We start from the raw sequence: 72,089 nt of genomic DNA on the forward strand, positions 1-72,089 counted from the left end.
GTAATAATGAGAAGTTCTTCATTTCTGGCACATATTCCCATGCTTACTCGTTGTGGTTGTATAGGTTATCTAGTGTTTTCATTGTATTTGTATGGGTGCTTTCATACTAACAATATGTTATGGGCTAGTTTGTAGTTGTTGTATGTATGTTTTCTTTCAAATACGTGTTTACTTATTACACACCATGTATGTGACCTATTTTGAACTAATTCGCAATTAACCTCTGGCATGTTCTTGTTTATGTATGTCTGGGGCAGTTTTGGCTCATTGATCCTTCTCACGACATATTTCTTCTTATGGTTATTATGACTTTATTGTATTCCTTTTTGTAGTCTGTGAATATTTGGTTGACCTTGTTCCATTTTTTGAGAATTTCACTCTTATCCTCACTCTCTCATCTTTCCTTTTGACATCCAAGAGAAAAAAAATTCATGGTGGCATTCGGGCCCATATACCGGATGTGGTTCCTATCCCAAACGGTGTGAGATATAATTGGGACTTTACACCGGGGATACCTCCTAGCTGTTGGTGGCATCTAACGTCGTCAACATATTCTTTGATGTAGTATGATATGCCCAAAGAAATGCAAAAATACTCAAGCCCTAATCATCCCATTCAGATTGCATACCTTCATAAATGCATTCTCTAGAATCTTGTTGAAGACCTCTATTATACCGTTCACCTATGGATGGTATGGTGTGCTCTTTTGATCATGCACCTAAAACTCTTTGGTTAATGCTTCAATGATCCAATTTAGAAAGTGAGTTCCCTAGCTCATAAAAAAATTGGGACATCCAAAGCAGGTGACAATATTCTAAAATAAAAACCACATTGTGGTTTTTACACTACAATGTTTGGAAGGAACTTCCTTAGCCTATCGAGTTAGATAATTTTCCATTGTTATAATATAGGGTGACACACATTTTTTCACTAGAATATTAAATGGCCCAATGAAATCCACTTCCCACTTGTCAAATGGTTGTAGCGTTATTTGTGGATGGAGTGGCATTTCATCTCGACGCAAGGGTTTTCCTAGTCTTTGTAAAACATCACAATTACGATAGAAATCCTTCACATAATAGTGAACTATCAACCACTAAATACCTACATGAAAAATATTTTGTGCAGTCGCTTTCCCTACATAGTGGCCTTCGACCAACCCTTCATGACCCTCTGTTAATATGGTTGGTATTTTATGTTCTAATAAGCAATGTTGTAGTATAACATTTTCACCCAACTTGTATATACAACCTGTAATCAACTGATAATATGTGGCCTTAAATACTACTTGTTTCTTTTGTGTAACCATATAATCTTGCAGTGTTTTTCATGTGCTAAGGAAGTGAATGATCTTGTAAATTTAGGTTTTGAATTTTAAATTAATTTATTAACTCACCTGTAAATAAAAAATTAATATATAAAACTCAAAAATAAAAATAAAATAAAAATAAATAATTGAATGAATTATTAATTAATAAATTAATTAATAATAAATAATTGAATGAATTATTAATTAATAAATTAATTAATAATAAATATTCAACCGACATTCTGCTGATTCTAAAATTTATTTTCCTCATTATTATTTATTTCCTTCTTAGCGGCTCTTCTTTTATCATCATTCATAAGCCCTGATGATGGATCCTAGTTGGGATTTGAAATGTTGGCATAAAGATGTTCATACTGTGGATTCTCTGGTAACTGAGTCAAAGGACTAGATTGTTATTACAAAGAGGTATCAAATCCATTGGTTATAACACTTTGGCCATATGTTTCAATAAAGTAAATTTTTATTATTTAGTAACTAACAAAATAAACATGATTGTAGTTAATATATAAGAAAGGATAAAACCTTCACTTGTCAAATGTCGAAAGTATTATGGGATTGTTTCTTATATGAAATTTTTACACATGAACCATTATTGTTGCAATAATTTCTAAAGGAATATTTATACCCCATGACTACCATGAGTATGCTGAGATGATTGCATTAAATTTTATACATACAGTGGTAATGAATAAAATGGTAAATTTGTGTGGATTGAAGTAGAGTCTTAATAATTATTTATGGTCTTCATAACATAAATTTTTATGTATATGGCATTATAAAAGGGAATTTTGAGTGTGAATTGTAGATGGAGCAAAGTCCTAATTGTGGGTTCAAGTAGGCCCAAAGGAAACATTATTAAGGATAAATGTTTGCATAATATTGGTTATGTAATTGGCTAATAGCCATTTATTGTTTCAACACTTGGAATATCTGGTGAAGAGAAGATACATCAAAAAAATGGTACAATACTATATTAATGAGAATTCACATATCATAGATGAGAAATCAAATGAAAGCAGGGATATAGAAACCCTTACAGATTTGGTGGAAAAAATGAAGAGTTTGAAGGTTGAACATTATAGTTGTAGAGTTGATAATGAGAGGCTTATTAGAGAACAAGAGAAGTAGAGTAAATTGAATGTAGTGTTTTTGCATGGTTTTGTTGGTTTTAAACCTATATAGTTAATTGTTGCAAACATAATATTAATAAAAATAGCAAAGAAGAAATGACATACACACATATTTAACATAGATATTTTACCCTAAAGCCGAAACTAGGAAAACCGAAATATTTTTTTAGTATATTATTTCTTTACAATGTTACAAATATAGTATGTATATCCCATGACATCCATAAACTCCAAAGCCATTAATATTGTATTAGAACAAAATTGTGGTTCTTTAACCAAAATTACAAAACCATGGGCTAATGACCATGCATTACAAAACCACCAAAAGAAAAAATTGTGTGCCAAAATCGCAAAAAGTAGACACTAAAAAATTTTGGATTTTTTTTAGGGGCTCTATGCCTCCAATAACACCCCCCCGTCACCCCCTCCCCTCAATGCTACATTAGGAACATATGGATCGTGCATGGATCTAATAATGCAATGAATATAACATATACACAACATTCTACGACTTCTTTTTTTCTTTGCATATAAGGGGTAATAGGAGTACATGATTAACAATCTAGGGAAACAATTCCTATTGTTTCTCTATAAATTTTTTGTGCTTTTAGAGTTCGTTAGCAAATCTGAAACATTCTTTAAGGCGTCGACTTGTTTTAACATTTTCTTGGCAATTTTTTTTCAAAATATTGTAGATGTTTAAAGTTTTGAACTTATGTAATGGTTTGATATAATAGTGCTCTTTTTATTTAAATGTTATTATAAATAAACTTTAGAATAAAAGTTTGGAATAAATATTTATTACATAAATTAATAAAATGTTCTTTGATAAATCACTCTTTATTTTCAACTACGCATGATCATGTTTCAAGAATGAACTGCCCAGATTAAAACATGGGACCCCTTGCTTGTTCAGATTTTAATGAAGGCGAGGTTCCACAATTCATGGATTTGATAAAACCATTCATGGGGTACATGGCGGCCACTACTAAATAGCGGACCCCCAATGGTTTTCAAAACAACTATACCTCCCTCCACTTTTTTTCCTACAATTTCACTTCAAATCAAGTGTGCGTTATGCCCAACTTGGTATAGGGACCCAACAATGAAAGCCAATCATGAAACGATGCCAAATTATTTGTTTCCATTTGTCTAAAACGATAACTACAAAGTACAAATGGTAAAAGGTTGGTTGTTGAGAATTATTCAATAGTTATAAGCCTGGATAAAATGTCAAAGTATAGCGAACATTCTGGTAGTAAGTGTGAACAATGAATAATGACATAGCATAAATTCCTTTCTAGGTAAATTCTTCATCTTTTTCTCAACGCTTTATTGGAAAATGTATCAACAAAAGGGAAATTTGGCTAAATCCCAAACACAAACTAAACCCTTATATGAACATTTTGTAAACTTAGATGAGCTACCATTAATAGATAGAGGTGAATATGTAATTGAAACTAAGTATGAATTCAACCTTTTTGAATTAAGAGATTGGTCACTGCAACACTTCCAGGATCAAAAGGAAGATTTTTTAGTGTGGGAATCTTTTCTAGCTCAATTTTTCATTCCTCAAACACACCATTTTCCTAAAATGGTTAATTAGTGTTTTGAATGTTATTTTCCCAATAAATAGGCTATCATATCCAAAGGTGGCAGTCAATTGTTTCAGATCACTCTAGAATCAATTTCCCAAATGCTTAAGGTTGTCATGGTGAGCTAAGTTCAACCTTTATCTAGTCAATTTTTATATCAACTCTTCCATAAATTAACTCTTGAGGAAATAAATTCCCTGCAAGAATCCTTTTTATCCATTGAAATTGAAATCCCTCAAAGTAACCCCCTAATATTCCAAAATATTTCCTAAAATTTCAAGACAAATCATCTAAATGATATGTTCTCTATTCGGATATGAGGATGACCAAACCATATATGAGGTTATTCTAGGGTTTTTGTCTTCAATTTATCCAACTATGAAACCTTTTGTTGCATTCAATTTCAGCTAATACTTCTCTGATGTCTTTAATGATCAATTGTCAAGTTTAACCTTTTTAGATCATTTAGGTATTATTCATTTATGGTACTTGATTTTGTTCTTTCAGTTAAATTTTTTTTATCACCTTTCTTTACAGAAGCAAGATGCAGAGGGTGATGAGTTTCCATTCATATATTAGAACTCTATAGTAAGAAAACATTAGGTGTTATCACCCAAAAAATGTCACCTAGCCATTTCTTACTAGGTGGATTGCAATACACCACATAGGATTAATTTTACCATGGTAAAAACGACTTTCACCATAAGAAATAGTTTAGTAAACCATTTTTCTAAATTATTTCTCATTAAAATCCAAAAAACCTCATAATAATTAAATAAATCATTATTTATTTAATATTCTCTAGAAATAATTATTAAATAATTATTTGATGATTACTTCTTATCACCTTTGACTTAATCACCTTGGATTAATTAAATAAATTATTATTTATTTATTTATTATTCCATATTTTATTTTGAGATAATTGTTAAATCATTATTTCATAATTATTTCAAATTCATATTTCTCTTAATTCTCACAAAGTGATTAATAAATTATTTTTATTTGTTTTTTTCCCTAGGAAAAATTGTAATTTTCATTAATATGGTGTTGAAAATTACATGTTGTATAATTCAAAATTATCATGTCAAAAATTGACTGTTGATCGTCTCAACTAGCCTCATAATGTCTATCAGCCTGTACTGATATATATATATATATATATATATATATATATATATATATATATATATATATATATATATATGAAGAAGTGTCGTGGCGGAAAAAGTCGTTTGTGCGGACACAACTGACCTCCCTAGGAGTCTAAACTCTCTAGCGACAAACAAGACAAAATGGAGTGATCTTTCTCTAAATATACCTTTTAAAACATGAAAACTACAAGTGTTTAGGCTTACCTTATTCCAAAACGCGGTTGTTGTAGTCCGTCCTTGCCTATCCGGATGAGCTCCTCCTTCAAGTCAATTCCTGCAACCACAAACAATCAAACAATTACCAAGCACTTGCATTTCATATAATAAAACATATATTTAACATGCAGACCAAGGAACACATGAAATAACTCATTAACACAAGCTATTGAGAAAAATAAACCAGTTTGTATTAATAACGAAACAAAGAAACTCTTACAACCTGGCCTTGGTGTTGTGCAAGTTCCTCCCAGGGTCCATCAAGGGTTTTCCTCTACTTTGACAAAGCTCACCCACTTCCAAGTAGAATCAAGCAAAGACAATCTCTCCTCACAAGGTTCTAAATGGGAGTCCTAATTCCTGCAGCATTTACCCAAAGAAAATGTATAGCTCCAACCTCTCCTCCCTCTGGCTCAATGTCTTTATTTATAGTGCTGTAAAGAGGTTATTCAGGTCCACCATCAATGGGATAATCCCCCTCTTTGGGTGGGATAGCTCCCTTATTGATGGGATAAGTTCCCCCTTAATAGAGATACATGAACCAACTGGAGGCGCATCCAATTCATCAAACCGACCTCTAGAAAGTTCTAGAAGTAACCACAAGTAACTTTTTTAAGATGAAACTCGCGCATTTTGCCTTTTACAGAAGGACGCACCTGTCCCTTAACATACAGAGCGTCCAAGGACGCACCTTTTGTGAACATGGTCAGCGTCCCCGCAGGTAAGGCTAGAGAGAACCTGCGACCCCAGAGATAAACATATTTTTTACAAGACTTTCTCTCTTCTTTGAGTTTGAGATGGATAACAGAGGCATAAGACTTGCCTAAGAGGGTAGCATGACTGTTGATTTGAGCCATACTAACTGTAAGTAGTCAAGGTGACATTTTTTAGTGTAACAGATTGCCCCCTAAAGTGCGAAGCCTGGAATAGATTTAGGGTTTTGTAATTCTAGGAAGGGTGAAGCGCTTTATCATTTCAAGGATTGTCTTGTGGATGGCCTAGTTGGAACCTGCAATTTTCAACACAAAATACATGTATAAGATTATATCATCATTGAGGTAGGCATTCCCATACTCAGATTCAAAACTTTAACTAATGGACTAACTATTCTGATACAGGAATGATCTTGCAGTACATCATTTTTATAGACTTTTGTAGACACAGTATGGACGCAGCCATCTGTTTATGATTAGTCTACATAGATAATGAATACAAAACTCCTCGCAGCCTGGATGGTAGAAACTAGATCCAGGGTCTTCACTTCTACTTCCCGAATTGGTACGATTCTAGCCATGTGATTAAATGATTCGATGTCGAACATGTTAGAAACCACTTGATTACCAGTCGATGATGCAAACTGTTAACAAGCGTGAGAGAAACCACCAGTAATGTCAATGGTTCTCAAAGTACCAAGCAAAACCCGTGAAATGTGAATAGATGTTTTGATGTCGAACACTTCACGGAATCCTTTGATCGAAAGTCAATGATGTAAACTGACGTCAAAGGCGAGAAACCTGCCATTGATGCATGCAGACTTCAAGGTGCTGTCGATTCCTAAGTCATCTTTCTAGATAATGTGTCGATGTCGATAGAAAGCGACCCGTTGCAGGCAAGCCTGCAACACGAAATCATTGTTCAAGTTGAAGAAATGTTGCTGTAAGGACTGACTCAGGGATGGTCAAATGGATGACAAGTATTTTGCAGATGAATTTTTTTGCTTGCAGACCTCTTGAACACATAACGACACGACAGATGGCTTGGTGACGAATAACTCAAAGTTAATCCCCGGAACCCGGTTAAAGACTTTCAAAGTGGTTTGGTCAACTGTGAGGTAAAAGATTTCCCAACCCAGGTGAATAAAAAGTGTCGTGTTCAAGAGTGGGAATAAAGTTTCTTTTGAGACAAAAGGTAACAATCAGGTTCATTCTTCTCTCTTTTCCCCCACCATTTCTGGCAAGTACCTCTTTATTTTTAACAAGCTTGAGGAGGATAACATATGCTTGATTATAAGCTCATCCTTCGGACGAGTCCAACCTAGTTTAAATTCGAACCCTAGGAAGGAGTGGTTCGTTCCTGTTTGTAATTGAACAGGTCCTTTACTGTAAAAGTTTAACGAGTCCAGTATAGGAGAAACTCGGCGTTTTTCATTTTTAGAGAGTCTGAAAAAACAAAAGGAGACTCCATGTTGAACTTTTTCGTATATTTGTGTCCCTCAAGCCCGAAAAAGTATAAAATAATACCTGGGGGAACCGCTTGATCTTGTGACCAAGGAGTACTTTCATAATAGTGTCGTTGACCTGAAAAGTAAAAAGCGATCAAGGACACGTCGTTTTATTTCCTTATCGAGTTCGAAACGACAAAAACCCGGCAATCTTTTCCTGATTTTGCGGTCAGAAAAGAGCTTAAAAGGGGACCGTCTTTTAATTCCGTTTTAACGAGTGTAAAAGAAACGCTCGGCGATCTTTTCATTTTTTAGGAGTCAGAAAAGGGCTTAAAAGATGACTCTGATATTTTATTTGTGAAAAAATTACAATTTCCCTCGAAATCCCTTTGTCCTGCACAAAAGCGACACATTACTCATACCTGTTTAAAATAGGCAAAAATACATCGAAAAACATCTTTTCATGGTAAAAAATGAACTAATTCATCCAAAAAACCTATAAAAAGACTTTTTACCATGTCATTTTTACCGTTTGACTTTTGAGGTTGAAAAAGGAGCTTTTGACAAGAAACTTCCCGTGGTCGCTGCGGAAAATCTGACCGTCGGAATCGAACGCCGTCTCATCCAGGTATTTTACACATCCTACTCTGCATTTCTATCCGTTTAGAATTAATTTTTAGGTCTTAGTTTCATTTTTTGGGGGGGTTTTGGTTTTGGAATGCGCCTCTCGGCGGACGCAGGTGCCCTTCGGGTGACCTGCGTCCCCCGACTTTTTCTCATACGGGAAAACGGTCAGAAGACGCAGCCCGCCTTCAGGCTAGCTGCGTCCAGGTGCCCTGTGCTACAAAGCCAAGGTGCGTCTTCCGAGAAGTGCGCATTTCAAAACCCCAACTCCCTCAAAAACCTACCAAAAATCCTCAAATCAATTTCTAATTGCTATTTTTGATATGCAGGGCATTAATCATGTTAGACTGGAGAGAAAGAGAGCATGTAGAGGAAGATGAAGCTGCAATAAATCACCAACCTTCTCTGGATGCCCTAAGAGCATGCGGATTATACAAATATTGGACCATACCGGGCATGAGGGGCCAGGTAAGATTCTTGGAATGGCTGGTCGAGCGATGGAATGTTCAAGAACAATGCTTTTACATAGGAGGGCACCAGCTCGAGATAGAGCCCTCGGATGTATACTTTCTCACTGGCTTGCCAAACAGAGGCGAGCAACTCAATCTTGCGGGGACTAGGCCGGGTGGCCAATCCCTTGATAGTCTCCGCGAGGATTGGTGCACACGTGGGGCTCACCATTCAAAAGGCATAGAGATAAAACACATCACTCTGCCTGAACTCAAAGTCATAGCGTTCACGGTCACCAGGATTTGCGGCGCGGCCGCTTTACACATTGCTTCCGGATCCCAAATGCGGATGGCAATTGACTGTTACCAAGGCACCATTTTCAACTGGTGTGAAGCTGTGTCGGCTCATATGAAGAGCCAACTGACCAAGGCAAAGAACGGACGACTAAAGACTTTTGGATATGGGCCTCTAGTCGTGAGCTTTGCCTTGGAGAGAGTTCCAATGCTGATCCCTCAGCAACTCACTGTTGATATCTTGGGTCCTCGGGAGCCAAAGCTGATACGATGGGTTGCGGTGATGGCCCGGCATCCTGACGAGGGCGCGACAGTGGTTCGATTCTCAGATAGTTACTTTCACTGGTTAGAGGACCAGGTTTTTTCGATACAGGACTTTCCGTATGCCGGAATGGATTTCAGAGGTGATCCGGACATGGTTCTTCCACAGGGAGAACAATGGGACGACAGAGGTACTTTTATTTTCACAAGTTTTCTAATTATGTATTTTTTTTTTTAATTTTTCATATATATCGTCTCAAAACTAATAGTAAAACTTTTCAAAATGCAGATGTTGGTCCACAGCGTCCAGCCAACCTCCGGCCTTTTGATAGACTACATCCAGCTGCACCGGTACCGGCCCCACAGGACGCGGCTGCAGACGTACTAGCTGAGTTGGAGCATGATCTAGAGCGTCTCACGGCAGACATACCTGAGACTACTATGGACGACATTCCTATCAGGCTTCAGCGCTTCGTAGTCGCGGTCCCTGGACCGTTTAGGAGATTTTTGCGTAAGGTAGCCCGCGCAGTGGTGTCATACAGAGAGCACCACCAGTGATTGACTAGTCACTTTTGTAGTCACATGTGACATTTTGACTTTTTGTACTATCATTTTGCCGATCATAAGGTGTTTTCAACCTATGATCGAAGACGATGTATATATTTTTTGACACACTTCTATCTATATATATCACTATTACCGGCTTATCTTGTTTAACATATGTGATGAAATGTTTTTAAATTTACTTGCATGATTATCGTAAATGTCTGTCCAACATTCGAGAAGCAATTGCATCTGCTAATGTATTCAAAGACCTTGGAATATGTTGATATTCAATGTAATCAAATTCACGTTCCAAGAGACGCACTCTCAAAAACAACCTTAATAACACAGGATTCCTAATGGCATAAACTCTATTAAGCTGTAATACAACAAGTTCAGAATCTAACCTCACTGTCAAACGTCGAATTCCAAATGAAATAGATTCGGATAATAATTCAATCACTGCACTGTATTCTGCAATGTTGTTCGTTGTTTGACCGAGGCTTACCCCATGCATAGAAACTAACTCGTCAGAGGGCGAATAGATAACCCAAGCTGCGGAAGAGATGTTCCGTGTACTACGACAAGCACCATCAGCAAATCCAATATATGTTTGGAGAGGCGTCGACATCTGCAATATCAAGAGTAAAACCAAGATAAGCCAGAATAACGACGAAAAACCACACTCTCTAAGCTAAGCACACTGACTAAACTAACACACTTGCTAGCTAGAAAGAAAATCTAACCTATCTAAAAATTTCTCCATTCCCCTCATTTAAGCATAATACCTCTTTAGGTAAAGTCCATTTCTGGGTTTACCCAAAGAGTCCCCATCAAAGTCAACTAGCTCATAAGCCCCTTTTGCTAGCTTTCGCTTTACAATGTAGGGCCCATGCCACATGGGAACGAATTTTCCGGCACCTAGCTTATCGTTAGCTTGATCATATAATAGTACTAGGTCTCCTTCCGAAAAACTTCGAGGGGTTACATTTCTATCATACTGAGCTTTCATTCGTTTCGCGTGAGTCTCGATTGCCAATGTAGCGTCACGTCGAGTCTCATCTAATTTAGCCAAGTACAATAAACGTTTCTCCTCTTCGGAAGTAGCTGGAAGTAATTCGACAGCCATTTGAAGTGATGGGATTTCGCATTCAATGGGTAACACAGCTTCTAAGCCATAAACTAGCTGGAAAGGAGTGAACCCTGTTGAATTTTTCACTGAGGTTCGGTATGCCCATAGCGCTGAAAATAACATGTTGTGCCAATTCGACCGATGAACACCAATGGTTCGTCGGATCATGGTAACTAGAACTTTGTTGATAGACTCAACCAAACCGTTGGCTTGCGGATAATAAGGAGTAGAGCTATCGTGGCGCAAACCAAGCTGGCTTGTAAGCTCAGTCATCATGACATTTCGAAAATGGCTCCCATGGTCAGTAATGATTGCTTGTGGGACACCAAACCTAGTTATGATATGATTGAATACGAAAACTGCAGCTGTTTTGCCGCTTGCGTCGAATGTAGGCATCGCCTCGGCCCACTTAGTAAAATAATCAACCGCAAGGATGATATACGCATGCCCCCCGGCCGAGTGAGGGTTACAAGTAATAAAGTCGATACCCCATTTGGCGAATGGACCAACGGCAATTATAGGGTGGAGAGGAGCAGGTGGAGCGCGCATCTTGCGATCAAACACTTGACAGTTGTGGCACTTCCTGACTGCAATGATACAATCTTTAAACATAGACGGCCAGAAATAACCAGCGCGCAACACCTTCTGAGCTGTGGCATACCCAGACATATGACCGCCACATGCTCCAGAGTGACAATCATTCAAAACCCTCTCAGCCTCTTCGTGAGTTAAACAACGTCGAAAAACTAAGTCTGCCCCCCGGCGATAAAGTGTATCTCCAATAATTTTGTATGGCTGGGATTGAAACCGAATTTTTCGACGTTCCGCTTTGGAAGCTTCAGGCCGAAAGGTTTGGGTTTGGAGATAAATGATTATATCCCCGTACCACGGATCTATAGTACTGATAAGAAACAAAGATTCGTCCGCAATGGACTCCTCTGCCACAGTCTCTGTGTCAGCACTCGGGAAATCACACATCAATTCCGCAAAAACTAAGGATTTCTTAGACTTGGACTTCTCGAACTCCAAGTCGAACTCTTGCAGGATAACAATCCATTTAGAGTACTTGCCCCCTAGCAGTTGTTTTGTCAAAATATAAATCATAGGGTTGCAATCCGAAATAACTGTAGTTTTGCGGAGAAGAATGTAGTGACGGAAACGCTGGACAGCTTGAACGGCTGCCAGGGCCAATTTCTCCACATGCGAATATTTTAGCTCAGTTGGATTCAAGGTCCTACTAAGATAATATATCACATGCTCCGCTCCGAATTCATCTTCTTGAACTAACACCATTCCAATGGTGGAATGCGAAGCTGCGAGGTATAAGAAGTAGTCTTGGTTGTAGTTGGGAGGATGCAATAACGGTGCATGGGTCAACGCGTGTTTAAGTGCATCAAAAGATTGTTGGGCAATCTCGTCCCAAAAGAATTGTGCATTCTGTTTCAACAACCGTGTAAAACCTTTAGTGACCTCGGCGTAGTTTGGGATGAATCGGCGTAAAAAGTTCGCTTTCCCTTGCAAACTTTGGAGTTGGCGCAAACTCGAAGGAGGAGGCAATTTGATGATAGCCTCGACTTTCGAGGGATCGACGCGAATGCCGGCTTTTGAAACAACAAATCCCAGCAATCGACCTGTTTCTATACAGAAAACACACTTGTGGGGATTCAACCGAATTCGATAATGCCTACACCTCATAAAGATTGCTCGTAGGTGGACAAGGTGATCAGCTCGATGTAAAGAATGAGCAGGCAAATCATCGAGATAGGGTTGCACAATGTGCTTGATATCATGAAATGCATAAGACATCGCCCGTTGAAAAGTGGCCCCGGCATTCTTAAGCCCAAAAGGTAACTTGCAATAAGCAAATGTCCCCCATGGACAAATGAATGCCGTTTTTGGTTGGTCGGCAGGTAGAATATTGATTTGATTATAGCCCGAAAAACCATCCATGAAGGAAAACATTTCACTTCCGGCACAATCATCAATAATTTGATCGATATAAGGCGTAGGATAGTTGTCTTTTGGACAAGCTCGATTTATATCCCTATAGTCGATACAGATTCTTATTGTTCCTTGTTTCTTGTTGACCGGAACAATATTCGATACCCAATCCGTTAACGGGATCGGATAAATGAAACCTTTTTCGACTTCTGCTTTAATCGCAGCCACTTTTCGAGGGTGAATTTGACGCAACCGTTGCCGGACGGGTTTAGCATCCGGGTAGGTCTTTATTTCATGAATAACAATGGCAGGATCAATTCCCGGCATTTCCTCGTAAGACCAGGCAAACACGTCGCGGAATTCTTGGAATAGGGCCTTGTAAGTTTGGATTTCTTCTTCAGTACATGCGGCACCTATATGAATGTTTTCCTCGATTCCGGGCTTCACTGAAATATCAATGGGAATAGTACGAGAAATATTCCCTAAATTCAACTCTGAATCAGAATGTTTCGTTGGATCCTGAGCGTCTTTGACATATTCAGCGGTAAAGATAGATGAAAAATCATTTTCAAATGCATCATCCTTAGGTAAAAACGAAGATCTGTGATGGAGATCTTCCCATGGTAGATCGTCTACACTTAGGATTTCGCGAAGTTGTTCGTCAGATGACACGACTTCGGGAAACGTTATCCGTTCTAAGGGTGAGGTGAAAAGTGACTCTTCACTGACCACATTCATTTGGTCGACTTCGGTTGAATGAAAGTCAGTAAAAGACATGAGAGCTTCATAAGCAATTTCATATGGACTCAAAGGCATAACATCACCAAGTGAGTCTATCTCAGAGTCAGATGGGACGAACCAAGGATCATCATAAATAATGTTTTCTGATGTAATCATATGAATGGTTGCAAACGAAGGATCTGCGCTGAGTGGAGGGAGAGGAAAAGTTCCCAGTAAACCGGAATCCTTAACTAAACCTACACCAACGTCCCTATAAGGGATTGTCGTTTTACCAACATGCTGGATACTCTCTGAAGAGGCTGGGTCGGATGAAAAGTATGTCAGCTGATCAATAGTCACGATCTTACCGTTATGTGGAAACTTAATTACTCTGAAGACCGATGAAACGACCGCTGTCATAGCATATGACCAACTTCGACCCAAAAGAAGGTTGTAGTCTAGAGGGGCATCAACCACTTCCACATCCAGACTAACGGTTTTACTTTCAACCCCTATAGGCAATTCTTGTAGAATACCAAACGGACGGAACCGACGGCCATCAAAGGCCTTAAGGATGGTGGGGGATTGGTTCAACGAAGGAGAACCAAGCGATCTCCAACATTGAATCGACATAATACACGTAGAAGCTCCCTCATCAATCACAGTCCGATGAATAGGCCTGTTTTTGACTATCACTGGAATTTGGAAAGCCATTTGATGGGGGAGACGTGGTGTACTATTTTCTAGATCAAAGATCATTAGGTTCGGGTCCTGAACATCGACAGCTCCGATAGCCGACAAAAGCAATTTCCGTTGTGCTGGGCATGATTGCAGCACTTCGAGTGCCGACATTGCTGAAGGTGAAACAGCTAAGTCCTCAACAATGTTGTAATTCTGGGCTGCTCTCGCATGTGGATTGAAAGCAGACCTTTGAAGTACACCCTTGGCGGGTGGCTTAATCACTAAGTCTGGGTTAGGTTTTTCGATCTGTAGTGGATCGGAACCAGGAGCTGAGGTTGATGGGTTAGAGTGAGAAGATTCTGCTTCCTTGCCATCAACAGGAGCCTTACTACCATAATCTTGCGATCGAGTCGCAATCCTCACATGAGACATCATCAAAATGGGTTCTTCACTGGCATTCGAAGAAGAACCTATCATCTTATTCTCCTGCTCTAGAAATGGATTCTTTAACACAGCAGGAGTGGGAGAACCTTTGACTATTTTTACAACCTCGGCCCGATGAGGGCAATCTCTCGTAAAATGATCCTCTTCACAAATAAGACAAGGATATCGAGGTTTACGTTTTTCGTCATTGGTTTCCGACTTTTCAGTTTTCTCCTTTGGAGCCTTGTCTGCTTTAGCCTTCTTCTTTCCTTTCTTCTTTCCACCGTTTGTTGATTTGGCCGTAGATGACTCTACAGCGTGAATGTCGGCGGTAAGTTCAGGAGGAGAAGACTCTCCTGTCGGAGAATCTGGCAAAGTGATTATTGGAGTATTGGAGGCCTTGGAAGACTTCTTCTTACTCTTCGTAGTCACGATACCAATCATACCATCAGCGGCATGAGATCCCGAAGGAGCAGCAGCGATTTGATTCGACTTTGGAAGATCCGGAATCTTCTCGTGTAACGTACCCGACTGAGTGTAAACTAAGTCAAGGTATTGTGCCTGAGCAATGACTTGCTCCTCAGTAACTACTCCGGCCTTAGCGACATCTTCAGTAATCTTCGGTAATAATGATTTGACAAACCATTCAACTAAGATTTGGTCCGGGATAAAAACTTTCACTAATCTCCTTCGACGTCTCCACTCATGAATGTGATCAGAAATATACTTGGACGTCGATTGTTTTAGTGAAGTTAATAACTCCGTGCCGTTATCGTATCTGACTGGCAACTGAAAGTGAGTTAAGAACGAGGTAGCTAACTGGCTAAAGTTGTAAAAAGAGGCCCGTGGTAACTCAATGTACCACTTGGCCACGAGACCAATGAGTGTACGCTGGAAAAGACGTAAGCGGATGGAATCATCTGAGATAGAATTCGAAGCACACCAGAGGTGGTAAGTCATCACATGATTGGACGGATCCTCTCCAGACTTACCTTCGAACTTGGGTATATCACTGGGCAACTTATTTGGCATTGGCGGCCAGAACTGAAGATATTGAATTGGATCGTTCGTTAGGCGCGTCAAGTCGGGTAAATCCAAAGTTGCAATAAACGGTAACTGCCGGTTAGGATCTCTAAAACTCTGGGTCACAATACCAGCCCCAGGAGGAGGATATCCAGGATAACTAGGAACAGGAGTCGCATTTGGGATATTATATCCTCCTGGAAAACCAGGATTAACCGGACCGTACTGGGGTTGTTGAGGTTGTTGATAAGTGTACCCAGGATATGGTTGATACTGGTAAACCGGTTGTTGGACAGCTTGCCCAGGTTGGTACTGTCCCTGGTACGGAGGTTGAACAAATTGAGGTTGAGTAGTCACAACCGTACTTATACCAGGCTGACCTACAGGCATCTGGACCGTGGTTTGAATCGTAGATCCAGACAACGGTAAAGATATCTGAGGTGTGGTAACAGGGATAGTAGAAACTGGAGTCGTCGATACTCCAGAAGTCAGTATGGTAGATGTAGCGATAGTTGCAGCAGCCGTTTGAGATGGAGTACTAGGTGCAATTGATGGCTGAGTAACTACCGAAGCTACAGAAGTTTGAACATTTGGCTGGACAGGTTGCGGTTGCTGGGTTGGACCAGAAACTACGGGTTGTCCAGCTTGAGGAACCATCTGTACACTTGGCTGCAACACCTGTTGACCCTGTGAGGGATCCCACACTAACATTCCAGGGTACTGACCCGTAACAGGTTGAGGGTACTGAGATCCATAACCAGATTGAGGGTAGGATTGATAATTGTAAGGAGCAGTTCCCATACTTGGAGCATATGACTGACCTTGAGGCGGTTGATAACCTTGACTTGAGCATTGACCTTGAGGTTGATAACCTTGAGGTAAATACTGATACTGGGGTTGACCTTGACCTTGAGGTTGGTACCATTGAGGTTGATAACTTTGGGGTTGATACCCTTGAGGTTGCCATCCTTGAGGTTGCCATCCTTGAGGTTGATATTGATACTGAGGTTGACCTTGGGGTACATATTGAGGCTGAGGTTGACCTTGAGGTAAGTATTGCACCATAGGTACATACTGACTTTGAGGTTGCCCCCCAAACACAATTTGTGTACCTTGAGGTTGCCCCCCAGGCGTTAACTGCGGTTGCCCCCCAGGCGGTAATTGGCCACCTTGAGGTTGGGAAACGGGAACTGAACCTGACATCATGTAAATGTCTCCTACACCCAATGGTATATTACCACTGTTTCCAGCAAATAACCCATGATCAATGGGTTGAGGAGATGCCCCCGCAAAGGTACCAGAAAGTGACTGATACCCAGTGGGAACAGAAGGACCGCCGTGTAAAAAAGATTCAGGACTTTGTGTAAACACGGATGACTGACCAGACATATTTACGGGAGTATGAATACCTCCGGGTGGAAAAGGAGTACGAGGTGTGGAAAAACCGACTGAGTTGTCTAAAAAATTGGTTAACGCAAGGTACCAAGAAGTACTTCTAGGAGGACTGTAAAAGATGGATTCACGCTCCCTTAGATCAATAGTAAGTTGACCTTCAAGGTGAGAGACACCTATATCTTCTTCTGGAGCAAGTTCTTCTATAGCAATCAAACCAGAAGGTAGATTTTCGGTGATAATTCTTTCTATTCTTGGTGAATCAGGGACACTAGAAGTTGGAGTAACAGGTTCGGAAATTTCAGGTTCTTCGCCTGTTTCACTGGCAGATGAAAAACTACCAGCAAGCTCGGAAACTGTAACAGTTTCGGGATTGTAACCTGTTTCTAAACTTTGGTAATCTGGATGGACTACCAAGGAAGATTCTCCTTCTTCAGGTGAACCTACTCTACTGTCACTAGGAGGAGTTACAAGGACCTTTAACCCTTCTAAATTACCCGGGTCGTCTCGAGGAGGGGATCCCCTAAGTCTACGGGATCTTCTCAACAATTCGGCCACAGAAACAACTTCAGGAGACTGGCCCCGAAGTCTACGGGACTGTCTCGGTAATTCCGCCACAATTAAAGATTTTTAACTACAACACACGAAAACAAAGTAAAAATTTCAAATCAAACCACCTAAAGTCTTCTAAAGAAGCAAACAAATTTGAAGCACACGCCTAAATAATCTAGAGCGTCAAACCACACACAAACAGTAGTCTTCCGGACCAAAAGCGCTAGTTGGTGATTAGGCCCAACCTCGCAGGATTCAGTACAGAAATGGCGGGTGGAACAGTTACCCCGGCAACCTGCTTAATGAATAGACCGGCACAAGTTCCTCCACTTTAACCGTCTCGAAGTGAAGTGAACCCCCCGGAAAATCCAAGTGAGTATAACCGACGTCTGCTCCAGGTACAGTGGGACCTTCCCTCCACCGTCACCTCGGTAGAACCCTAAAGATTATGGTCACTAAAGTTACCAATCACAACAATTACACCTGGGGGAACAGTCTAAACTCCGACAGCACGCAAGGGCAGAGTAACAAGCTCAATCCCCTTACCGGCTCCTTGACAATAATCCAAGGTTTACCGATAAGTGACCCCTGGCTCCTTGACAATGGTTAATCCGAGGTTTACCGTTTGTAATACGTACTGTCTGGCGTTGTTCCCAACGAGGGAGGAATGATCCCCTCACTGGTTCGGACACGAGCTCGTGCTTCTCCTTTAAGAGGAGCTTTCCCAGAGTATAACTGAAACAATTGGATTTAATCTACTCAAGATAAACTATCTGTTTGGTTTTGTAGTCTTGGAGAGTTAAGTACTCACCTACTCCAAGACCCTAGCCTAAGCTATGTTGGTGTTTCAGAGCCCTAGAAAAATAAAAATTACTAGATTGATTTTAATTTAAGCGTTACTTTTAAGGTCGTTTCTTAAGTCAAAAGGTGATGGAAGTGAAACCAGTGGTGTGTTGACTCGACTCGAAACCACTACAAAATGCACCTAGGATGATTTACCCACTACTTTACTTTTTCGATGAATTGCTTAACTAAAAAGTTGAGAGAATGCAATCTTTATAAAAGCAACTTCTTAATTGAAGACAATCAAAGAAACATTTCGTTTGTCTTTTCCAAGCATAAAAAACATGACCGCTCTTTACATGCACGAAAAAACTCTTTTTCTCTTTCAAAAACAAAAAGCTACTTGAAACAAGACTTTTAAAGAAGATGTTTTTGTATTTTTCTTTTAATAAAGCAAATAAATCTAATATAACCAAAAATCAATCTTAGCAACTATTAAAATCTATGAAAATGCACTCATAAGCAAACTAAAAGGTAAATTTACTCTAAGCAATCTTAACGAGGCCAAAACCAACAATGATTATTCTAAGGTGTTTTACTTGATCACAATCAAATCAAGGACTAGCTTATTGCAGAACCAAAAACTAGTCAAAACAAAACTCCAATCTTTTTGTTCTTTTGTAAAATGGAAATCAACACTTTATAAACAAGTAATTCGAAATTTGACCCAAAACAACTTAAATGGCAAGCTGCTCACACAAGGAGACTTTACAACAGGCCCGACTTCTAAGAAGGCTGACTAACCAGAGAGATCTAAGGCTGGACAACTTTCTACCGTCAAAGTCACTACAGGACCTATTGAAAAATCAAACCCTAGGCCTAAACTTCGTTGATATCCACTAAAACACTCAAAGCTCACAAAACAAGTTCAGGTGAAAATTCTTGACAGGGTACTAAAGGATCTGGGTAGAAAACACTAAGAAAAATCAAAATCTAAAAGAAATTAAAGCAAAAAATGGAATTTTCCTAAAGTTTACAGGAAGACGCAGGCAACCCGTTATAACAGGTGCGGGCCCGCTCTGTGCAAACGGCAACAGCGCGTCCAAAGACGCACTGTGCAGTACTCAGAGGGTGCGTCCTTCTGGAAAAGTTGAGAAAAACCAAATCTAACTAAATCTAAAGCTAAGCCACCCAAATACTAATTCTCATAGTCAAAAACCAGAAAATAAAAGTGATTTTCACAGAGCAAAGTTCACACAAAGGAAAAGACTCTCTCATTAATGGATTCCCCAGTGGAGTCGCCAATTTGTCGTGGCGGAAAAAGTCGTTTGTGCGGACACAGCTGACCTCCCTAGGAGTCTAAACTCTCTAGCGACAAACAAGACAAAATGGAGTGATCTTTCTCTAAATATACCTTTTAAAACATGAAAACTACAAGTGTTTAGGCTTACCTTATTCCAAAACGCGGTTGTTGTAGTCCGTCCTTGCCTATCCGGATGAGCTCCTCCTTCAAGTCAATTCCTGCAACCACAAACAATCAAACAATTACCAAGCACTTGCATTTCATATAATAAAACATATATTTAACATGCAGACCAAGGAACACATGAAATAACTCATTAACACAAGCTATTGAGAAAAATAAACCAGTTTGTATTAATAACGAAACAAAGAAACTCTTACAACCTGGCCTTGGTGTTGTGCAAGTTCCTCCCAGGGTCCATCAAGGGTTTTCCTCTACTTTGACAAAGCTCACCCACTTCCAAGTAGAATCAAGCAAAGACAATCTCTCCTCACAAGGTTCTAAATGGGAGTCCTAATTCCTGCAGCATTTACGCAAAGAAAATGTATAGCTCCAACCTCTCCTCCCTCTGGCTCAATGTCTTTATTTATAGTGCTGTAAAGAGGTTATTCAGGTCCACCATCAATGGGATAATCCCCCTCTTTGGGTGGGATAGCTCCCTTATTGATGGGATAAGTTCCCCCTTAATAGAGATACATGAACCAACTGGAGGCGCATCCAATTCATCAAACCGACCTCTAGAAAGTTCTAGAAGTAACCACAAGTAACTTTTTTAAGATGAAACTCGCGCATTTTGCCTTTTACAGAAGGACGCACCTGTCCCTTAACATACAGAGCGTCCAAGGACGCACCTTTTGTGAACATGGTCAGCGTCCCCGCAGGTAAGGCTAGAGAGAACCTGCGACCCCAGAGATAAACATATTTTTTACAAGACTTTCTCTCTTCTTTGAGTTTGAGATGGATAACAGAGGCATAAGACTTGCCTAAGAGGGTAGCATGACTGTTGATTTGAGCCATACTAACTGTAAGTAGTCAAGGTGACATTTTTTAGTGTAACAAGAAGTGGAAGAAACAATTGTGTACAAAACCAAAATCTATGTTGTAGGATCTGTGAAAGTGCTAAACATTATAGGGAGTCATGGAAAAAAGAAGTAATAATGTCGTCACTGTGTATATGTCCTTGATGAGTAAGTTATGCAAAAGATCAGATAGATCATCCCTATGTTTCTGTAGTGTCTGGAGGAGCCTCGATAAATGGTTGATGATAATATTGATAATGTTTTGATCCTTGTTGTTTTGTCACATGCCAAAAACCAAACGCCTGTTGCGAGCCCTCTTTGGATAGTTGATATGAAAGATGGTTCTGCTCCCTGTAAATACGATGATAGGAAATGGAGTCAAAATGTGATTTGAGAAACATAACTTCATCGAAAATTCTTCTGAGTGTGTGTGTGTGGCATGTGGATTTCATTGTGAACCAATCAATAACCACCTTTGAATCACCAAAAACTTGTAGGTGTCTACAATTTTTTTCCAGAGAGAAAAGGAGGAGAAGTTTTAAGTTGTATAGCTCTGCAAAATTATTTGTGCCCTGCCCCAACCCAGCTTTGAGTTTGAAATGATGTGAGTCATTGAGGTGTAATACAACACCCCCACCACATCGACCTTGCTGTGATGAGCCATCAAAATATGCCCAAGGGATTGTGTGATCAATAGACTGTGGTGATGATACGAGGGACGTGGGGAGTTTCCTCATCCAGAAGGAGGTTATATATCGCCATTATTTGTGCCACCATAAGTTCTGGAGAAAAATATATATTTTGAAACATTTTTCAGTTCAGCCCAATCTAGATGCCCCAACATGTAAGAAGTGGTATGTTCCATAAGTTTTTTGGTGCTACCTCATTCCACCAATTTTCCCATGCCTATGAGATATGTTCTCCCTGCTATTTAATATTTATGGACAACCCTTGGTAAATAAGATTCCAAACTTGAAAAGCTACTTGACATGTTAGAAATAAATGTTTTGCAGGTTCCTCGGACTCTCTACATAAGGCGCACCATGAGGGACCATGAAAGGATCATTTTTCTAGGTTGTCACCAGTGGGTAATTTATTTTCCATAATACACCATAGTAGCATCCTTGAATTGGATGGTCCTTCCAATTTCCAGAGGTGCCTCCACCACCAATGTTGTATGACAGGTTCCTTTGAGCTAATGGTAAATAAATAAGAATCTTTGGGAGTGTATGTTCCGTGTTTAGAGTGAGCCCACAGAAGGTAATATTCTCAATCAAATATTCAGATGTGTGATGCAGATAGCACCCTGGTGTAGTCTCCCCAAGCTTGGTGCCACTATTTTGGAATTTGCAAGGCAGTTGTAGATAGCCAACATTGCTCCCACATATCAGAATGATCTGGATCCACTATCTGATTAATATATTTGATTTTTTGAGAGGATAGGAAAGCGACCATATCCAGGGGGAGGATATCATGGTTTCTGAAACCTGACCATGGATTTATGCCAACTCGAGCATGGTTTCCTAAGCCAATTCGCCAGGCCATACCTGAGGCAATAATGTACAATGATTTTAGGACAACTTTTTGTATAGTGGATATGTTGGTTCTCTGTTTATTTGGAAGTTGAATACAATATTTTGTAGTTAAAGGATGAATGTATTTCTGCTACACAACTTCAGTCCAAATACTATGTGTCATAATAAGTCTCCATCCAACCTTTGTAGCCAGTGCTTGTGAGAAATAATGAAGGTCTTTTAAACCCCATCCACCCCACTTTTTGGGAAGAGAAATTATATCCCATCTGACCCAAGAAAAGGTTCGCCCTTCCTTTTCCCCCTGCCAAAGAAAATTGTAGCTAAGTTTTTTTATGATATTCAGTATGCCTTTAGGGATCCAAGATAGAGACATCCAAAAGATAGGTGTGGCTTTTATTACGTATTTGATGAGCACCAACCTGCAGGCTCTGGAAAAACAATTGCAACACCAAGATTTTATCTTCTTTTCAATTTTGGTTCTTAGCCACATCCAGTCATCTTTATTGTAGTCATTTGGATTTAACTGAAATCCAAGATATTTAATCCCTTCATCGAGGGTCTTGAATTGAAAGGAAAAAATACTACAAGCATAAGTAATTTCAAGCTTTGAACATTCACAGCATGTGAGGGTGGATTTTAGGTTATTTTGAGACATACATGTTGCAACCCAAAATAAGTCTAGAATATATTTTATTTTTTCCAAGTCACTACACAATCCATCCAGGAATATCAATACATCATCGACGAGCAGAAGGTGAGAGAGGAGAGCTTCTCTCACAACATGTACCCCCTTGAGGCTACCACAACTGATCGATCTATGTACCAGCCTAGTAAGTCCGTCAATTATAAAAAGGAATAGTAAGGGTGGCAGCGGGAAGCCTTGTCAGAGCCCTCTCTCAGCATGGAAGAAATTTGATGCAGGATCATTGATGATTACAACAAATTATGCAAGAGTGATACAACACATGATCCCGTTGATAAAAGAAATATGGAAGCCTAAGTGGGTAAGTAACAATCCGAGATAAAGCCAACTAGATCTATCAAAAGCCTTGGAGAGGTCCATTTTAAGGATCATGCCCTTCAATTCCATTGTCTTGATATTGTGTAGCCCCTCTTGAGCCACCCCTATGGCTTCATGAATTTGTCGATCTTCCAAGAAGGAAAATTTCTCCTGTGAAATGTAACAGGATAGGATCGGTCTGAGCCTGTTGGTGATAATTTTGGATATGATCTTGTATATGCCATTACATAGCGAAATCAGTCTGTAGTCACCAAAAGTAGTTGGATCATCTAATTTAGGAATAAGCACTACGAATATTGAATTGAAAGATCCATACATCTACTCTGATGTATGACATTCCTCCATGATTTTCAATAAGTCTGTACTAAGTAATTCATAAAAAAAGAGAAAAAATTATACTACCTACTCATCAGGACCTGGGATTTTATCACTTTTGAACTAGTATAGGACAACCTACAATTGCACAGTGGATAAGGGATGCATTAAGTCAACATTGTCTTTGTTAGTAGCATATCTAGGGAAGGCTTGATCAATATGCATAATGTCCCCCACGAAGGCTTTGCTATGTGCCAACAAAATCGATTGAAAATGTTGAACTCTCATCATGGCTAGCTCTCTAAAATTTGATCCCCTATTACTAGCATCATCTACGAGGGACCAGATAGTATTGAAGGCTTTCCTTGCCTTGGAATATTGTTGAAAGTATTTAGTGTTGTCGTCCCCTGCCTGGAGCCATATTGCCCAAAATTTTAGCCTCCATGACTCTTCTCTAGCTTCCAAAAGTCTCTACCTAGCCATTTATAATTGAATGAGATGTAATTTTGATTCATTGGTTGAATATCCCCCTCCATCAAGTTGCTCAAATTGTTCCAATTTTGCATCAATATTCTTTAAGTATTCCTCATCCCTCTGTCTTTTACATTTAATCCATGCCAATGTTTCCTTTTTATATTGCAGAGGTTCTCGTTAAATTGAGAAGACATCAATCTGTCCACATTATAGTCGCATGGACTCCAATTCTTAGTTACTAAATTCTGAAATTCCTACTATTTAAGCCAAGTTGAATTAAATTTGAATGGGGCTCTAGGCTTGTTGAAATGACCTACTAGTTGGAGGAAGAAGGGATGGTGATCGGATTGACCCCCTGATCCAATCCATTGTTTGAACTAGGAGAAATGATCCAAGAAGGGTTTCTTAATAAAAAAATGGTCCAGCCTCCTAGCAATCATATCCTCCTCCACATGGTGGTTTCTCCAAGTAGGAAATGTTTTATCCATATCAATGTCAATGAGGTGTTGGGATTCCAGAAGCCGGGATAAATTTTTGAGAGATAATCTTCTTGTGCACAATAGCCCCAACATTCTACCGTACGAATAGAGAAATTGAGATTCCCCCCAATAATTAGATAATCCATATTCATAAAATACTTTTTCAACATATCATTCTAGAAGGAGACTCAATTTTGTGAAGGTCCATAGATATTAACAATCCTGAATATTACACTGAATTCTTCCGAAAAAATATCAACTACAACATAATTGTGGTGTACCCAAACATTTATAATCTACACTATTTTATGGTTTATACCAATAAAAACCCCCTCGGAGCGACCCCTCATGTCAATAACATAGAAATTCCAATTCTTGAACAAATTAGACAGAGTATTCTCAACCTCAAAATAGGGAGATCCAGAATTTCTTTTACAAATATGACATCGAGACAATTTGATAGAACCGTATGTTTGAGTGATAGCTTCTTAGATGGGCTAGCTAACCTTTGGTATTTATAAGATAGCCACTTCATGGGGGAATCAAGGATGGGGCTTTCATTGTTCTAAGAACCCTTTCCAAAGATAGTTGTCTTCTAGTGCTAATATCTAGACTAGCCTTATTCATGGATTTGGAAATATGGGATTGTATCCCATGAGTGATTTTAGGGATCTTAGAGAGGGAGAGAGGGACCAGAACAATCCCATGGCTGATGAGAGATATAGTTCCCATGGATGGTCAAGACAAAGATCAGAGATTGTATCTATGCCCCTTGCCAGACCCTAATGAGGATTCACTAGGAGATGGTAAAGTAGGAGATGGATTCGGCAAAAAAACAAGTATATTATTTACCTGATATGATAGAAGCCCAAAATTTTGCAACGGGATATGGCCAATAGAAAAAAGGATACAAGATGAAGGCATAGATATGAATACTTGAGAAACAATTCAATAATACAAAGGAGGGGAGGAAGTAGTACTACGTAAAGGAACAATTGATGATGGTTGGGCCATCCTTGAACCATCTTTGCCCTTGTGTTTTCAATTCCCAGCAGATTACATGATCCTTCATATTGCGATGCCTTTACTAGTCAAGGGGCCTGAGCATACCAAGGAAGGTATTCTAGGTGGTTGTTCTTCTATAGGCATAAAGCCTCCAGACACTAGAATTATGATACTATCAATGGATACTCCCTAATTCTCCTTTAGAAGTAATGGGAAATATTTGTAAACATGCCCCACCTGGTGGTGCCGATGACATCTGAAGGGGACACCATTTTAGTTAAGGATTTGGTTGCGAACAATCCCTCTATAGTTTAGAATCATATTCTCCACCAAACCTTCCTGTGTATCCAAATATACCAAGATTCATGCGAAATACATTCTTCATGTCTCTAAGAAGGATTTATCAAAATCTAAATACTTCCCTAAATCGTGACCAATGAGGTGAAAAACGTCTTCCATCCAGAGCTGAAGGCGAAGGCTCGAAACTTGGACCAAAATGGGGCCAACACCCAACTTCTCTTGCTCTAGGTCGCACATAGGAGCCCAATCCTTCAATAAGACTAGTGTCATCTCAATATTGAAATAACATGAGAGGACCCATCTCGTGTGTTCTTCTCTACTGAACCTCAGTGAAAACCAACCCTTTTCCATAGTTCAAACAATAGGGAGGGCTTCTAATACTTGACCCCATATTTCCTGGGTCCATTTCCTAAGTCGGGAGGAGGAGTAGTTCCTTCCTTTTTCTTTGCCAACCAAAACGCTTTCGACTGTGTCCATAATATCATGAAGTTTGATGCTCTCTCCTAGCACAAGTGCCCTATTGTTATCCTTCACTTTAGGGCATTTGGTTTTCTTGGTGTCTTTCTTATGATTCCCCTCCTACTCTTGGGAGGCTATGCCCTCATGATAAAACTGACCCCTATTTGGGGCCTCATCCCCTTACTTTGTCGAAGTGGGTACTCTGTTATTTGCCCTACTTCCACTTTACTCACTGTAGACTGCGAAACCCCAACCTCACTAGGGTTTTTGGGTGTCGATGAGATGCAGATAGAGAAGGAGTGTTGTAGATCCCCCCTGAGCCCCTTCCTTTATAATTTGCAGAGAGTCTTAAGTCTCGCCAATCAAACCAACCTGAGTATCTCAAGAACATCAAAGATCTGAGGAGTGATATGGACTGCTAGGGTTAATGCAGGTCTCCACAAAATTTATGGCCTTTGTATATAAATCATCCAAAAATTTTGGTTTCCCCTGTGGTGAAAGCCATCTAAGAGGAGGGTTTTTAAAGAGTGAAATGTCTCTATATAGGGAGCGAGATTGTGGTAAATCCACTATTACAAAATGGATAATTAGTTACTAAAACAATGACTAAAGTTTGCATATAAACAACCATTTTTCAATCGATGACCAATAGTGGCTAATTTACAATATCTTATAATGCGACCAACTTTTAGTCGTATTTAGCTTAGTCATTAATTGTTTGTCTCAAATTTATCATCTAGTAGTATATTTAGTCATTAATTGTCATAATTAATGACCAAATACACAACAAAATATACTACTATATGATTGCCCAATAAAACCAACTAATGACTGAAGAAATATGATCAAAATGTTGGTCACGTTATAAGATACTGTAAATTAGCTACTAATAGTAATATATATGCAAATTTTAGTCATCGTTTGAAACCAAATAATGAACAAAGAAATCTGGCTAAATTTTGGTCATGTTATAAAATACTATAAATTAGCTACTAATAGTCATATGTGTGCAAGATTTAGTCATCATTTGTAATGACAAATTTATCATTTACAGTAGTCATTTATATTTTTTGGTAGTTTCATATTCATTATATAAATGACTGATTTAGTAGTTTATATTCATTTCATTTACTTTCATTAATAATCATTATAAATGACTAACTTAGTCATTATATATTCATTTTATTTTAGCTCATCTTTAATCAATATAGACTACTAATTTAGTAGTTTTAGATTGATTTTATGTGTTCATTATTAATCAACATAAATTAATTAGTATGATTTTGCCACTAAATTTAAAACAATTGTCATACAATGTGCATGTTCATCTAATATGAAAATCCAAAGTTACATCTATTAATGACAATAATAAATAATATCAAGTACATTTATTAATAACTTCAACCACATAAATGATGAAATGTCAAGTATTACAATATGAATTTCCAACTTAATAATGGTTGGACTACAATTTACACATGAAATATTGTTTCATCACTTCAAAACATTAACATTGTGTTGCCAAGGCATTGTAGGTGAATTCACCAACTCTAAAGACTTGACCATAAATTTGGATCTCATGCAGGATATTGGCTTTAAATGTATCACTAAACCAATTCTCTTCTCTCTCTTTCTTTCTGCATTTGTCGCTCTAGTGTTATTGTTCTTCTCTTTCTTCAATTCCTGCTTCTTACCATCAATATTGAGTTCCTCTTCTAAAAATGAAAGAAGATACAATGTAGAGTATAAGACATGAAAGACAATGAACACTGGAATATAAACTAAAGTAGACTATAAAAGGATTATATGACATATACCTCAACATCAACAATGTCAATGCCATTTTTCCCTAGAAAAGTAAGAAACTCAAACAAGTTTTCTTCAGTTGGGTTATAAAGGCCACTATGTGGCTAGATGACTTGTATAAACAAAGAAAATAAAACATCACCATAGAAAATAACACCTTAGGAACTTAGTGTTCAACCTTAAGGGAAATCTTAGGCACAATCATGCCAACTAAGTTACATGCTAAAAAGATTATGTTGTAGATAACTTGTGAAAACAAATGGAAAGAGAAGACAACATATAGTAAATAATGTATGACAATTGGTTGGGAAATTGCATCATAGAAGAAGAAATAATGTTTGACAATTGTTTGGTTGGGAATGATGTCAGCTATTTCAAGGAATATCCCCTGCTCCTCTCAAGGCATCTACAATATTGGTGAAAACAAGCACAAGATAACATGACAACATTAAACCATGTCTCAAAATAACAAACATGAGTTATTAAAGTCATATAAAAACCATGTTAATCTAAGAATTTAACTAACCTATATAAGAAATTGTCAGCGCTGACTCATATTCTCCACTATGATAAGGCACCCCCTGGTTTGACCACCTAATTCCACTGCACATCTTGCACCACTTTCCGAGTTACCTTTTGCAAGAAAACCACCATCCTTATCAAACACCTACATAGTTTCCAAGGAAATAAACAACTATACTTGACTGGAAAATTTACAATGATATATATTTTTTAACTTTTGGAAGAAGAAATTTATCTGCTGGAGCAAAACAATCACACGGATGGACAATACGTAAAGAATCATAAGAGGATAAGAATTGCAAATGTAAATCCCTAATATATCAGAATGGAAATGTAATATTTTAAAGCACCATTAAACACTAAGAATGGACATGGATTACTAGTCAACATTATCTCAAGGATGAGTGTGTAATTCGACTAGAAATAAATTTGCAATAGTTAGTTAGACAAACATATATTGGAATATCTACAACATAAAAATGACGCAAGTTCCAAAAAATTGGTGGTGTTGGTTCTCTAATATGATTGAATGCTACATCTAATTGCTTCAAAATATTACAATTTATCAATCTCGATGTTGTTATTTCCCCTGATATTTGATTAGGAATTAAGTTTAGGAAAACTCTTTGTAAACTTGGAAATGATGCAAATAGATCACTTGATATGTTCCCTAAAAGTTTAATATCTTTCAAAACGAGTCCATAGGGTGACTGCTCTTCCATAAATATCTAGCCAATCAATGATGATGGCACCGGGCTTGTAAAATTGTTCCGACTCAAATAACGAAAATCCTGTAGAAGCCTAGATCCAATTTTTGCAAGTGGGCCATTTGTGTAACAAATCCCACCTCATCTAACTCTATAACTAGAGATGTTTTGTTTGTTTCTTCATGTCTCGTATGGAATTATGTTAACCAAGAAAAATTTTCTCCCTTTCATGTTGATTGAGTATAAAGGGATGTTTTATTTCTCTGTTTCTCCTCATTTCAATCATAGCTGGATTTTGATGCGTCTTTGTCGATCTTTCTATTTTTGTGCTTCAAGGGGATCTGTTTTATATTAGGATTTTGACTAGGGTCCTTATGTTTATCCCTTGACCCATGACTTGTTGACAACCTTTCTACTATCCACTTTTTTGTAATGTGTTCAATGTACTTTAATGTTTGTATCAAATACAATATTTTAAGCATATTTAAAAAAAAATCCATACAATAGTTCTAAAATTGAGCATTCAACTGCCCAATAAATTGTTGCGGCTCATTTTCATATTTTATTTATATTATATGTTAGTTCCATAGGCATATTTATCTTAATAACACAGGGAGAAAAATCCTCTTTCTGACTAAGGACCACTTCCTACAAGTAGAATTATTAAGGAAGTCTAAAATCACTTCAACCCAAATTTTGTTTTGGCTTTTGCATGTGAAATTTTTCTTGCTATTAATTGAATTGTACATAATTTGAATTCTATTTCAACCTACTATAAGAATCAATACTTAATGAAATCAGCCAAAAATATATTAGGACAATTTGACACTCATCGATATTCTCAGGTGATGTCAAGGGGGTGTCTTTATTCAACATAAAGGATTGAAAATTTAAGTTGCTTGAAGTAGGCCTTGACCATCTTTATTGTCTGGAAAAGACACTCAACAAAAATAAATGTCATATTGGACATCAGTAACAAGTCTGTAACCAAAATTACTTGAATTTGAATAGTAGTTGAAACTAGTTCTAAATAAGATCGTTTTCTTTTCTTAGAATCAAGTTAAAATTGGAAAAGCATTGTGAAAGTTACTAAAAATGGAAAATGAAATTAAGGATTCATTGGTTGTTATTATCCATAGAATTGATAGACAACATGAAAAGCAGAGCTAGGGAAAAACTGTAACTGCTGTTGCAATTATAAAAAGTAGCAATGACAAGGCATACTTTTTTTTAATTGACAGAATGATTAAGTGTAAAGAAACAATGTGCAAAACACCACTAGGGTGTAAGAATACACAATCTTCGACAAAAAGTATAAATATTATTTATAAAAATCCCTTAGCATTAGTGGAAGCCATCTTTGTTGGTTTTTCCATTTAGGTTGCCAAGGTAATCTCAATTGTTCACTAAGTTTCTAATTGTTGTGTGGTTGTACTAGTCAGATCACTGGCTTGAATTTGAGCAGTGACTTCATTTTCAATGATCCAAATGTGAAATTGCTAGATCATTGGTTAAAATAATGTTGGTGCTCTATTTAAGTGTAGTGTACATTTTTTTAATTCCCTACCTACAACCCATTGAAGTATATTACCCTTTACTCCGCCTGTTAGATTAGTGGTTGCCATATAAATTGCTACAACTCAAATTTTCCCTGAATGCACAATTAGTAAACATACAACATTACTTATTCATTAATGTCTTTGCATGTTTTTATATTGGTTCGAATGTTGTGAAATAACATGCTATGACTTAATACAACCATCTAAAATTCTATTTATAAATGAATATAACTTTTCTTGTGTGCTTTTTTGATTAACTATATCTTCACACCCCAAACACATGGAAACAATTAGCTAGTCTAATAGATTTATGATTGACAAATTCCACCCTAATTACAATGATATATATGAGTAGTTGTATAAATACTTTTAATTTGGTTGAAAATATGTATATGTGATATGATTGGGAAAATAAATGGTTGAATGAAGTACTATGATTACACAATCGAACACAAAGAGAGCATTGGTTATTTTTAACACAACATAATTTGACTTATATCCTTGGTTGAGCATTTGCCTTGGCACCATAAACACGTAAATCCTTACATTCTATATACTATAGATATGACAAAACTTTACATATTTGTCTCTAATGGGTCGGAATCTTAAAAATAATTATTTTATTTATTTAAAAAAAATAGCTCATTGAATCTAGTTTGATTCGAGTCTGGTTCAAAATCAATCATGATAGGTGACCAATTTGAATACTGGTTCCAAGTTCTAAAACTATGCTTGTCACTGAGAAATTGAGCCTTTAAGTACTCCCAAGACAAACTTTCTTTGGGTGATTCAATATTGATAGTTGTAACATTGACTTGTCACCAGATCAAGTTGGCTCATTTTCTGTGTCTTGACAAGATTAACTTAGGACTACTAGGAAACCTGGTTAAGTTCTGTAATAGAGGTGTTTCTTTTTAAGTTAAATTTTCTTTGGGTGAGTCAATCTTGATAATTATAACTTTGACTTGTCACCAGACCAAGTTGGCTCATCTTCGGTGCCTTGACAAGTTTAACTTAGGATTGCTAGGAAACCTGGTCAAGTACTGTAACAAAGGTGCTTCTTTTTAAGTTAAGGTTTCAAGGGAGGTTTTTTAAATTCACATTCTCTACAGGATGCAATGTGAAATTTATATCATGGCCATATCCTAGAAGGATCATAATCCAAAACAATAACCCATGAATCTTGAAGGAAAGACCAATGGATACAATAACAAATATCTCAATAGAAATTGAATTAAAAATTCATATACATCATTTATTCTTTCAGATGCCCACCTAAGCCGACAATACCAACATTATGCAAATAAAATTTCATGTCATTGGTCCTAGGCCTTAATTACCTGATCCATGGTGGAAACCTTCACAAATAAAGGTTTAAGGCTTCTTACTAATCTTCATGTGGAACAATTTAATAACAGTCTAACCACATTCTAACCCTTAATTAATCCTTTTGAGCGGAACTTTATTCAACCCTTCTTAACCTTTGGTTAATTCTTAATATTCGCTTGTCTTAACCATACCATGGTTAGACTTTGGTAAAACCTGACTTAACCCAAAGTACATTTAATTCCTTTATTTCTATTATAACTCTAGTATAATAGAAATACATATAACTCACTTAACTTTACCTTTCTGCCAATCAACGACCTTTGCACATTTTCTGACACTCACCTTTATTGGTTCAATCCTCCACTGTTGATTTCACTCTACCATATCAATGGCTATTGCGCGATATCCATTCATCCTCCAGAACTCAAATCACTTAACTTGCGTTGATAAACTTTTTAGGTCCGCTTTTTCCACAAACATTATCGTGCTAACTCTCCATTGTTGATCTTACCTTTCAATTCGATGGTTGTTGGTTCACTCGATCAAAAAAACTAATCGGTGATCCTCCATCATTGATCAAAACCCATTTGATCCAAAGGTTAACAACAATATCAGATGAGCCACTTGCATGAGAATTACATGCCCGATAAAGTGGTTTTCTCTTTCCTACGACGTGCTACGTGTAGACTGATAAATGGAATTGGGTGACCACCCTACATTACCACTTACCACTTTTTCTCCACCCGATAACCACCTACACTGATAAAACCACTTTTCTTCCTTGACTAATGCACGACTTAATCTTCGTCGTTCATCTCTTTTACTTTATGTTGCGCGACTTAGTCTTGATCACCAATCGCCTTCAACCTTGTTCGTTGATCTCATAGATCCAACGGCTCCTGTGCATATTCACTTCATTCCTTTGTCCTTCTATTTACTTCATTTTTACGTCGTTTCAGTTTACTTCAGGGTTTAGGGTATTTAGTTGTCCTGCAACATGACCTCCTCTTGGACTTAACTCTGCATACTTTAATCATTTTCATCCCTAAACTTCACTTGGATCCTTTGATCGGATTCAAGGATCAAACCATGATCCTTCATCCTCACTTCTTCTCTGTGTTCTGCCCGAAATCCACCTGCATACATATACTATGCAGAAACACTAATTAACACACAATTTATCATTCAATTACTCAATCCATACACTTACACAATTTAGGAATTGAATCTCTATATGTATATATATATATATATATATATATATATATATATATATATATATATATATGATTACATAATGAGACTCTCTGTCTCTCTGGCCTGATTTTCTAATCAGTGGCCTCTATTTTCCTACCTGCTTGTAGGTTTACAATCAAACCTATCTAACTCCCGACCTGACTGACTAACCAGCTAACCCCTGACAATGCCTTTTAGGCTTAAATCTATACAAAAGGATTCTACAACCAATTCCTGGTTTAGATCCATAACCTTCTTAACAAAATCCTAAAATCTCTTCCTTATCTCTAAGGATCCTCTCTAATCCACAAAATCATGAACTAACACCTTACAATTAATTCTCAAATCTATCAATCTCTCAACTATCCTGATTCTCTCATGTTCTCCTACATTCAAGAACATTTACAAATATGCCTCACTATACTTAATTAAATCCCTATTCTAGCTTCTCTCATTAAAATCACTCAAAACCTTAATAATTACATTAATTCAAAACATAGGAAACCAACTTCCTTGGAAACACAAGACCCCCTATGTCTACTAAAATACAATGATATTGTTGAGCTGAATGCTCCTGCATCAGACTCTCAAGGTTGAAAATAATCATGATCTCCTGATCATGTGCTTCTGATCTGTGTCCTCTTGGATCCCATACTTTGTTCTGTAGTCTGTCCTTGGTTGCTGTTGTTGTTTGTTGTTGTTCTCTAGGTCTCCACACTTTATGCTGCATTGCCCCACTAGCTATGCTCTCATAGTCTGCTGCTGTCTTTTTCTTGTTGCTGCTTTGCTTTCTTACTATTGTCTTCTCCCTTTGAGACACTTTTCTCATCAAATCCATCATCAATTCAATTTCTATGTCCAACTCATTTCTTTGTTGGACTCTTTCCTCTTCCTCTCTTGCATATCCTTTGCAATCTTCATCAGGTTCTTTCTTCCCTATTGGTGCTTTCAGCCATTTCTCTAATAGCTCCAATTCTTTCTCCCATTCACTGATCCTATGATGACAGTTTAGTCCTTCTTCTTTATTGACTACCTCAACAGCTTCCATGGTTATCTCCACTGTGCCTATCATCATGATGGAATGATGATCCTTTACTATGTTTTCAGCAAACATAGTCTCTTCTTTAGATTTTCCTTTAATCTTCTACTGGTTACCTTCACTTTGTAGTTGTTGGTTCCTTACTGCTATCCTTACATCCTTACCCTCTTGTTGCTTCTGAACTTCCATTTCATCTCCAAATAACGTTTGTTTAATTTCTTTGATCACAACATCACACTCAATCATTCTATGCATTGTTCCTACAAACAAACAATTGTTTTGTGAATCAAAACATTCTTCTGTCTCCATGTCTTTTAAAGACCCTCTGCTACTGTTAAGTACTGTTGTAACCATTTATTTTCTATTGCCATTTCCTCCTAGCAACTTCTCCAACAATTCAATTTCCTCCTTACATTTAGCAAGTGTTTTATCACAATGCTCTTCATTTCCAGCTTCATCCTTTACATGGTCACTATTGCCCAATGATTCAATCAGACTGCCTTCCATAGACAATTCTGTCTCATTCATCTCCACAGAAATAAGTTCCTGTTCAACACTTATAATCCATGTATTCACACAACAATTGTCAATTTGAAAAATGTAAGGCTCAACAGCCTCAACTAATGTTTCACATATCAGCTCTTCAGGCTGATCTTCATCTCCTTCTTCCACAAGGAATTGTCCTTGTTTTGTAACAGTTCCAAATATCAATTCATCAATAATTTCTTTTTGCTGCAACAATTCAATATTTTCCTCATTCAAGAGGAATTCTCCATCATACTCTGCTCTAGAATACTTATCCTCTAAAAGGTACTCTTCATCCTCTGTCAGTACATCAGTATGTTGATCCAAGTTCTCCTCTGAACTCTGGTAATTTTTATCAAGTTTTATGATAGCTTCATAAGGCTGCCAATCCTCTGCAAAACCTGCACTCACAAAACAATTATTATAATTAAAAACATAAGGCCTCAGTGTCTCTTCTTCCTTTGGAAACATTTCAGTATGCTGCTCTGAACTATCCCAATAGTTCACTAATCTCCATTCTTCATCTTCACCCAGAACTTCACCTTATTCTGCCTCACAAATAGAAACTTCCATTTCCAACTCAGCTTCTCTGAGTTTTTCCACCAGCCACTTCACTTGCCTCTGTTGTAGCCTTCTCTGTAACTTATGCCACTTTACTGCCCTTTTCCTCAAGACCCAACCTTGTCTCTGGCTTTCCTCCAGTATCCTCCTTAATGCATCGAGTTGTTCTTTTAACTCTGCAATTTCCTTGTCAAGCTCCTCTTGACTCATTCTCTTGCCATTTTCCTTGGCATCCTCCTTCTTCACTTTTCTTCTACTGTGGTCTTCCTCAGAACCTCTGCTATGACTATTAGTAGTCATCTTCTTCTCCATCTCTATGAGTTCTTCACTCACTCACTATGAGCTGCACTAAAGCCTCTGCAACAACAAGTCCTCCCTGCTGCCACTTACCTCACCAAGCTTTCCTCTGTACTTGGTCTTTTGGCAAGCCCTTGGTTCTCTATCTTTGGAACCTCTTTTGAGCACTTCTCTCTGCTCCTTCTAGGCTTCAACTCATCTGCACCTTTTAAGAACACAACTGTTCTCTCTTATTTCAATCACAATGAAATACTTGGTTCTGGCCACCTCTTCTTTCACTTAACGAGTCTTATCAACTTCCTTCATTACTTATCAATTCTACCCACATCCTCTGGACTCTAATAAATCTCACCTCAACAACTCCCCTTAAGTTCCTCAAGAAATAAAAGAGCCCCATATAAATATTTCTAATATCACTTGCGATTACTTAAGATTTCTCTATTTTGAGTTACTTTTGATGTGGTTATTTTCTACTTTTACTATGTCATTACCTCCACCTCTCAAAGAACTTTCCAATGACATCACTTTTTTTAATTCTAAATCCAAGCTTGAAATAATGATAAGTCGAAATATGAGTTGTTTTCATCACCTTGGTAATTTGGTACACTCCTTTCCACACAAGACTTTGTATGGCATTCTCATAACCTACATGTATATTATTTTAATATAAAATAAATAAAAAAATACCAGTAAAATTCAAAAATTCTATATAAATAAAAAACATATATAAATATATTATGAAACTTAAATATATTAATTAATTAATATATATTATAAACTGTAGATAATAAATTTTATAACATATTTAAACATAACACATATGTATGATACACATATTATAAAAAAAATCGTTTTTTTACCAAATATATATTATAATGTATATAACATAAAAATCTAAACGCATGGCATATAACTAAATCTCATACCATATATATATATATATATATGCACGAGTGTATGATGTAACAGTCGGGGCGGTCGGTTTGTATTCCTCTGGCCGAGTTCGATTGAGTTCGATTCCTGCTGAGCTGCGTAAAAATGTTGCAGCGTATTCTGCCCCATATGGTTGTAATATGTTCGTTTGGATGTGATGGTTGTCAGGGTTACTGACAGGTATATGTAAAAAAAAAGAGAGCCCATAATGCTTCTAAAGGGAACTAACCCCTCCCATTTAAAAAAAACATATATTATATTATATTATATAATAAATTTTCTATTATATATGTCATGAAACATAAGTTCCACACCGAAACCATCAAAAACCTATTATGGTATAACTTTGTTTCATATTGAATCCCTCACGGGAGTAATCACTTCTCACGCAAGCTAGAAAGTTAAGGGAGACAACAATTCCTAACGAGCTATTGTCATTTTCCTGTTTCAGGATCCAATAGTTGGTTGGTCCTTTCTATCCTAGGAGACAGGAAATTTTCCAGCCCGAGGACTAGACTCTGGCAGGTTGCAACTACCAGCATTGGCTCGTAACCATGGAGTTTCCGGATCCCCTAGCTGTCTCACGAGGAAGCAACTCACGGGAAATGAGGTGATGGGGATGATGGTATTTACTCCTTGAGAAATAGCCAAAACGATCTATGATTCAATCAATCTAACCAACAATGGGGACGATCATATTTCCTCCTAGATATGGGAACGAGAAAAATCGGCCAGTGTCCCTTACCATTCTCAGCATCGCAGAGCACCTCCAACCCCTTCCCATTCTCGGCATCGTGGAGCACCTCCAACCGAATTCTTGTTTTTGAGGAGAGAAATAGGTGATCTGATTCCTCTTGAAAAAGATCTGCATCTTGTAAGTGGAATAAAACTGACGGATCTACCTGCAAATCATGACAGGAAAATTGTTTGTCAAGACACATATGGAGGCAATAAAAATACAGATCATAAAAGGAAAAAACATTAAGTAAATGACATTAAAACTTTCTGAAGCAAATGGGAAACACTGTCTACCTGTGCAGACGTTGGTGGTCACAGTGATCCCTTCTTTGTCCTCGACATGAGGGTTATTATTTTCAATGGTGTTAGAGTTCTCCCAACAAAGATCTGTGTCCTCTTGACATGGATCTGCATCCTCTGCAACCTCTTTACAAAGATCTGATTTCTCATGACAATGATCTACATCCTCTTGACAAAGATCTGCATCCTTCTGTAAGCATCTGCAAAGCAGCCACAGTTGAGTTCTTATGTTTGAGGAGGAGAGAAATAGGTGATATGATTCATCCCTACCACTAGAGCTACCACCCACTTGACGAAATTCCCAACTGAACCAGGGAGCTACCACCCACTTGACAACATCCATTCCAACCGATCTGGGATCATAGGTGATCTGATTCCTCCCTACCACTAGAGTTACCACCCACTTGATGACATCCCAATTGAATTTGGGAGCATCCATTCCAACTTATCTAGGAGCATAGGTGATCCACCTGACAAAGATCTGCAAATTGTTTGCCAAGACACATGGCGGAGGAAATAATAGACGATGGTATTTCCTCTGACCAACAATGTAATTACTTGATTCACCGGCATCGTCATCTTCAATATTGGTAGCATGCGAGGCAGGATCATCCTTGATAACGATCTGTCGATGGAGGAATTGTGGCTTGGTCCCTGCCAACTTGATAAACATCTACAGAGGCTCCTGGGTCATGGCCTGGTGCCTCGTTCCTATTGACTGCCTCCGAGAGCATCTACATCATGGCAAGGATCAGGTCTTGGAATCACTCAATGTCCTGTGGGGTCTCGATCATCTAGACGACGTTGGTCGTGGTCGTGAGGGCAATGATTCAAACGTCCAACGAGGAGTTCAGGGAGAGACATTGGTGGAAGACAGTGTGCAGGGTGGACTACATTAATTTGATTATTAATATAATCCAATTATGTTAATAATACACATTAATTTAGAACAACAAATTTCATGCTAATTTAACACATGGACGATAACTATTAATTAACCCTAATAGGATGAAACTGTTGGCTATAGTCACGGCCTGTTATTAGATGCATTCCTTCCTAATACTTCATATTTGCAGACACATGCCTGCTTAAACCAACATATTTCTATCATAATTTCAATGGTAAATGTTTTGATCTTTGCCACAGATTATAAATCATGAAATCTTATTTAAATGGCGTTACCATATCGTGATAGATTTGAAATAAATAAAATGACAGAGCAGAGGAAACAGAAAGGCGGTGCACCTCAACATGGCCTCTGCTAGCAGCAGAATGTAAAGCAGTTCCACCTCGGCTATCTGTGCACCAAATTACCACATTCAGGCAGTGATGGCTACACTGCCTTGTTATCTCTCTCAAAATCTTCGTGCTTCCTCCTATGGCTGCACCATGAAGAGATTTGTTCATAAATTAAAACAGAAATTTTATACCTATTCCTCTGCAATACTCAATATGATTATTATTATTCGATCTCAAAGGCTGCTCATGATAATCACAACTAGCGAAACCCAGGATTTCTTTGAAAATTTCTGGGCTATTAGCTCTGGCAGCTATAAACTGCAAGAGTCACACGAACATGAGCAACGTGCTCTCCTTGAGACGTGGTGAATTGGATCTCACTCACTGGAACACAAAGGGTAAGATCTGTGGCCACTGGCCCTCTTCCATGATGGAGGTCGCAAGCTCGACAACGGTGTCGCAGAGCTTCTTCACGATTGTCTTGGCCTCCTTCCTCTAAACACAAACGATGAGGTGGGCCTTGATGGTGGTATTTGTGGGTAGTGCCAATCATGGCCATATGTCTTATACCGTGTGATCTACTTCCTCAGCAGAATCACAGCCATGGCCTGGATTTCCACCTGCATGCATGACTGTTGGACGTGAACGAACTTTAGGGCCAAAGAATTTAGGTGCTTCTCCTTGCAGCAAATGTTGAACAACACCTCCGCCTGGCCTCTCTGCTCATTGTCAGTGCTCATGAGGTGCATTATCAGGGTTCAACATCAAAGAAGAGGGGTTTTATAAACCCCTCCTACAGTCTTAAATCTCTGTGAAGTGCCCACCTAAATCTCGTTAACGTTTTAGCTCAACGACTAATTTTATTTTTCTTTGTTTTGGGGGTGGGTTTGGTTTTTTGGGTTCATTGTGTAACCCTAAAATTTGATTGGGTTTTATTTTTTTCTGCACATAAAATAGGTTGGAGGGTGGGTCAAGGGAAACAGATAAAAGTGGAACTTCAAACCATTTCTTTTAATTTAAATTAAGACTTTTCCTATATTTTTAGATTTTAGACTTTTCATATACATGGATTGGATTAAAGTAGGGAGGGGAAATTATGGTATTGAATTATTTATTTTTAATTAAATTTATCGTTTATGTAAATAGAAGTAAATTATCTAAAATAATTAGTGGTAATTTATAAGGAAGTTAAATTTCACTTTTTTAAATATCTCTGGATTTTCAAAAGTTAATCCATTTTTTTATATTAAAATATAAAAATATTCAATCAATTAAAAATCATTCTAGATTATGTTTTCAAATTAAAGTATTTTTAATTTTTATCAAGAAAATCAGAGTGGCCCTTCGATGAGTTTATTGCCAATTTTGTTTAATGTTCAAGCATTTGAAGCACAATGAAAATTATTTTTAGTGTTCAAGTTAATGTAGTAGAATAAAAAATAATTAGCTCTTAGGAGCACAAGAGGCCATGATTATGTGACATCTATGATGAACAATGTTATTTTCATATGTGAAAAGAGATCAAATAATATGCAAACAATTCAAAAGGGATTAGACATCCTTACTCAGCGACAATTTCATGATCCTCCTATAAAACATAAAAAAAGGTATTTACATCTCCACACATACATATAACAAAAGGAAAGAAGAAAAGTGAGGGAAAAGATAAATCTAACTAGGATATAAAAAGATGTCTTTGGTCTTTGGTAGAAGAATATCAATCTCACACCTTACAAACATGGTTGAAGCCTTCCTTTGAGGCGGTAATTTAAGGATAGGATAAAACAAAGTGTGAAGTATGCTTCTCAACCCTCAGATAAGCATTGGAGTGCAACATGTCACAATAGGCTTGAATATAATTCTTCCATTACTTACAGGATTTGGCAATAGAATGCAACTCGTTTCATAGGTAGGGTATCTATGAAACCTGTCATAAAGTGTCTAGGTATGATAGACCATCAAATTTTCATGTCGTGTGGGCACTATATTAATGACATGAACGATTGGCTCATAGGATCCCTACTGTGTAGCCATTCATTGATGAAAGTTATTTCCCCGATGGGATAGAAGTGAAAACTGATAGTTGCAAAAGTAGGAAAAATGGCATCGGAGATAATATTCTTTCCATTAAAAAGAGAACTAGAAATAGGCTCATGAACACCACCAATATCAACTGGAGTTGTTGTAATGAAAGTAATAACAAATACAAAAGTTGTGGTCAGTAGGATAGGAATCATCAAGATGTTGAACCATCCAATGTAGATATGGTTTTCAATGTTATTGATTTAGTCACATAAAAGACCCCTTGAATTTGTGCTTTGGGATACCCCTAGGATTCAAATACAAGTAATCAAAAGTGAGAGGATTCGGTTATAAGGTGATAGTGGTAAAAAACCTGAGTTGACCTAAAGTGGCACCATTATTATTCTTTACATAATTGAAATTGTATGAGGGAAGGAGAGAAAGGCCTTTACTTCTAAATTGAAGCTTCTCATTCTCAAGGGCCATACATTTGGCATTGAACAACCACATAGATCCTATCTAAATAATATTAGGGATATATGGGATATCAATTCAATTAGAAACATTTTCACACCATGTATAGAATTCAAGGAATATATCATCGGTAGGGGAGGTAAACAAGGGAATTATGCCTTACAAGAAGATTTTTAGTATCACGGGATATGAGTTAGACTTAAAAACCACATAAATATGCTTTAATGGATCTTTGGTCTTAAGTCGAGATATGGGCACCATAGGAGGTATTTCTCACCACATATGGGAGTTAGTGTCTATGTTATGGTTAGGAGAGGAAAACAAGGGCCTTAGTCCCTAAATTAATATTTCTAATGCTCAATTTCCATGAACAAGACCTCTTGCTGGGAATATGCGCATTTAGTATGTTTTGCATAATAAGAATGGGTCTCATGGCCTTTACTATGGCAAAGGAATGAAATAAAAAAAAAAGGGACTCAAGTCCTAAATAATCAATGGCCATTAAAAAGGCTTCAAGCCACCACATTAATTATATTCCTCTAAGGGATATTCTTTGGCCTCTAAGAGGGATGTGTCTACTATTCAAAGGTTTTTCACACCATGATTGGGTCTTGGAGCCTCAATATCATTGGACCTTAATGAAATTAGAAGGAGTTTGAATCACATATGATGCTTGCAAGTGTAGGCTTGGTCCAAATAGGAACATAAGGGGCTTAGGCCTTATTTGAATCTTTGGTTATTAAGCTATGTGAAGTAGTTATCAAAGAACCACACATGACCTTTATAGGGGATCCCAGGCCTCTATGGGAGATCTTTAGTGTCATTAGTATGCTTTACATAGTAAGAATGGGTGTTAGGTTTTTATCATGGCAAAGGGATGAAAACATTGGCCTCAAGCCCAAAATGAAACTTCATTGGCTTACACTACATGCAAAAAGACCATAAAGAACAATATAGATCCTCTTTGAGGGATTTTAGGCCTCCATCTAGGATAAGGGTTCCATTATGAGGTTTTCCACATCATATATGGGAGTTAGGGCTTATATCTTTGCCAAGGAATGAAAAAGGGCCTTAGGCCTAAAACAAGTCTTTCTCATGTTTAATTTCCATGAACAATATATTAGAATGGGAATATCGACACAATTAGTATGTTTTGCATAATAAGAATGGGTTTTATGGCCTCTACGATAGATAGGGAAGGAAAACAATATCCTTAGTCCCTAAACAAAACTTCTCTAGTTCAATGGATGTGAATAAGGCCTCAAACCACGACACATGTCCTATCTAAGATATATCTAGCCTTCATGTCCGTTATGGGTGCTATTTGAAGGTTTTGTGTGCCAAGTTGAGTCTTTGGGCCTCTAAGTTTAGCCTCAATATCATTAGGAAGTTTTTTCCACCATGGTCAAGGAAGGATAATAAGGTGATTAGATCATATTTTAATCTTCCCATGATCAATCTTCTTGAACCTGTATTTGAATTATGACACAACACATCTCTAGGGGATCTTTCACCTCTATGGGGGATATTTGTCACCATTGGTATGGTTTACATCATAAGAATTGGTCTTGGGGAATGTACTATTTGGAGGGGAGGAGAAAAGAGGGCCTTAGGCCCTAAATAAATCTTCTAGAGTTCAAGGAACATGAAGTAACCCTCAAACAACCACATAAATACTCTGTCAGGGATATTCAAATTTCAACTTGGATATGGGAGCCATGGCATGTTATTCTACATAAAGAGCCACAAGAATTGTTAGTATGTATGGTAGAAAACAATCTTTCGGATTAATCACATTGTAAGGATTGGGTCGACGTTTCAAACCAACTAATGTGGTTCATCCTCAGGACAAGGTGAGAAACCAATCAATCTGAGAGAATAAATAGCAGGGATGCATCATTGTTCAGGGTTAGCCGTTCAAAATTAGCCGTTGGTGAAATAAAATTATTTAGGAATATGTGATGAAGAGATGTTTAATAAATTAACTAATATTTAGTTAGAAACTAGCTATTATGTAATAATTAATTATTTAATATTGAAATTGTAAATAATTTATCAATTTAAATAATAATATATTCTAAGAATAACTTATTTATATAATGTTATTAGTTAGGGTTGACCTAATCAATGTGAATTAGGTAGAAAACTAGCTGTTATCATGATATGATAAATTAGTTAATAATAATATTAAAAATAAACTTATATTTATTAATTAAAATAATAATATTATCTAAGAATAATTTATTTATATAATATTATTAGTTAGGGTTGACCTATTCAATGTGAATTAGGTAGAAAACTAGTCGTTATCATGATATAATAAATTGGCTACTAATATTATTAAAAATAATTAATTTGTATAATAATATTTTTTGTTGAAAATTAGTTGTTATGTAATAAATAATTATCAATGACCTAAAATAATTATTTAAAATTCTATTAGTTGGGGGTGACTTAATTAAAGTATATTTGGTTGAAACTTCATTGTTAGGAATGATTCAAAATAAATTTAATTTCGTTATATTTTAGAATCTTTTATTAAAATTACCAAAACCTCTATAAGGACTATTTATCAGAATTATACATTAAATGAGACCATCAAAAGATAGAGGATAGTTTATCCTCCTTGAAAAGGAGGAAAGCAAAGAAAGGTATTACCATCTGCAAGAGGAAAGCAAATAAATTTTAGGATAGAAAACATCTGAAGTTAAAAAATGATAAAGGTGAGGAAAGGGAGGAGGAGTTATGAAGCGAGAGCTGGAATCCAGCTTTTACTTAATTTCCAGCCATCATCCCTATTAAGGTTTTTGGCATGCCTCTCAATCTCAATCGCTTCCCTGAGTTTCCTGTGGTGGAAATGATCAATTTTAGCAATGACTTTGGATTCTTCAATGCAGACATGGTGTTTTGATTTCTCAGCAGATTCTGTAAGGGTTGATGTGCTGGAGTGATTGTGTCTGTGTTAGTAGCATGTTCACTGATCCTCTACTAAATAGACCTTCCTGTTTCTCCAATGTAGGGGATACCACAGGAGCAGGGAACGAGGTAAACCCCTTTTGAGTCCTTCGGGTCAATAGGGTCCTTAACCGATCTAAGAGAATTTTTAATGGTATTGAGAGGTTTGAAGGAAGAAGAGACATTAGTTTTCTTGAGAATATGGGCAATCCTATCCGTGGTTCCTTGGATATACGGGAGATAAACCTTAGAGACAGGATCAACAAGAGTAAGTTTAACCCACGGATTTTTGTTAGCTCTGTGAAAGGCCTTGAGGGTAAGGGGTCTGCTATACCCATTATTTTCAAAAACCTCAAGAAGATGAGAATTCTCTTGATCAAGGTGGTCATCATCAGAGATTCTTAGAGCATGGGTAGCGAGAGTGCTGAGAACCCTGAATTTATGAGCTAGGAAATGATGAGAACTGGCATGGAGGTACTATTTCGTATGAGTCTTCTTTCAAAAAACTTGGTGACAGACAGAACCATCCTCCCTCCTAGAAAGGAGAATGTTGAGAAAGGGAAGGTGACCATTCTCCTCAACTTCCATGGTGAATTTGATGGAATTTGATTGAGAATTTGTTAGGCCCCTATACTGCTAGTGTAACCCCTTATTGTTATTAGTATAACCCACTTATTATATTTATGTACCCATGTAGTGCCCATATTGTTACTATTGTGCCCCATAGAAGCCCACTATTGTTATTATTGTGCCCTTACATTATTATTGTTATGTCGGCTCTGATTATGTTATGACCCCTTAGACTCCTATATATAGAAGGAGGTCTTTTCATTTGTATCATCCAAGAATTGTTCATTTATGTAATGTAAAGGAGGTTTCCCCCTCAAAGAGGCTAAATTATAAGGCGTTGATCTATCCTTTCTATCTTTTTATGAGCTGGTTTCATAACATTTGGTATCAGAGCTTTGGATTCTAGGGTTTCGCTACTCCAAACAGGTCATCGTGGCATTTTCGGTATAACTTTTTTTTTTTTTTCTGTGACGTTTCAGAAGTCGCAAAAAAACCCATTTGAGAAGAAATCGTGTTAAACCTTGGGTCTGAATTTCAGATCTTTTCGCGCGATATTTGTGGAGATATGATCTGAGGAAGTTGGTCTTTTTGCAGACTCCTGAATTACATTCCAAACAGGTGACCTGGGGAAAATCATCATAACTTTCTTTCTGAGCATCGGATTGAAATTTCGCAAGAAGGTACAGAAAGAGGACGGACTGTAGTTTTCTTTTATATATTTTTCAGAGTCAAAGCTTGAAACAGTGACACGTGGCACTTCATACAAGTTCGCTCTACTGAACTAGTCTACAATCAGGTCACTGCGGGAGATTGTGCATAACTCTTTCTTGGAGAATCCAATTTGGATCATACTAGTGGCATTGGAAAGAGGACACAGAAGGCTACTACAGGTTGCAATTTCAGAACTTAAAGATCCAAAAGTACAGAGTTACAGTCGTTTCAAGGTCAAGTTCCTAAAATCAAGAAAAAGCAAGATGAGGAAGTTTGATGGCAAGGATCCGCTAAATTGGATACTTCAGATGGAGCAATATTTTGATCTACATGGTGTAAAACTATTACAAAAGGTATGTATTGCATCTTCATATTTAGAACCAGATCAATTTTTATGGTACAAAGGGATTTGTTCTCGTAAACAACTTGTTACGTGGTCAATTTTCACGGAGGAAATGATAGCACATTATGAGGATACAAAGAGCAACACCTTCTTTAGAGCAACACCACAACAATTGGAAAGAGTAAAAGGGCTTTGTGACATAGTGGAAAGCAAAATTATGGAAACCAGGAAGTGTACCCCTCACAACTATAAAGATGGAAGTGTTGTTTCTCCTAGCCTTCCACAACCTACAAGGGTTACACCACAACAATTGGAAGAAAAAAGAGAAAAAGGGCTTTGTTACAATTGTGATAGCAAATGCACTAAAGGTCATAAGTGTGTTGAGAAGAAATTATTTTACATAGAATATGAAGAGGAGGAAGAAAAGGATTAAGAAACATCAAAAGAAGAAGATATATGCCAGGACTCCAACCCAGAGAAAGAAGAAACGAATCAGACCATATCTTGTAAAGCATTGGCAAGAATTACCACTCCTCAAACTCTCAAGATAGAAGGACATATCAAGAAGAAAAAGGTGCAAGAAGTGAAAGATCACATCGAGAAAGAAGAAATGAATCCAACCATATCTTGTAATTCATTGTTCGAAATTACCACTCCTCAAATTATCAAGATAGAAGGACATATCAAGAAGAAAAATGTTCAAGAAGTGAAAGATCACATCGAGCATCAAGAAATGAATCTGACCATATCTTGTAAAGGATTGGAAGAAATTACCACTCCTCAACCTCTAGAGAAAGAAGGACATATCAAGAAGAAAAAGGTTCAAGCAGTGAAAGATCACATCGAGCATCAACAATAATTTCTCCAACTTTTAAAGGATAACGCCACTTCGGTGCAAAATCAAATGAAACAATAGGTAGATCAACATCGTAGTGAAAAATGTTTTGATGTAGGGGATTGGTTATTTTTACCGCTACATCTCAAGCAAGCTATTTATGAGAAGGAAATGTTGGCAATACTACATGCACTTAAAAAATGGCAATCTTACCAAATGGGAAGACTCTTCAAGGATAGGGATGTGGAAGCATTGTTTTGTGCTATTTATATTATCCAACCAGATTGGATAAATGAAGCAAGGGATGAATGGAAGAAGGACGAAGAAGTATGGCCACTTATTCAAAAGTTTCAAAAGATCCCAATTCAAACAATATTGCCAGAAATAGAAGAGGAAGGAAAAATCATATTGGAACCTGGAGCAGTCACAGAAACAAGAACCTGAAAGCTACGAAATATATCAATTTCAGAGTATCTCATCAAGTGGAAGAACTTACCCACTGAATATTCCACATGGGAGGACAAGAATTTTATACAGAAGCATCAAGAACTACTCAAGAGTTGAGGACAACACTTTTTGAAGGAGAGGGGCATGTTAGGCCCCTATACTACTAGTGTAACCCCTTATTGTTATTAGTATAACCCACTTATTATATTTATGTACCCATGTAGTGCCCATATTGTTACTATTGTGCCCCATAGAAGCCCACTATTATTATTATTGTGCCCTTACATTATTATTGTTATGTCGGCTTTGATTATGTTATGACCCCTTAGACTCCTATATATATAAAGGAGGTCTTTTCATTTGTATCATCCAAGAATTGTTCATTTATGTAATGTAAAGGAGGTTGCCCCCTCGAAGAGGCTGAATTCTAAGGCATTGATCTATCTTTTTTTATCTTTTTATGAGCTGGTTTCATAACATTAATGTTATGAAACCAGCTCAAGAAAAGATAGAAAATATAGATCAACGCCTTAGAATTCAGCCTCTTCGAGGGGGCAACCTCCTTTACATTACATAAATGAACAATTCTTGGATGATACAAATGAAAAGACCTCCTTTATATATATAGGAGTCTAAGGGGTCATAACATAATCAGAGCCGACATAACAATAATAATGTAAGGGCACAATAATAACAATAGTGGGCTTCTATGGGGCACAATAGTAACAATATGGGCTCTACATGGGTACATCAATATAATAAGTGGGTTGTACTAATAACAATAAGGGGTTACACTAGTGGTATAGGGGCCTAACATGCCCATCCCCTTCAAAAAGCGTTGTCCACAACTCTTGAGTAGTTCTTGATGCTTCTGTATAAAATTCTTGTCCTCCCATGTGGAATCTTCAGCGGGTAAGTTCTTCCACTTGATGAGATACTCTGAAATTGATCGATTTCTTAGCTGTCGGGTTCTTGTTTCTGTGATTGCTCCAGGTTCCAATATGATTTTTCCTTCCTCTTCAATTTCTGGCAATATTGTTTGAATTGGGATCTTTTGCAACTTTTGAATAAGTGGCCATACTTCTTCATCCTTCTTCCATTCATCCCTTGCTTCGTTTATCCAATCTGGTTGGATAATATAAATAGCACAAAACAATTCTTCCACATCCTCATCCTTGAAGAGTCTTCCCATTCGGTAAGGTTGTCATTTTTTAAGTGCATGTAGTATTGCCAACATTTCCCTCTCATAAATAGCTTGCTTGAGATGTAGCAGTAAAAATTCCCAATCACCTACATCAAAACATTTTTCACTACAATGTTTATCTACCTGTTGTTTCGTTTGATTTTGCACCGAAGTGGCGTTATCCTTTACAAGTTGGAGAACTTGTTGTTGATGCTCGATGTGATCTTTCACTGCTTGAACCTTTTTCTTCTTGATATGTCCTTTTATCTCTAGAGTTTGAGGAGTGGTAATTTCTTCCAATCCTTTACAAGATATGGTCGGATTCATTTCTTGATGCTCGATGTGATCTTTCACTTCTTGAACATTTTTCTTCTTGATATGTCCTTCTATCTTGATAGTTTGAGGAGTGGTAATTTCGAACAATGAATTACAAGATATGGTTGGATTCATTTCTTCTTTCTCGATGTGATCTTTCACTTCTTGCACATTTTTCTTCTTGATATGTCCTTCTATCTTGAGAGCTTGAGGAGTGGTAATTCTTGCCAATGCTTTATGTCATGCGGAAAGAGTCAATTTTGCGGACAAAACCGACATCCCTAGAAGCTAAGGCTTTCTAGTGACAAACAAGACAAATAAACACTACCTTTCTCTAAATATGCATTTAGAATACAAGTAATCAGGTGATTGTAACATACCTTTAGTCCAACGCTTTGTAGTAGTCCAGCCTCGCCGATCCGAATGAGCTCCTCCTTCTCTTCGAAACCTGCATTCACTAACAAGCCAAAAGATTACATAGCACCTGATAAACTTATAAAATAACACATATTCATCATACAGACCAAGGAGTATATGAAACAAATCATGAATAACAATCTGTTGAGAAAAATGAGTTTATTTGCATTAAGTGGAAACAAAAGAAACCATTACAACCTGAGCCTTGGTGTTGTGCAGGTCCCTCCTAGGGTCCAGCAAGAGTTTTCCTTTACTTTGATCAGCTCACCCACTTCCAAATAAGGCTAGGAAAGGATGGGAATCTCTCCTCTCAAACTCTATAAGGGAGTCCTAATTCCAGCAGCATCTACCCTTAGGAATGTTCAGCTTTCAACCTCCCCTCCTTCTGGCCCAATGCCTGTATTTATAGTGCTCTAGAGGAAGTTAATCAGGTCCACCATCAATGGGATTAGCCCCTCTTTGAATGGGATAGCTCCCCTCTTGATGGGATAAGTTCCTCTTTCATAGGGATACATGAACCATCTGGAAGCGCTCAATACACGTCAAACAAGCTTCTAGAATGCTCTAGAAATGACCACAAGTAACTTTTTTGAAGTGAAACTTGCGCCTTTTGACCTTTACAGGAGTACGCACCCACCCCTTTACAGACAAAGCGTACAAGTACGCAGGTATTGTGAACTTGAGGTGCGTACACGCAGGTAAGGCTAAGAGAAACTGCGTACCCAGAGATATATAGATTTTTAAAGACTTTCTCTCTTTCTTGGAGTTTGACATGAAGAGCAGAGGTATGAGACTTGCCAAGGAGGATAGTATGACAGTTGATGGAGCCATACTAACTGCAAATAGTCATGGTGACAAATTTTAGTGTAATAGATTGCCCCCTAAAGTGCGAAGCCTGTAGTAGATTAGGGTTTAATATCATCTAGGAAGGGTGAAGTACTTTATCATTTCAAGGATTATCTTGTGGAGAGCCCAGACGGAACCTGCAAATATTCAACACAAAATACATATATGAGATCATATCATCGCTGAGGTAGGCATTCCCATACTCAGATCAAAAACTTAACTAACAAACTAACTATTGCTCTGATACAGGAATGATTTCGCAGTACATCATAATCATAGACTCTTGTAGACACAGTATGGACGCAGCCATCTGTTTATGATTAGTCTACTATATAATGAATACAAAACTCCTCGCAGCCTGGATGGTGGAAACTAGATCCAAGGTCTTCATTTCTACTTCCCGAAAAGTTACGATTCTATCCATTCGAATAAATGAGTTGATGTCGAACATGGTAGAAACCACTTGATTACCAGTCGATGATGTAAACTGTTAACAAGTGTGAGAGAGACCACTAGTGATGTCAATGGTTCTCAAAGTACCCAGTACAATCCATGAGATGTGAATGAATGAGTTGATGTCGAACATTTCACGGAGTCCTTCGATCGAAAGTCAATGATGTAAATCGTCGTCAAAGGCGAGAAACCTGCCATTGATGCATGCAGATTTCAAGGTACTGACGATTTCTAGGTCATCTTTCTAGATAATTTGTTGATGTCGATAGAAAGCGACCCGTTGCAGGCAAGCCCACAACACGAAATCATAGATCAAGTTGAAGAAATGTAGCTGTAAGGACTAACTCATGGATGGTCGAGATGGATGACGGGTATTTTGCAGATGAATGGTTTATTTGCAGTGACCTCTTGAACACATAACGACACGACAGATGGCTTGGTGACAATTGACCCAAAGTTAATACCCGGAACCGGTTGAAGATTTTCAATGTGGTTTGATCAACTGTTAGGCAAAGGATTTCCCAACCCAGGTGAATGAAAAGTGTCGTGTTCAAGAGTGGTGATAAGGCTTCTTCTGAGACAAAGGATAACAAATAGGCTCATTTTTCTCTCTTTTCCCCCACCATTTCTGGCAAGTACCTCTTTATTTTTTACAAGCTTGAGGAGGATAACATATGCTTGGTTATAAGCTCATCCTTAGGATGAGTCCAACTTAGTTTTAGATTCAAACCCTAAGAAGGAGTGGTCCGTTCCTGTTTGTAATCGAACAGGTCCTTTACTGTGAAATTTTAACGAGTCTAGTATAGGAGAAACTCAGCGTTTTTCAATTTTAGAGAGTCTGAAAAACTTAATAAGACTCCAAGGTTGAACTTTTTCATAAATTTGTGTCTCCCAAGCCCGAAAAAGTATAAAATAATACTTGAGAGAACCGCTTGATCTTTACGACCAAGGAGTACTTTCATGATTAGTGTCTCTGACCTGAAAAGTAAAAAGCGATCAAGGACACGTCGTTTTATTTCCAATATCGAATTTGAAACGACAAAAATCCGGCAATCTTTTCGTGTTTTTTCGGTCAAAAAAGGGCTGTAAGAGGACCGTCTTTTAATTCCGTTTTAACGAGTGTAAAAGAAACGCTCGGCAATATTTTCATGTTTTAGGAGTCAGAAAAGGGCTTAAAGATGACTCTGATGTTTCACTTTTTCGTAAGTTTTAACGAGTTCGAAAAAATGATAAAAATGTACTCATGGTTTTCATTTTTTTGTAAATTTTAATGAGTTCGAAAAAAAATGATAAAAATGTACTCATATGGCCGACTTTCAATTTAATTTACGAGTAGGAAAAGACGGAAAGAACTCGGCATTTTCATTTGTTTTACGAGAATGAAAGATAGCAAAATAATCTCGAGATTTTCATGAGTTTAACAAGTCTTGAAAATAACTGAAATTGACTCGAAATAGGTTTCATTTTTACAAAAGCTTGAAACAGAGAAAAACTATGCTTCAAAGTAGTTTCATTTTTACACAAGCTCGAAACAGAGAGAAAACTGTGCTTGATGCCCCCTAAGCATAACTGCTAGAGCACATGCCCCCCAGCTTCATTTCATTCAACTAGTTGGATGAAATGAAGGTTGAGTTACGAGATCATTTGAAAGACTCGACCTAAAACTGTAAGAAAATTATGCAAAAAACTGAAATAACTAACCTAAATATACAACTTAACATTTATGAGATCTAGTCAAACTTTCGACTCAATTAGAGGAGGATTTGTTTCATTTTTTAACGAGCTTGACACAGGAAAAGAACTATGCTCGGATCCAGTTTCATGTTTACGCAAGCTTGAAACGAAAAACTATGCTTGTTATAAGTTCACATGCCCCCAGCATAATGACGCAAAACGAGGTACATGCCCCCCAAGCTTCATTGCATTCAATGAGGTGGATGGAATGAAGCTTTAATTTCAAAATCTTGGAAAGACTCAAGGGAGATGTTTCATTTTTTAGTGAGGTTGACACAGGAAAAGAACTATCCTCAAAACCCTTGTTTCATTTTTTAACGAGCTTGACACAAGATAAGGAACTATGCTCATGACTACTTTCTACAATCTACCTAACAAGGAACTCTACTCTAATAACCTTGATTCATTTTTTAACGAGCTTGACACAAGACAAGGAACTATGCTCTAAAATCCTTGATTCATTTTTTAACGAGCTTGACACAAGACAAGGAACTATGCTCTAAAATCCTTGACTCATTTTTTAACAAGCTTGACACAAGACAAGGAACTATGCTCAAAAAGTTCACATGCCCCCAGTATAATGATGCAAAGCGAGGTACATGCCCCCCAGGCTTCATTGCATTCAACCAGATGGATGGAATGAAGGTTTACTTTCAATATTTAACTTGAAAAGGGAGTTGTTACATTTTTAAGGAGGTTGACACAAGAAAAGAACTATCCTCATACTAGCTTGTTTCATTTTTTAATGAGGTTGATACAGGAAAAAACTATCCTCGCACCTGATTCATTTTTTAACGAGGTTGACTCAGTAAAAAGAACTATCCTCTGACCAACTGATTCATTTTTTAACGAGGTTGACACAGTAAAAGGAACTTTCCTCGTACAACTGATTCATTTTTTAACGAGGTCAACACAGTAAAAGGAACTTTCCTCGTAACATTGATCATGGCTTCCAACTGGAAGTAAGACATGTCAATGGACACACCTTGATCATGGCTTCCAAGAGGTCTTCATCAGAAGGAAGAATAGTTCTCTGGAAGGAACACATGTCAAGGGACTCAAAAGGGATAAGAACATTGGGTTCAAATAATCCCATAGAGTTTTCCATGTCAATTACCGGATCTAAATCAAAGGAAGATGAGCAAACAGTGAGAGGCTCACTTACATCGGTAACTGAAAACATGGGACTAGTTGCCACATAATTAACCCATGGCAGGGCAGATACCACTTTAGAATCAGGAACATTTAGGGGTGTCATATTATTGGTAGTTGAAACAATACTAGGGAACGAAAGCTGGTCTACAGTCACAATATTGCCATTGTGAGGGAAAGACATCACGCGAAAGAGTGTCGATACGACAGCTTTCATTGCATAGACATAGTCTCGCCCAAGGAGTAAATTGAAATCCAAGGGTCCTCGAACTACCATAAGATCAATACAGACAGTTTTACCTTCCAAGGTAATGGAAAAATTAGGAAGGATCCCTAAAGGTTCACTAATGGTTCTGTTAAAAGCTTTCAGATTCTGCGTAATAGGCGCAAGTTGAGGGGAACCCAAAGCTTTCCAAACAGTTGAGGATAAAATACTAACAGAAGAACCTTCATCTACCTGTGTACGATGTATGTCCCTACCACCAGCCTTGACAATGATTTGGAAAGGGATGGAGGAAGGAAGACGAGGTTTTGTCAGTCTATTCCAATCAAAGGAAAAGACCTCAGTGCTTGGAGGGGGTTCTGTAGAAACAGGTCAAATGCCCCCCGGCATAGAAGAATCTGATGTAACAAGAAGAACCTGAGCGATATGAAGTTCACTCTCTAAAGGGAAAGTGGGATCGACCGAATGTGAAATTGAATCGACCACTTGATCAACTAATGGATCATCAACCTGAGTGACATGAGTTTCAATCTCCAATGGGAGAGTGTGATCGACTGTACTTGAATTTCGATCAATCACTCCGTCAGTTGACGGTAGGTTGGGAGAAAGTTTACGGTAACCAGTTGGAAATTCTTGCTGTGGAACAGTAAGGTTTTCCAACAATGTTGAGGCTTCATCCATGTGAGGGAAAATGTGAGTTTGATGACTCCCTTTGCATAACTTACAAGGAAACCTAACTTTACCCTTTTTCCCAGGAACCTGACTATCACTGGTTGACGGATCAATGGAAAGTTGATGATATTTTTCTGACCATACTTCCAAGACCTTTGGAATACCAGGACAATTGACAAGGAAGTGGTCACCCTTACAAAGCCTGCAAGGGTATTTGGGTTTACGATGCATGTCGGAGTTTTCCTCAACACAACTAACACTTACAGTCGTGGTTGGTTGTTTGACTTCTTTCTTATCTTGCTTCTTCTGCTTCTTCTTCTTCTTAGCCTCCTGGTTACTAGCATCAAGGATTTTACCAGGCGAAGAGGAAGAAATGGAGGAAGAAAAATTAGGCGAAGAAGGTAAAGGGTCAACAGAAGGTTGGTGATGTTGAGATGGTGAACTCTGTTGAGGTGAAGCATCCGGTTGAGGTGGAACAATTGGAGTACTCTGGGCCAACGAAGTTGAAAATAACCATATCGGTAATCCTATTGTAAATCCAGGTAATGACAAAGTAGCCATATAAGGAGGACCAACATTTCCAAAGTAAGGAAAAGTACTAGGATTCTCGTTAGGAGGGGTTCCTAGGTTGGTAAATTCCGGAACGTTTGCCATTATATTCAACTTCAGTGAATTTTATTAACAATTTATAACTAAAATTAACAATTCACAATTCACACCTAACAATTAAAATTCACAATTCACACCTATGGTCTCTAAAAGTAAAAACAAACAAATTAACACGCGCTATCAAATCTAGGAATCAAACCACACACAAACAGTAACCTTTCGGACTGAAAACACTAGTTGGGGATGAAATCCAACATCGCAGAATTCAGTACAGAAGTGGCGGGTGGAACAGTTACCCAGACAACCTGCTTAATGAATAGACTGGACCAAGTTCCTCCACTTTAACCGTCTTGATTGAAGTGAACCCCCCAGAAAATCCAAGTGAGTCTAGCCGACGTCTGCTCCAGGTAGAGTGGGATCTTCCCTCCATCGTCACCTTGGGTAGAACCCTAAATATAATATCACTAAGGTTACCAACCGCAACAAATATACCTGGGGGAACAGTCTACGATCCGATAGCACGCAAGGGCAGAGTAGCAAGCTCAATCCCCTTGCCGGCTCCTTGACAATAATCCAAGGTTTACCGACAAGTGACCCCAGGCTCCTCGACAATGGTCAATCTGAGGTTTACCGTTTGTAGTACGTGCATATCTGGCGTCATTCCCAATGAAGGAGGATTGATCCCCTCACTGGTTCGGACAGGATCTCGTGCTTCTCCTTTAAGAGGAGCTTTCCCAGAGCATAAATGTAACAGTTGGATTTATCCTACCACAAGATGAGCTACTTGCTTGGTTTTGCTGTCTTGGAGAGTTAATTACTCTCCTACTCCAAGACACTAGCCTAAGCTATGTTGGTGTATCAGAGCCCTAGAAATGTAAAAATTACTAGATAAATTTTAATTAAGCGTTGTGTTATTAAGGCTGTTATTACTCAAAGGGGTAAATGGATATGAAACCAATGGTGTTATGACCCGACTCAACTGAATGCAATCGAATATGATAATGTAATCCTTTCAGTTTGATGAATCCTAACTAAAGTAAGGAGAGAGTTTCCATTTACTTCCAACAATGCAAAAAATTGATCACGAAGAGAAAATATAACAAATTCTCTAATGCACTAATTTCATCAAGAAAAACTAATGCAAATCAATTCCCAAACAGTTTTATTTTTATTTTTATTTTTGTGTAAATTCAAATCAAAGAAAACTGATCTAAATCTACGATTGATTTTTCAGAATGTAAACTATGTAATTGTAATCTATGCACAATTCACTTGAAAAGTATGCAAATGTAATCTATGCACATTTTTCATTCATATTCTGAAAATGAGAATTCTAATTATGCAAATGTGATCTATGCAAGAGAATTCTCAAACACAAGACGATTCTAATGTAATCTAAGAACCAATCAAGTGCAAGTCGAGAAAATTGGGTGTGAGTTCCAAAGATCAAAAAATAAAAACACTCAAAGGCGATTAACACTCATACACAATTTAGCCCCCCCCCCGGCGAATGAGGGGGAAATTTTCTTGCAAAAACAAAAGCAAAAAGATGCAAAATTGTGAAAAGACTGAGACAAACCTCCAAGTAATGACCAAAGGAAATCAAATTAAGAATTTCTCAAAAAAGAGACTCAAAACACCCAATTGATAAAAGCTTAAAGCAGGAATGCCAATGAAATTAGACAAGATGAAAGCTTCTGATAGGTGAACAGTGTATCTGGGCAGCAAAAATAAGCTATAAACAAAATCTAAAAGATAAAAAAAGAAAAAATTGAAAATTTTCTCAATTTTGACAAGGTACGCAGGCAACCTGTTTGCACAGGTGCATGTATGCTCTGTGCACAAAGCTGCAGTGCGTACAGGTACGCAGTGTGCTTAACTCAGAGGGTGCGTACTGCTAGCAAAACCAAGAAAAACTAAAATCTAATTTAACCCTAAGCTATCCCACCCAAATACACAGTCAAACAGCCAAAAACCAGAAAACAAATGACTTTTCTCAAATCAAGGTTTCACACAAAGGAAAAAACATTCACATCAATGGAGTTCCCCAGCGGAGTCGCCATTTTTTCATGCAGAAAGAGTCAATTTTGTGGACAAAACTGACCTCCCTAGAAGCTAAGGCTTTCTAGTGACAAACAAGACAAATAAACACTACCTTTCTCTAAATATGCATTTAGAATACAAGTAATCAGGTGATTGTAACATACCTTTAGTCCAACGCTTTGTAGTAGTCCAGCCTCGCCGATCCGGATGAGCTCCTCCTTCTCTTCGAAACCTGCATTCACTAACAAGCCAAAAGATTACATAGCACCTGATAAACTTATAAAATAACACATATTCATCATACAGACCAAGGAGTATATGAAACAAATCATGAATAATAATCTGTTGAGAAAAATGAGTTTATTTTGCATTAAGTGGAAACAAAAGAAACCATTACAACCTGAGCCTTGGTGTTGTGCAGGTCCCTCCTAGGGTCCAGCAAGAGTTTTCCTTTACTTTGATCAGCTCACCCACTTCCAAATAAGGCTAGGAAAGGATGGGAATCTCTCCTCTCAAACTCTATAAGGGAGTCCTAATTCCAGTAGCATCTACCCTTAGGAATGTTCAGCTTTCAACCTCCCCTCCTTCTGGTCCAATGCCTGTATTTATAGTGCTCTAGAGGAAGTTAATCAGGTCCACCATCAATGGGATTAGCCCCTCTTTGAATGGGATAGCTCCCCTCTTGATGGGATAAGTTCCTCTTTCATAGGGATACATGAACCATTTGGAGGCTCTCAATACACGTCAAACAAGCTTCTAGAATGCTCTAGAAATGACCACAAGTAACTTTTTTGAAGTGAAACTTGCGCCTTTTGACCTTTACAGGAGTACGCACCCACCCCTTTACAGACAGAGCGTACAAGTACGCAAGTATTGTGAACTTGAGGTGCGTACACGCAGGTAAGGTTAAGAGAAACTGCGTACCCAGAGATATATAGATTTTTAAAGACTTTCTCTCTTTCTTGGAGTTTGACATGAAGAGCAGAGGTATGAGACTTGCCAAGGAGGATAGTATGACAGTTGATGGAGCCATACTAACTGCAAATAGTCATGGTGACAAATTTTAGTGTAACACTTTACAATATATGGTCTGATTCATTTCTTCTTTCTCTGGGGTGGGGTCCTGGCATATATCTTCTTCTTTTGATGTTTCTTGATCTTTTTCTTCCTCCTCTTCATATTCTATGTAAAATAATTTCTTCTTAGCACACTTATGACCTTTAGTGCATTTGCTATCACAATTGTAACAAAGCCATTTTTCTCTTTATTCTTCCAATTGTTGTGGTGTAACCCTTGTAGGTTGTGGAAGGCTAGGAGAAACAACACTTCAATATTTATAGTTGTGAGAGGTACGCTTCCTGGTTTCCATAATTTTTCTTTCCACTATGTCACAAAGCCCTTCTACTCTTTCCAATTGTTTTGGTGTTTCTCTAAAGAAGGTGTTGCTCTTTGTATCCTCATAATGTGCTATCATTTCCTCCGTGAAAATTGACCACGTAACAAGTTGTTTACGAGAACAAAGCCCTTCGTACCATAAAAATTGATCTGGTTCTAAATATGAAGATGCAATAAATACCTTTTGTAACAGTTGTACACCATGTAGATCAAAATATTGCTCGATCTGAAGTATCCAATTTACCGGATCCTTGCCATCAAACTTCCTCATCTTGCTTTTTCTTGATTTTAGGAGCTCGACATTGAAACGACTATAACTCTGTACTTTCAGATCTTTAAGTTCTGAAAATGCAACCTATAGTAGCCCTCTGTGTCCTCTTTCCAATGCCACCAGTCTGATCCAAATTGGATTCTCTAAGAAAGAGTTATGCACAATCTCCCAAGATGACCTGATTATAGACCTTTCAAGAAGAGAGAACTTGTATGAAGTTCCACGTGTCACTGTTTCGACCTTTGACTCTAAAAAATATATACAAGAAAACTACAGTCCATTCTCTTTCTGTACCTTCTTACGAAACTTCAATCTGATGCTCAGAAAGAAAGTTATGACGATTTTCCCTAGGTCACCTGTTTTGAATGTAATTCAGGAGTCTGCAAAAAGACCAACTTCCTCAGATCATATCTCTGCAAATATCACGCAAAAAGCTCTGAAATTCGGACCCAAGGTTCAACGCGATTTCTTCTCAAATGGGTTTTTTTGTGACTTCTGAAACGTCACAGAAAAAAAGCTATAGCGAAATGCCACGATGACCTGTTTGGAGCAGCGAAATCCTAGAATCCAAAGCTCTGATACCAAATGTTATGAAACCAGCTCAAGAAAAGATAGAAAATATAGATCAACGCCTTAGAATTCAGCCTCTACGAGGGGGAAACCTCCTTTACATTACATAAATGAACAATTCTTGGATGATACAAATGAAAAGACCTCCTTTCTATATATAGGAGTCTAAGGGGTCATAACATAATCAGAGCCGACATAACAATAATAATGTAAGGGCACAATAATAACAATAATGGGCTTCTATGGGGCACAATAGTAACAATATGGGCACTACATGGGTACATCAATATAATAAGTGGGTTGTACTAATAACAATAAGGGGTTACACTAGTGGTATAAGGGCCTAACAAAATTCAGGTGCTTGAGAAACAGATCTTGTTTCTCTCACCCATGAGGCCATATGACAGATGTGTCATTGAAAAACCTCTTCCATTTTGTAGGACGGAATTTAGCGGATGCACATTCTAATAATAATAGTGTGTGCGCATTCTAAGAATGTGAATGTGCTATTAGAATCTATGCACATTTTTGTAATGCATGTATCTGTAGAATTATTTATAGAATAATATGGTTTTAGAGTAATTTAGATCATTTATATTAATTGACCAAGTTTAAAACAACATAATTTGAATTCAATTTAATAAAATCATTGTCTCTATGAATCAAGTGCAATAATTAACCATGGTATGTAATAACACCACAAAATCCCAACAAAAAATAGTGTGTCGTCTCTCTAAGATGTGAGGAACAAATTCCTATATTTAACCCTTAAAACCCTTCTATATTAGTTTCAAACTTTGTTTATTGTCCCTCCTTCCAAAGGGAGTATAAAACTATTATATATTATAAACTTGTACTCTATGTTGTATAAAATTGTTATACTTTTAGAAATATATATGGATTCATAGACCCCTTTAAGGGGTTTATTGAATCCATCTACCTAAATTTTAACATTGCAAATATATTTAGAGACTCCCTTAAAGGGGTCTCTAAATTTTATGATTGTTGATGGATTCATAGATCCCTTTGTTTGTGAAGATTCAGAGACCCCCTTAAAAGGGTCTCTGAATCCATCTGTAGTGTTAAATTTTAGTGAAATGTAACACTTCAGTATCAAAATTGCAATTTTCCATTTCCAGAGTGACACAATTAAAAATTATTAACTCATATACTTGTTGTGCTTGTTAGTTGGGCATATTTTTATTCTTGGACTATAATAGTAATTTACGCTAATCATTTTTAGTATTTTCGCTTATTATCTAGTCATATAGTTTAGTCATATACTAAATTAGTCATTTAAGTTAGTCACTTTTAGTTGGGTCACTTATTATCTAGTCATATATTTTATCCCTAAACTAAATTAGTCATTTAAGTTAGTCGTTTTTAGTTGGGTCACTTAAAATTGCTCAAATTTAGTAGTAATTCACTTGAAATAATTGTGGTGACTAACTTTTTTAGTCGCGTAGTCACTAATCTCTCATTTTGTACTAGTGATCAACCGATCCAGGGAGGAAAGTGGAGAGAATGGGAGCTCCTTCTGACAAATTTGAGAGTGATGTGAATATTCCCATATTTTGACCTCCAGATGTCGGTTCCATTTCCATCCCCTGGATCTGCAGTGGAGGGCCTGTCCAAATGGAGATATTTGGGGGAGGATCTTCAGGATAGTCCACCACCTCCTCCTCCATTTCTATATTCCACTCTTTCAGGGAATATAAATTCAGAAAAATATCTTGCACTGGCCACCACCGACCAGACTACCTCCTACTGGTAAGCGAGAGAATCCCAAACAACCCGCCACACTGAGAAAATAATATCCCTTCGAGGGTCAATTGAACCGAACTCCAATAACAATGGGCATTGACCCTCCGGGAAGGTCATGCAAGGGATAGTGCGTAAGAAAATCCTCACTGTCATCCTGAAGTGGTTGTAGACACGGTGATGCGAACCGCAGAGCCATCATTCATCATTTTTATTTGTTAAATACTTCAATCACTATCTAAATAAAGATATTTGACCATTTTGAATATCTTTTCTCTCTAAAAAAATATAATAAAATATCCACAATGGCTAGATTTTGATTTAGTCAATAATATTTTATTATTTTATAATTCTCAATCTATTCCAATATTTTGTTATAAATAGAGGGTTTTCTCTCCATTCTTCACCATAGCCATTTGCATCGTCCCCATTATCGTCTCATAGAATTTGAGCACCCACTTGAGTTCAAGTTTATTTTGTTTTATTTTTTTCCCATTACACACCACATATTGGGAGAGAGAAACATGTTGTTGAAGCACAAGGTCAAGAAGGACCGTTCCCACAAAGGGGGATCTACAGGCCCAATTCTATAATCACTCCTCACCAAGTGTTATATTTTCACCATTAATAAAATTGATCTTTCTCATTCTCCATTGGGTTATTGCACTTATATTTCTGTTGTTATGTGTTTCTATTTTCCTGCCATATTTTTCTACAGGGGTTTTATAACATTTTATTGTAGACGTGAAGCATAAACACAACCATATTTTGTTGTTAGGGTTATAAGTCACCTATAACTTAAGTGAAGGGATTTTTACCCACTTAAAAAATAATTAACACTAAAAAATGAGGACTCCACTAGTTTAGTGATTCAAAACCTTGGTGACTGATGTTTCAACTATTTTCATTGTTTTTCCAGCTATTTTATTTCTCTCAATTTCTATTTTTATATTTCTTCTATTTTTTGGCAATTTTATATTTATGTTGGGGTTTTGCATCTTTATGCAGGTCACAGATACCAGCCAAGCAAGAGATAGAACAATCTGCATAAGATCTACCGAGTAGAAGAGCCAAGAACATAGTACAATTTTTGGGCCATTATCTTCTTTCGGGTGCACTTTTAGGCCATTATCTACTTTTGGGCACACTTTTTAGGTCAAAGACTGCGCCCTGCATTTTTTCCAGAAAATTTTCATTTTTTTTTATCAAAATTTGTTGAGACTATTGCCTGTGTGTCGGGAAGGACTTCTGTATTTTCTAAGTCAACTCTAGGCCTAGATCAACTTATTATTTTTCTCATTGACTAAGTAAAATGCCCCCTAGGGTTTATAGTACACCTCTATCATTTAGGAAGAAATTTATTGAGTTGAGGAGTCTAGTGTGCAAGATTTTCAACCACTATTTTTTACTACTTTTCCCACTGTTTTGTAGTCATTTTAGCCAGGTTTTTACAACACTTTATTCCCTTTAAAATCTTGTGTTTTATTACCTCTTTAGGATCCCCTTGGGCATCCTCCCATTTGTAGCTTGTTTTCTGTCATTTTATAGCATTTTAACCTTTGTTGTTTGTTGGTTTTCTGCATCACTTTCAGTAGGTTTTTGCTTTTATATCCCAGTCCCTTATACAATAGATCTTTTGTCCATATTTTTGCACCTTTGAGTTTCTTTTCTTCCATCATTTTTGTTGCTTGATTTCCTTTTTGGGTGGGGGGTTGTGTGCTTGAGTTTGATGTTCAATTTATTATTCATTTTCAGTACTATTTACAGTTTATGCACTTTATTTTTAGCAGCATTGGCATCATCAAAACATGCTTAATTAACTCATCCACTTGACACATTTTTCACACATGCACCCTAAATGAACGTGATCTTGGTTACCACCATCATGCCAAGAATTGAAACATTCCACCATAATAATAAATTAACTCACATAGATTAATCGCACTTGGGCACTAGGGCCAAAAAGATATTTTTTATTAGGTTTAAGATCAATGGGATAGGCTTCCATTGACACCCATTGACCGCTTACATTGAGACATAGAAAGTTGACATATTAGGGAGATTAAAATCCTTCACCATACCTTTGTCAAAACTAGAGTGCATTAGAAACCTAATTCAGAGGGGGTTAGGCTAGGTCACGGTGCAAGAGGCTCTCCTGGAGGTTACCCAATTCATGGTAGGGAATTACATGTTGTGGTTGATCACCAAGAAGCTCAAGACTCGATTTCCCTCATGGGAAAAAGGTAACCTTAGTGGTCAATATTATGAAAATTCCCTATAGGACTGGATGTGGGCAAGTAGTTGATCCTCTACCCCACCTTTCTCTAGACAACCCTATTTGCGGGGATCAGATTCCGTCAAGTAAGAAGTCTTTTGGAAGGCCATATGAAAGAGTAGAACTAGGAATTTTTTAGGATTTAGATCACCTTTAGGATAGAGGTAATATTTTCTTTGATAGGACATGTTTTCTTGAATTGGAGTAGCATATCATTGTAGTTAGTTTACACTTGGCACCATGACACTAGGTGTTTGCTTATTGTTTGTCACTTTTTTCTTCTATCATCACCATTTAGCCTCTTAGGTCATTCTTGTATAGACACCATTGCGCCCCCTAGGCATTTGTCGCGAGACTTCATGGCCTTCGCCCCCAGTTTCCTTTAGGACATGTTGTCACTATTTCTCGTTGAGTTAGGATCCATCCTTCCAATCCTCCTTTGAGTCCACATACTGACTCTATTTCTTTTGATTCCATATCTTCCCAACCCCATATTTCCACCAAATCAGGTGTTAATGTAGGTGGTGTAAATCGAAATGGTTACCAAGGTCCTAACCAAGGTAACTCCATAGGCATAACCTCTTCATCTATGGCCACTAATCCTCCATTGCTTCCCTATATCGCTATTTTGAGCCTTCTCGATTTAAGCCAGCTCATTAACAATCCTCTTCTCCATAACCAACTTGGCCTCCCATACCACCAAAATTCCCCCGGACATTCCCAAGTTTGAAGGAAATCTTGGAGAATACCCCACCAATCATGTTCGCTCTTTCCACATGTGGTGTTAATCAAATTCCATTACCGAAGACTCCATTCATATCCATCTCTTCCAATGCACACTAACTGAAGTTGATTTCAAGTGATATGTCGATCAACCGCATGCCTCTCATTCCACCTTTGCAACTATTTCCAATGCCTTTCTTTCATATTTCCAATTACCTCTTTGATATGACACTGGTACCGAACTATTGACCTCTTTTTAGCAAACTTCTGCCACCTGCCTTTTTGACCATGTACAAGAATGGAACAAAAGGAGGAGCATTTGTAAAGCCCCTAAGTTTGAATATTGTGTGTATATGGATTGGTTTTTGAGAACCCTATTGGCCCCCATAGGTAAATATGTCACCTATCACTTCCCTCAAACTAAGGAAGAAGCCCTCCAGATAGCGTTAAAATATGATTTGATCTACGCACATTCAGGTTATGTTTATATTGTCCTCCACAATATGACTTGGCTTGGTGCAACTTCTAATTCAGGGGCATCTCATGCCATTGACGATATCATTGGATCCCTTTCCCACCCTCCCCCATCACCATGTCCACCACCTCCAATGAGTTTTGGTCAACCCAAGGGCGGGAGAAATTTCGCTTGCACCTATCCCCCACCTGATCCTTTATTTTCAAATCTTACCAAGGTACAAGCACATCATATGCATTTACCCCTTTTGCATCAGCTAATGTTAGGGCTAGTTGTTGCTCAACCTGGTTACCAAAATGTTGTCGTGACTCATTATTATCCCTGTGCATTGACTATCACTCCAGCCCTACCAGTACCTATGCCTCAACCTTCCATAGCACCAACCACCTCCTCAAAGTAAAGTGTATGCTCAACAGAGTGCTACCAATCCCCCTAACCCCAAGAGAAGGAATAAGGGGAAGGATGACCAGAACCAACAATCTCAAGGTAAACAAGGACACTAAGGTAGACAACCTAATGCCAATAAGGATGACCAATCCAATCTCGTTACCTAAAAACAAGGCGGTCAGTCCAAGCAGAAAAAGGCTCTTAGAACTAATAAACCTTGTGCTTTTTGTAAGACTTACGACCATTATAATCATGAATGTCCCCTTTTACCTAAAATCCGTCAGGCATGGGAAGCTCAAACATATGCTTCTAGAGGACCTAAACCTATGGCTCCACCTCCTTTTGCCTCTTCTTCGTAGCCAACAGTGCTTACAAATCCATTTCCTCGTCAAGGATATGTGGCTTCCCAACCCGCCTAAAGTAATACAACCCCCCAACCTTAATATGGAAATAGTAATTACCAGATCCTCATGATGAATTCTGAAGACATCAACCTCTAGACTTGGTTGTGCTAGTATGGCAAACCTTTTGATATGGCAACAACATATTCCCAACCCAAAGTTTCCATTGAGCCCCTATCATCATGAAATGGTACCATACATATCCCTTAGCCTAAGGTCAAGGTTCATCCTAATATCACCAAAAGTTCATTACATCGAAACACGACTTCTTCTAAAAACACCCATACATATAATATAGTAGATGACTTAGACCAGTCCCCTACCACCATGTAAACACTAGAAGTCCTGTAGACGTACCCAACCCAATAAAAATATCTACTATCTGCTCTAGGTACTATGGATTCCTCTGATGACTGTATGATCATATTTGATGTCAATAAAGTGAAACATCTCCCCTCCCTTCCTCTGTTTCCTTACAAATACCAGTCTCCATGAAAAATGTTATTTTTCAACGGTGTATAATAGATGAAGGTTCCTCCACCTGTGTGATGGCCGCTAGTGTTTGGAAGCAACTTGGTTCCCCTAACCTGTCACCATTGACTATGACTCTTCATGCTTAGCATGGTCACCCCTCACAACCCCTTGATTATATCACAACTACCCCATCACTGTTGCTAGCAAGATGGTATTGATTGATATCGAATTCATTGATGCCCCTTTATATTATAACATCTTATTAGGTCGTAGTTACACATATGCCATGTCAATTGTCGCATCCTCTATCTTTCACAAGATGTGCTTCTCTCATAATAGAAATATTTTCACTATCAATCAGTTGACTTACTATGGTCCTCAGTCTAGAACCTCTCCTCAGACCACTATCTCATCAATTACTAGCAATAAGAACACCCCTACCCTTGTCGATGTTTCGCATAGAGACTATAACAATTCCATGTTTCTTGGGGCTTATTATGGCCCATCGCCTAGTCCTTTTGAGCCTATCTCTTCAAGTGTTTGCATGCTTCAAGCATCACAGTCAGCTGGAAACCAGTCCATACGTCTTCCCAATCACCAACTCCTCTACGATCCCTTCTCAAGACTCAAATCATCATTTAGGAACAATTCCTCCAGGACAGTTCTCCTCAGTTGGTGTCTGTTTGAGTCTTTTTCAACCAAGAACCATTCCCAAAGGTCTTTCCCACCCAAGAGAAGTTCCTCCAAGTAATTGCCCCTTCAGTCATATACCATTCTTATTCCCACCACCAAGAATATTGTCTACCCATATAATGGTCATGTTGAGTCTTCCTAACATCACCTTGGTGATCCCAGTATGGTACATTATTCCTCCTGCAAACACTCCTCCCAATCAACTCAAAACTTATATGGCTTTACCTCTAGTTCAACTATTTTCTACCACCCCTTCATTTACTTCAATTCCACATGAGCCTCAGCATGAATCCACTCCTATTGCGAAAGCATCTGGTTGGGGGGGGGGGGGGGGGGGGGGGGGGAATCCCAGAAAAAATAGAAACAAAGAGAAGGTAACCCAAGCATCTCCCACTCCTCCTAAAACACCAAAGCCTTCTCCACCATGTTATTTGTTTGATGTTGTTGGGAATGCCACCAATAATTGTCTTGAGATCCCTCATTAAGAATGTGGTCTCTGATACTTTTCCTGACCCTAACATTCAAGAGGTCCATTTTTCCTTACTTGAGTCTGCCAAGAAGAACAAAACCTTATGTGCAAACCACCCTTGCACTTTTTGTGATAGGTATGGACATTATTCCCATCATTGTCCCCATCTCAAAGCATTTCATGATATACTACAAGTGCTTCATGAGTTATATGACATTTTAAGTGAATCTACTTCTCCTCTACCTATAGGTTCTAGCCCCAATACTTTGTCAGGACAAGAGGTTTCTCAACCCACTATCGTGATTCCCCCTCCTGATGTTGAGATGAAGGATTTTTCATCCCCTATCCTCTACATATAGTCATCCATGGGATTGATCTATTCAAACTCTTTAGGATTTTCGTATTGTGCTTCGTTCAAACCTTCTTTGGAGGACAATTAGGTCTCCACATCAGTAGATGTCACATCTACTAGTCATCCACCCAAACCTTCTAATGATGCACATGTGAACCTTGTATCTCATTATGATGATTTAAGTAGTTCACCTTCAACATGTGGTCCTTCTCCCTCTTGTCCTCCCCTCTTTCATTCTGATGAAGACATCATGGAATCCATGACCACCCCTGATTATTCTTGGGATTATATGCACCATTATGCATACTTCCTTCCATGGAAAACTCGCGATCAATATGTTATGGAGTCTAGTGGCTTCATTCATGGTGAGGTCGATTGGTTCAAAAGTCCCATTCTTGTACCAAATGATTTTGAAGAGGGTAATATGGACAAAATTTCCCCTACCATTAAGATTAACATCTAAGATAAACCAGGAGTTGAAGAAAATATCACCTTGGGGGCATAATGTACCCCAGAAGAAATTGAGGCTTGCACTAAGTTATTCAAAGAATTTCATGATGTTTTCACTTGTTCTTATTCAAAGATGACCAAACTTGATCCCTCCATTTTTGAACCTCACATCGACACATGGCCCAATTCCATTCCCTTCTGCCATAATCAAAGGCCTATCCACCCTTCCAAGAATGATGTTATTAAATCTGAAATCAATAATCTTAAGTAGGCTAGTTTCATCTATCCCATTGAGTACACTAAATGGGTGTCCAACCCTATTCCTATTTTGAAAAACAAGGCACCATTCATGTCTGCACAGACTTTAGTGATCTACACAAAGCTTGTCCTAAAGACAACTTCACCACACCTTTCTTTGACCAACTCATTGATGAGTGTGTAGGACATGAGGTCATTTCCTCCATGGATGGATTCTTGGGATATAGCCAAATACGTATCCGCTTTGCCGATCAACTTAAAATTGCCTTTGCTATCCTGTGGGGAACTTTTTCTTATAAGGTTATTCCTTTAAGTTTGAAGAACGTTGGGGCCACTTTTCAACGTGCCATGTCCTATTGTTTTCATGACCTAGATCACATTATCCTTGTGTATCTCGATGATCTCACAACTTGTTCCAAACTTCAATCGTAACACCTCGATGATTTGTGCACCCTCTTCCTATGATGTCGCAAGTATAACATTCGCCTCAATCCCCTTAAGTGTGGCTTTTGCATTCTCGTCGGTTGGATTTTGGGATTCGTCATGTCAAAAACTAGAATCACCCTTGACCCTCTCAAAGTTCCAGCCATTCTATAACTTCCTCCTCCTTGCAACCTTTTCCAGTTGCAGAGTCTATAAGGAAAAGCCACTTTTCTTCACCTATTTGTTCTTGACTATGCCACCATCACTCATGGGTGCCTCATAATCCTTCACTCTAACATTCCATTTGTTGGCGATGATTAAGCTCAACAATATTTTCATTCCCTCAGGCGTGTTGTCACTTCTACTCCGTTGATTAACCCACCTTACTTTGAGAGAGATTTCATCTTATTTATCTCAGCTTCCACCTACTCAGTTGTTGGGGTCTTAATATAGGAAGATGGAACCAGAAATGCACATGCCATATATTATGTCATTAAGAAACTTAATGGAACCCTTGTGTCCTATTCCCATGAGGAAAAATTGGCCCTTGTTGTTGTATTCTCTGTCCAGAAACTTCGTCATTATATCCTTACACGTAATTCCAAGGTGGTGACTAATTCCAACCTTGTGGCCTTATTGTTGAGTTGACAGATCATTAATGGGAAGTATTCCCACTGAATAATTATCCTATAGGAATTTATTTGGAATTTTTAACACCTAAGAGTAAGAAAGGATTATCCCTTGCTGAATTCATCTCTCACTTTCCTACTAGTGTGTTGAATCTATCAGTAAATTTCAACCTTTCATATGAACACTTGTTCGTTATAACCTTTGATGGTCCTTGGAATGGAGAAATCCTCATCTATTTGCAAACCCAGAAATTTCTCCCCCATATCACTCATGATTATCAACGATGTATTCAACATCAAGGCCCTTTCTACCTCCTTATTGGTGATTATATTTATCGTCGTGTCGTCGACACTGTCCTTTTTTATTGTCTTACCCATGTTGAAGTTGAGCAAGTGTTCAATGCCTGTCACGATGGCACTTATGGTGGTCACCTCTCTAGAATGGCCACTGACTAGAAAATCATGTATTTCAAATAATTTTGGCCTTCTTTATTTAGCAATTACAATAAGGTAGTCAAGCATTGTCTCGATTGTCAATTATATGCCCCAAAGGCTCGAGTTCAACCCTCTCCCCTCCATCCTGTTATCACAGCTTATCCCTTCTATAAATGGTCCATTGATTTTACGGAATGTTGACCCCCATCTACTAATAATCATAAATATATTATCGTGGTCGTCGACTATTTCACCAAATGGTCTGAAGAGATGCCCATGGTCAATAACACCACAACTATTGCAGCCCTATTATTCTTTAACCATGTCATCGCTTGATTTGGGGTTCTGAAAAAATTGGTTTCTAACCATGGCCAACACTTTGAAGATGAGATCTAGCATGAGCTATCCTCACTGTTAGGTTTTGAACACCAATATTCATCGTCTTATTACCCCCAAGGAAATGGAAAAGTTGAAGTTGTCAACAAAATCCTCAAAACTATGCTTCAGTGGATGGTGAATAAGCACAAGACCAACTGACATTTAATGCTCTTTCCTGCATTGTTGGCCTAGAAAAATTCTGTAAAAACGCCACTGGGTTCACTCCTTTCCACCTTATTTATGGACATGAGGAAGTCTTACCAATCAAGTGTAAAAGTCCCACCCTCCACCTTGTCGTGAAACTCCTCCCGAACATCCAACCATTAGAACAAAGACTCATCATGTTAGATTTTGCAAATGAAGACCATCATTTTTCCTTGAAAACCATTTAAACAGTTAAAAAGTGCACCAAATATCTAGTATGCCTTTAAAGTCCACCATCATACCTTCCATGAAGGTGATATTGTTCTTGTCCATGACCAAGCTCATTTTGTCCTGGGCATGGAAGATTCAAACCATTATGGCACAATACCTACATCATCCGTAAGTGTTTGGGAAAGAGGGAATACCTTTTAAATGGTTTAGAGGGAAAGATTCTCCGCAAACCTCGCAACGTACTCTGCCTAAAGAAATTCGATCCATGACATTTCCCACTGAAATGCATTTTGTTTGTTTTTCTTTCTGTATTTAGGTAGCTTGCATCTCCCATCATCTCATTCATCATCCTGTTATGCCTTTCAAATGGATCCATCATCCACACCATATATAACCTTATTCTGATGGTGTGAGTCACTTCTCCAGGAATCTAGCCTCGGAAACTTGGGCCATTTCCCCCTTTACATTCGTTAGTCTACTCTAGCAGTGTCTGCATTAGATCTACCACCAATAATCAGGCCAAATATGATGCAGTGATAGGTTATTTCGCTGATGCCAAGTTTGATCGTCACATCCTTCACCTTCATTTTTGTCTTGATTCCTTGCTACTCTTCATGCAATTGAACGGTGTTTATCATGTGTGTAATCCTATCCTATTTAGAAAATATCTATGATTTAAGATTTTGGCATATGAATTTGAGTCCATTTCATTAAATCATGTTCTTAGAGCACAAAATAAATATGTAGATACCATTGCAAATAACATTCTAGATTGGAATTTATCACATGCATACACAAGAAGACATCCATAAAACAAACAAATGGTGAACCACACCATCATAACAGATGCATAACCATATTATTTATCACAATATCCATTGTGTAATGTTTGGATTCCACTACTATAAATACACCTGACATGCCCATAGCATGCTATCATCATACATAAAAAAAATGGGGGAACCTATTCCCATAGACCTAATCACTGTCCTCTGGCAGGTCCCAGGCAAATGCGGCCTCTCCCCCATTTTGTAAGTCTCTGGTCTCCTGACTCGCCATAGTTGTGTGCCTCATGATAGTTTGCCACTCAGAAGGAAGAATCGTACATGCATTTGTATACTAATCTTACAACTTGTGCCACCCATGCTCTGTCACATCAGTCAACACCAAGTCGAACCTACAATGTAGATCCTCCATAAATGCATCATTACCTGTCCTTTGTTGTGATGTCAATCCCCTCTAATCTGCAACCCTAGGAGCTGTAACACGTCTCACATATACTTCCGGCTTCACCAGTGCTAAATTTGCATGCCACAAGTTTGAAAATTAGTACCACATACATATATTTTCTAAACTATACATGCGATCAAAATATAAAAACTATCACTTACCATTTGGTCCCCATGCTCGTCCTAGTGGAAGTGGTAGATCAAGATCCCCCTGGCAGTTAAAAACACTATATGGATAGTCATATATATTTAGTGGCATCTAATCCTAATGAGAAAAAAAATCATTTCAGAACACACATCCAATTCCTCCCCCTTACGGATCTTCACATCTGATCAGATGGTAGGGATCTTCTCAAAGAATAATGAGCACAAAACTATCCGAAATGAACAATTATCCTTGGTTCGCTTCCTGCATAGACCTAATTGACGTTTCAACGTCGTCAACAGCATTTGGGCCCACCCATAGTAGGTCCCTCCCAGTACACTCTCTACCAACATCATATTCCCTCGAGTGATGCGGTGGAATGCATGGCTACCCAGTATTTGCACAATGACTA

Source organism: Pinus tabuliformis, chromosome X (genome assembly GCF_031772625.1).
Source record: "Pinus tabuliformis cultivar Carrire ecotype Pingquan chromosome X, CPIR1, whole genome shotgun sequence".
In the NCBI taxonomy this organism is placed as follows: Eukaryota; Viridiplantae; Streptophyta; class Pinopsida; order Pinales; family Pinaceae; genus Pinus; species Pinus tabuliformis.